Genomic DNA, 52500 nt, shown 5'->3' with positions numbered 1-52500 from the left:
AAGAGAAAGATAGAGGGAAAGAGAAAGGGAGGACTGAAGGAGAGAGGGAAAGTGAAACCGAGGAGTCCGAGGGAAAGAGAGGACAGGGAGAGAGAGGGGGAGGGAAAGCAAGATAGAGATAGAAAGAGGGAAAGAGGTAGAGATGGAGGGAAACGGATAGAAAGAGAGAGGACTGAGGGAGAGACAGGGAAAGAGGTAGATGGAGGGGAAGTGAAACAGTGAGCAGTCAGGAAGAGAGGAAAAGAGATAGAAAGATTGGAGTCCGACGGACAGAGGGGGAGAGGGAGGGAAAGAGAGAGAGGGGGAGAGGGGGAATAGTCTGTATCAGAACAAGCGGGATAAAGAGGGGAAGTGTGTGGAGGAGAGGAAACCCCCCCCCGCCTGTGACCTCGTCTTTAACAGCGTTTTTGTTTGTGTTGCTCGTGTTCCTCTGTTATTCTTTTATTCTATTATTCTGTTCCTCTGTTATTCTTCTGTTCTGGTACTCTGTTACTCTGTTATTCTTTTATTTTGTTATTCTGTTCCTGTTATTGTTACTCTGTTCCTCTGTTATTCTTTCAATCTGTTACTCTGTTATTCTGTTATTCTGTTCCTCTGTTATTCTGTTCCTCTGTTCCTCTGTTATTCTGTTCCTCTGTTCCTCTGTTCCTCTGTTATTCTGTTCCTCTGTTATTCTGTTATTCTGTTATTCTGTTCCTCTGTTATTCTGTTCCTCTGTTACTCTGTTATTCTGTTACTCTGTTATTCTGTTCCTCTGTTTTTCCTCCCGCATCACAGAGCTGCAGCCCCTGCAGGAGGGGCTGGAGGGAGACGTGTCGTCTACAGACAGAGAGACCAGGAGAGGCTGGAGGGAGACGTGTCGTCTACAGACAGAGAGACCAGGAGAGGCTGGAGGGAGACGTGTCGTCTACAGACAGAGAGACCAGGAGAGGCTGGAGGGAGACGTGTCGTCTACAGACAGAGAGACCAGGAGAGGCTGGAGGGAGACGTGTCGTCTACAGACAGAGAGACCAGGAGAGGCTGGAGGGAGACGTGTCGTCTACAGACAGAGAGACCAGGAGAGGCTGGAGGGAGACGTGTCGTCTACAGACAGAGAGACCAGGAGAGGCTGGAGGGAGACGTGTCGTCTACAGACAGAGAGACCAGGAGAGGCTGGAGGGAGACGTGTCGTCTACAGACAGAGAGACCAGGAGAGGCTGGAGGGAGACGTGTCGTCTACAGACAGAGAGACCAGGAGAGGCTGGAGGGAGACGTGTCGTCTACAGACAGAGAGACCAGGAGAGGCTGGAGGGAGACGTGTCGTCTACAGACAGAGAGACCAGGAGAGGCTGGAGGGAGACGTGTCGTCTACAGACAGAGAGACCAGGAGAGGCTGGAGGGAGACGTGTCGTCTACAGACAGAGAGACCAGGAGAGGCTGGAGGGAGACGTGTCGTCTACAGACAGAGAGACCAGGAGAGGCTGGAGGGAGACGTGTCGTCTACAGACAGAGAGACCAGGAGAGGCTGGAGGGAGACGTGTCGTCTACAGACAGAGAGACCAGGAGAGGCTGGAGGGAGACGTGTCGTCTACAGACAGAGAGACCAGGAGAGGCTGGAGGGAGACGTGTCGTCTACAGACAGAGAGACCAGGAGAGGCTGGAGGGAGACGTGTCGTCTACAGACAGACACCGCGAGTGTTTCCCTTCCTCAGAGCAGTTAGTGTGACAGCCCGCTCAATGCGGACTGAAGGGCCTTGCTGCAGTTTTTTGCTGCAGATTTTTCTCACTGTCAATGTGGCCTGGGCACGAGTAACACTGTCTCTGTGACTGCAGTACTGCTGCATGAGGACGCTCTGGAGTTCAAACACGAATGAGATGACGGTGTGTAACCATGCCATTCATTTTCCAAATAAAATGTTAATTTAAGTACTTATTTTGCCTATGGTTCAGTAGAATACATTAACTTCATAGATGTGAACGTGAAGGGGATTTTACTATGGTGTCATATTACAGACTCTTGGAAGATGCTGCGTCACATGCATTCATACAACCTGTAGGCCTTAATTTCATTTTCATTTCAACCCTTTGGCACACCTGATTCTACTAAATAGTAGTAAATAGTAAATCGGGTACAACCGCAGTGTCTGGGACTCGAACCTGCCGCCTTTAGGTTACTCAGTTACCTCACTGCTGCCTACTGGCTCTTAAATTCCACATCTTATCATCTCCAGCCTCGTTCCTCTTCGATGAGTCACTGCAGCCTTGCTGTTTGGATGAGGTCAGGGACCAGGTCTCTGGACAGGGCTACAGCCCGTGGCATAACATTAAGTCATCCTGCAGACGCTGTTATCAGGAGCGATTAGCGGGGAGTGTTTAGTGTTGTAAAGGAACTGCGTTACAGTCGATGGGGTGGCCGTGTGGGAGACTGACGTGCTGGGCCCCTGACTCCGGCCCCTGACTCCGGCCCCTGACTCCGGCCCCTGACTCTGGCCCCTGACTCGGGCCCCTGACTCGGGCCCCTGACTCGGGCCCCTGACTCTGGCCCCTGACTCTGGCCCCTGACTCGGGCCCCTGACTCTGGCCCCTGACTCCGGCCCCTGACTCCGGCCCCTGACTCTGGCCCCTGACTCGGGCCCCTGACTCGGGCCCCTGACTCTGGCCCCTGACTCGGGCCCCTGACTCTGGCCCCTGACTCGGGCCCCTGACTCTGGCCCCTGACTCGGGCCCCTGACTCGGGCCCCTGACTCCGGCCCCTGACTCTGGCCCCTGACTCGGGCCCCTGACTCGGGCCCCTGACTCGGGCCCCTGACTCGGGCCCCTGACTCGGGCCCCTGACTCGGGCCCCTGACTGCTCGCACCAGGGCAGCGCGGTGGTGAGCACTGTCACCCCACAAGATGGAGGTTCTGCGTTCCAGCCCCAGATCCTCTCTGTGTGGGGTTTGCGTGTTCTCCCCATGTTCGTGTACGCCGGCTTCCTCCCACACAGAAAGGCATGTTTGTTAGGGTTAGGTGCGCTCCTGCCAGACCAAGGCCCTGCCCTCGGGGCTGGAGTCGGTCCCCAGGGGCTGCCCACTGCTCCTCAGTCCTGGGTCACATGTCCCCAGGGGGGGCGGCCTGTAGCGTAGTGGTTAAGGTAAATGACCGGGACACGTAAGGTCGGTGGTTCTAATCCCGGTGTAGCCACAATAAGATCCGCACAGCCGTTGGGCCCTTGAGTAAGGCCCTTAACCCTGCATTGCTCCAGGGGAGGATTGTCTCCTGCGTAGTCTAATCAACTGTACGTCGCTCTGGATAAGAGCGACGTACATTATCTGCCAATATAATATATACACTATACTGCCAATATAATACATTATCTGCCAAATGCCAATAATGTAATGTAATGACAGAGAGAGAGGCTCCTCCCTGTGTTCCCACAGGACACGGCATCGTATTCCAGTCCACATGGTGGTCGTGTGTGTGTGCGTGTGTGCGTGTGTGCATGTGTGTGTGTGTGTGCATGTGTACTTGTACGCGTACACACATGGGTGTGTGCGGGTGTGTGTGTGTGTGTGTGTGTGTGTGTTTGCATGTGTGTGTGTGTGCGTGCGTGCGTGCGTGCGCGCGCGTGCGTGTGTGTGTGTGTGTGAGTGCGTGCGTGCGTGCGCGTGCGTGCGTGTGCGTGTGTGTGTGAGTGCGTGCGTGCGTGCGCGTGTGTGTGTGTGTGGGTGCGGGTGGGTGCACACACACGTGCGTGCTGCTTTGATACTCTGGCAGTGCCTTCAGTAATTGTCTCCATAATCAGCTCTTTAAAAACACACTGCACATGGGAGTCAGCATGCCGATCTATCAGTGCCACAGGAACACGTTGTATAACCGTGACAACCCGGTCTGACTGAGCCAATGAGACGCAATAAATGCATTTTGTGAGTGGCTGTAAAGCACGTTGTCCGTCCTCTCTCCCTCGTGCTCGTAGCCGTGCGCGGGGGGCCTGGCGTAGCCGGGCTGCGACATTACTGCGCGGCTATAAATGGACATGGCTTTACGTGCGTGCGAGGTGTCGGCTCTGCGTCTCTGCGCGTCCGCGCGTGCGATCAGACGCCTTTTCCAAGTGTGTGAATTTACAGGAAAACTAGAAGAAGAAAAAGAAGGAAAGATCTTAACGAGCATTTTAGTCTTGCCGAGACAAAAAAAGATTGCAGGTGAGGTGAGACGGTTTGAACCTTATTTCAAGATTTGGAAATAGGCTTAGGATAGTTTCACAAGACAAGCAGAAATGTTCCAGGTCTGCTTAACTTAAAACAAGCTAAAATGTTCTCCTTGATTGAAAGAAATTAGATTTCAGTCTCATTATGAGACTAAAACACTTACGATACTTTGTTTGCAGAGAAAAATCTATATTCAGGAGATGCCCTAATTCAGCAGGTGTCAGGATTCCTTGGCTGTGTCAGAATCAGTGCACTAGGCCTTGCCAACAAGTTTTATGCAAACTGTGTACTCAATAGTAGGCAAGTGTGCAGATTCTAACATGTCCGTGGTGTCTCCCACACTCCCTGGAATGCTTAATAACATTCCCAAGCCCGTCTCAGGCTGACCTGTGCGACCTCTGGAAGATTACTGGTCTCCGCCTCTTTCCGCAGTGCAGCTAATCGCAGATCAATCGACTGATCGGAGACGCCCCTGCAGCAGCGAGACCGGGAGAGAGCCCTGTCAATCACGTGTCCCCCCCCCCCCATGCAAGGCACCGACCAGCTCGTCAGGAGCATTGGGGGGTTAGGTGTCTTGCTCAGGGACACTTCGACACACCCAGTGCGGGATCGAACCGGCAACCCTCCGACTGCCAGACGACTGCTCTTACCGCCTGAGCCAGTGTTGCCTTAATGTTAGCACGATGACACACTCAGCTGTCCACCCAGAGCTGCTTACTGTACAAAGTACACCCATGGGGGGGGGGGGGGGGGTTGTTCCTCGGTGGGCCACCGGGGGAGAAGAGTGTGCTTGTTTCCTTAACTTTCGGTCGTCCGTCAATTTGCGACAGGACAATGCACGTTAATGAACATGGCTGACTTCCAGGAGGTCTCTGCCCGTTCGCCGGTATCAGGGGAGCAGGTGCTGAATCCTGGGACACTCCTGGACCGTCCTGGATGTCTGAAATAAACAGTTGAATATTTCAGAAGCAGGTAAGCGACACGAACGGGAGTACAGTGGCTGCAGTGATCGTCAGTGAGAGGGACGTTCCCTGGAACCGCTTGAACGCCAGTAACCCGATCGTGCCGTTTGTCAAGCAGGAAGTGCTAATTGAATAAGGAGAGCGTGGGTGTTTATTCCAGACCGTAGGTGTGAAATGTTACACAGGGCAAGTCGCTCAGATGTCTTGTGTTCTGAGGGCTTTCTCTAGGGGCTCTTGGCTCAGATTGCAGAAGAGCTCCTGGTTTCTTTCTCACTGCCTCTCAATCTCACTCTCTTCACTACAACATTGATTTATAGGCATGGATATCTATTTGCCTACCACCAAAACCTAGTACCTAAAGGATGTATTTTAAAAGAACAGGAATGCTGAACACACTCAATATACCTGCAGCAATTACACCAGGAAGACGAAAAGACATGGAGGCACACTTTTGTTCTTTAAGGAGCAAATCTCCCAAATGCACCCTGAAAGTACAGTAATGTTCCCTGCATACGAATTAATATGTTTTCCCAGAAAAAAAGGTACAAATTCATGATATATTGTTGGCTATTTCATGTACCCATAGGGTACAGCCCCAGCGACAAGCAATTTGTAGATTTTTAGGCGCCTTTTGTGGCTTTCTGAGAGTGTACAGTACGCACCTCTGAGCACTGCTTTGCTGAACCACACGTACTCGCCCGCGTCTGCACTTCCTCGTTCCTGGAGAACGAGCGGGCAGCTGCAGGGGTGCTGGGTCTGGACAGCGTGCTGCTTTGAAAGCGGAAACCACGGAAAGTTCTGGAGCTTTAATGGGTCATAATGTGGAAAATAGGCTGCTTATGTGTGAGTGTGTGTGTGTGTGTGTTTGCAGGTCATTGTCAGTCAGTGGCAGAGCTGCAGTGTGTGTGTGTGTGTGTTTGTGTGAGTGAGAGTATGTGGGTGTGTGTGAGTGTGTTTGCAGAGCTGCAGTGTGTGTGTGTGAGTGTGTGTGAGTGTGTGTGAGTGAGAGTATGTGTGTGTGTGTGTGTGTGTGTGTGTGTGAGAGAGAGAGAGAGAGTGTGTGTGTGTGTGTGTGTGTGTGAGAGAGAGAGTGTGTGTGAGTGTGTGTGAGTGTGTGTGTGCAGAGCTGCAGTGTGTGTGTGTGTGTGTGAGTGTGTGTGTGTGTGTGTGTGAGTGTGTGTGTGTGTGTGTGTGTGTGTGTGAGTGTGTGTGTGTGTGTGAGAGTGTGTGAGAGTGTGTGAGAGTGTGTGAGAGTGTGTGTGAGTGTGTGTGAGTGAGAGTGAGAGTGTGTGTGTGTGTGTGTGTGTGTGTGTGTGAGAGAGAGAGAGAGTGTGTGTGTGTGTGTGTGTGTGTGAGTGTGTGTGCAGAGCTGCAGTGTGTGAGTGTGTGTGTGTGTGTGTGTGTGTGTGTGTGTGTGATTCCCGCTCACACTCCAGGCTCCGAGGGGAAAATCTGAAAAATGATGCGACAGGATGCACATGGCCGGGAAATGATAGCCGCTCCGCTCAGGAAATAGAGAGAGAGGGAGAGAGAGAGAAAGAGAGAGATGAAAAAGGAAGATTCCCCCTTCCCAGGCTGGCTCTCTGTGCACCGCTGGCCGGTGTAGGAGACCTCGCTTTCGCCCTGTCATCATCATCATCATCATCATCATCATCGCTCCCCCCACCGCCCGTCCTTCTCCGGACGTGCCCAGGCGGAGAACAGTGAGTCATCCCACAGACCTCCAAAACCTGTCCTTCATCACAGCCACAACACACAACACTTTATTTCTGCTAAATGCAGGCCAATCATTTGCTTTTTATCGCATTAAAAAAAATGAATTACACTTTCAGGTTACCTAGACTGGCTTTACCGTGGCGTTCCATGGTAAACTCAAAAAGTGCTTTGTGATTGTTTCATAATGTGTTTAAATGCCACATACCATCCATCGCCTATTATACTGCACGGATGTTAGATAATGCTCATACTGTAAATACTGTACATATGACAAAGTCATTACTCATGAAAGGTGAATTTCTCTATTGTGCTTGTTGCCATGAAACAGTGGCCTGCTTCGTGTTTGTGTTTGTGTTTGTGCTCGTGTTTGTGTCACTGGCATTGCCCCAGGCTGTTTCTGAGGGAGGACTCTGCATCTACTCAAGGAGGTATGCCACTGAGAAGCCAGTAATCGCCGTGTTTAAGTGAAGAGGAATCTAATACGGGGTTTGGTACGTGTTAAAACAATGGGATGGCTTTGGTTGCATCGACATCGGCCCCGATAGCCTGAGAGGTGGGAGGCAAATTAAAGTAGTGATTACTCAACTATTTCAGTGCCCACTTGACAAGCACACAGTGCTCAAATAATGGAAAACTACGATCAGTGAGCCAGTTGCTAAAAGAACCCCCGAGCATCTGAATGAAATAACTTTAGACCAGGGGTGCACAACTCCGGTCCTGGAGGGCCGGTCTGTGAGCTGGTTTTTGCTCCGACCAATTACCTAAATTTATCAGCTCTATAAAGTTGTTGGTTCACCCCTGTACTTGAGCACAGTACAATCTTTAGGATACACGTGCAGTCAAGATGACGCTGAAGGCGAGTTTCTGTTCGGATCAAGCTTCAGCCCTTCAGAGCTGGTGTCAAACCAGCTCACGGGAAATCAATGTTGGTCGGACAAACGAGCTTGTCATTCAAAATAGTAATGATCTGATGTTGCCACTAATGATCAATGGCCAAATGGTTGAGACGATTGATATGTTTAAGTATTTTGGCAGATATCTTGACAATGGTGTCTGTTTTAATTCCTATTATTATTGTTGTTGTTGTTGTTGTTGTTGTTGTTGTTGTTGTTGTTGTTGTTGTTGTTTTCAGATTTCATGCCAATCGAGTCTGCCATCGGGAAGAGGGTGAAAACATGAGGAATTATAATTTTAACCGACGCATTTAAAAAAATGACACGCGATCGACCAGAATGCCTGCACGTGAACTACATGGATTTAACTGCTGCTGTAACAGTGAGATTACACTGCGCGATGGCAATGTAAATGTAAATCTTTCATTTGGCAATTAGGCTGACTTACAATGTTGACATTTAACTATTAAGACGGCCCTAAATAAAGTTTTAAAATGCAATTAAATTTGTCAGTACTCCTTAAATAAAATAAAGAAATAAAAAATACGACCCCTAGCGGTCATAAGCAGTATCGGTTACGCGGTTAACCATTTAAAAAATGGGATGGTAACCGTTTACAAAAACTGATGATTTGTCACATCCATTATTATTATTATTATTATTATTATTATTATTATTATTATTATTATTGTTATTATTGTAGGGCCAAAGCATACTCCTCCTACTGTTGATTCACTTATGGCTTATTGTCACTTATGGCTTAAAAAACTTGCTGCACTGTCACGTTTGTTTCAGTTGATATTATTTGGATTAGCTAAATGCTTAATCCGAATAATCTCAACTGAAACGCGTGTGACAATGCTCCTTTAACTGTGTCCTTTGAAACCTGAAACTGTACGTTGATGGAGGATTACTGCACATGGCTCTGACACATCAATCTGAAATTCTGGTGTTTAAATTACCTGTGAATCTGAAACACTGGTGGCCCTGTTTAACCTAGAAACACAAACCAGCGTCTTTACACTCCTCATAAGTTACTGCATTTGTTTGCCATAAAATAAAAAATAGACGCCTTGGATGTGACTATTTTACATTTCAACATCCAACATTCACAAAAATCACTGTGGGATATTGCCAAATCACCTTTGCCACCGCAATTCAAATAAATACACTCATCGAGCACTTTATTAAGAACATTTTAGGATACTTTATTACACCTACTTATTCGTGCAATTATCTAATCAGCCAATTGTGTGGCAACAGTGCAGTGCATACAACCATGTAGAAATGGGTCAGGAGCTTCAGTTAATGTTCACATCAACCATGAGAATGGGAAGAAATGTGACCTAAGTGACTTTGACCAGGGTTATGATTGTTGGTGGCAGACAGGGTGGTTTGAGTATCTCAGAAATTGCTGATCTCCTGGGATTTTCAAGCACACTAGTAATGGTGCAAAAAACAAAAACAAAAAACCAGTGAGCAGCAGTTCTGCAGACAGAAAGGCCTTGAGAGACGTCAGAGGAGAATGGCCAGACTGGTCAAAGCTGACAGGAAGGTGACAGTAACGCAAATGACCACACATTACAACAATGAATTCAATAAATACCTAATAAAGTGCTCAATACATTGAATACAATGGTCTGCATAAAAAAAAAATAAAAAAAAAACTATTTCATTGAGATTGCTATTTTTGTGCATCTCAGCTCATAGAACCCTCCCTCAGAGGTCACTCGGTTGACCTCAAAGGGGAATAGCAACAGGAAATAACTTAAACCATTGAAAACGTTTTCCTTCGGATGCACAAGGATGACATCAACAATAACCTTGGGACTGATTTCACACATTAGTCTCCCTGTGCATTAGCTGGCTTGAAAACTGGCTCCATAATTTATTATTATCCATCATTATTATTATTATTATTATTATTATTATTATTATTACTAGTAGTAGTAGTAGTAGTAGTAGTTGTCATGGTATTGTTGTTGCTGCTGCTGTTACTCGCAGTATATTAAATTAAAATAAGGAACTTGCAGCATACAGCTAGCAGTCCCGTACACGTTTCAAACTGCCATTTACAGCCTCGAGAGCACAGAGAGCACGTCTGGAGAAGACTGTGGTCATGAGTAGATATTTGCGGTAGGGAGGGAGGCGGGGAGGGCGGGGCCTTGGCGACGCAATTAGTGCGATGTGTATTCGTGTCTACGTAATTCTGCAGGGTGTATGCGTATAAAAGCCTGGGCATGCCCACTTCGCTGATGGAGAGAAGTGCGCTGCTGAGACAAGTGTCGTCCACGCTGGATGCTGTGCATTATTCGTTCGCGTTATATATTTTCCAGCTCCTGTTAGCCTACGACTCTGCGGGATTCCTCCTGTACCCACAATTAATTAACTAAATTGCCTGTAATCGCCAGCGTTCATCTCTTGCCTACATTGTGTTTGAAATCATGTGAGTATTTCCAGTGAAACATTCAACAGTCTATTTGTGATATTATTATTATTATTATTTTTATTTTATTTTTTTAAACTCACGTTAACGTTACTTGTACTATCAATGGCAGTGCTGTTTGTGGAATTGACCGTTTTGGTGTGGACGCACGGTTATGAAAACTTTTAGTTTCTGTTGTATGAAGTTCATTGTAGCCTACATGATGTTGGCTATATGTTTAATTCGACGGCAATTTCTTAAATTGTGTTCAGTGATCAAATCACTAGTTTACTTGTTTATTCAGTTTAATTGAAACCAGATTTCAAACGTGTGAATGGAATTGATAGCATTTAGCCTTTAAATAAAAACGCATTTACATTTAAAAGTGCGTGTGTCGCTTAGGCTACAGGCTAAGTAATCTTATTTTAGTATCACATGTCAATGGTGGGAATTGTTTATTTGAATGTGGACTAAATTAAAATAAATAATCTTTATTTTAATTGCAGATGGTGCACATATAGACTAGCGCCTGAACGCTGGCGCGCATAAGCAATTGGGCTCCCAATGAAGAGAAACCTAATAATAATTCATGAAATATGTTCCACTCTTGCAGTTTATTACGGGTGCGTTTGGCAAAATGTTATTAGGATGGGGCATAGCCTACGTGGTTTGTGTTTGGGGGCTCTTACCCCATATGGAATGTATATGAAATCCCCTGCGATGCGAGCGGCGACTTCATATTTATACTATATTTATTCCAACACGGAAAGTCGGTAACAAAATGAGCCGCTGTATTGCCAACAAGGCAGTGCTTATGGATTCGTCAATGCATTAACAGGTTTCGCCCGAGACTTAACACATGGCTGTCAAGGAACACGTATTATCTTTATGCGTTTCTCGAAAAGTTATTCCGTTGCACAAACAGAGTGTCTCTCGACTCATTTTGTTGCCGACTTTCCGTGTCGGAATAAACCGTTAGATTTCCGCCCTCCCCCGTCTCCGTTAGCGCGTGGCTGACGGGGATTATTTCGCATTCCACACTGTAAGACTCAAATCGTCAATAAAATAAACAACGATATGTTTAGCTCAGTTAACCATAATTGCACCCATTTTGCGTTTTTGCAAACCTCCTTGTTTGGGCAGGGGTGGTGGGCTTGGCGGTAGACTAATTTTGTTCTTTGACCAAGTGATTTCAATTTATAAACTCATGAACTCATGACTATGCTATTCGAGATCGTTTAACTTTACGAATTGTGTTGTATTAAATGAGACTTGGATGACCTGTCGTAAAGGACAACGAATCATGTTCAATGAAATGTGAGCCATGCTCATATTTGCAGTTACTATAGTAAACATATCTGATTGTCAGTTAGCTACTCAACGTCCTCCCAAAGTCCAGTAGCTTTGTTTCGCTCAAAACTGTTGTGTTTAGAAATGACATGCCTTAACTTGTCTATAAAACAACTTTTTTAAATGTCTATTAAACAAATGGTATAGGTATACCTTTTCTGTTTAAAAAATGTGTGGTAGATTTTAGCTAAATTTGCAACTTTATCTGGCTTATTGGGCACTTTGAATATGCTGGCTACCAATATGCTGGCTCCTGCTGAAATTAAGCACATTTAAATTGCAGTGCCAGATTTATTTCACCAGGGTAGGTCCATTGAGAACATGTTTCTCTTTTGCAATGGCACCCTGGGGCCAACACCAGAGAACTTCATTTAACTTAATCTCCTCAGAGGCAGGTCAGCATCCCTATATGCCGACCGGGGGCTCGAACCAGCAACTCTACAATTGCCAACCACCCATCAGGCTAGCCTGCCACCCAAAGGTTGTTTAAATGAACGTGAATATAAGCAGGATATTGATACATGCCACACCGGCGGATTTATTCCGCCCGGGTGGTGAATTCTGTCTCTGAGTGACTGCTCTGTTGCTGTCCCTGGGGTAACACCCGTGGCTCTGTCACGCCCATGTTGGCCTGACTCTGTTGGAAACAGCGGGTAGCAGGCGTCAGCTAGCTGGGCCAACAATCCGGCTCATTTAACTTGAGTTGATTTAGCTTGCGTGCTTATGAATCTGCCCGGCTCACACAATTATGAACAATTATACATTTTTAGACAGATGCTGTTGAACCTGTTGGCTTATATATTTATATATAGCCAGGCTGCCCAATCCTGTTCCTGGAGATCTACCGACCTGTTGGCTTTCATTTCAACACAAATTTAACACATCATATTTTAATAATTAGAAGGTATTTCCACCCCCTAGAGGCAGAAACTGGTAATACAAATTCCCACTGCCAGGCACCTTGGTCTTTAGCTTTCGGATCTTATCTCATGATTTATCGTCAAGCTTCAATATGGAGAATTCTCCCACAATCCACAGACATGCAGGTTGGGGGGTTTTAACAGGGTGTTGCTGTAACAAAGGCTAATAAATAAAATACAAAAACAAAAGCACTGGAGGAGGAAATGATGAGTTTCAAACTGTACTAGTATCTGCTGAACACTCTTTCCTGCTGTCAGACAGAGAAGAAGCATACCCAAGTCATCTGGCCTAAAAATGTTTTACATTTAATTTAATTTAATTTTTACATTTTTAAATTTTTATTCTGATAAAACAATCTGAGTGTTTCCTTGTGTGTCTCTGTATTTGTCTGTAGGATAACTGTCAGGGAAAAGTGGAGGATGTTCAGACGGTTCTGCCTGATGTTCTTCCTGGTGGCGATGACGCTCGCCGTGTTTGAGACGGGAAACTTCGGCAATGGAAAGTTAGGGCTGGAGAGGCAGCCCCTGGACATCGACTCTGCAGAGTCGCGCCAGAAGAGGGACCTCAAATCCTTGGGCATCTTTTGGAAACTGACGAAGCCCAATCAGGAGTTCTCCACGGGAGCCCCCAGGACAACTGAGGTCGAAGAACCCCGTAGCTGGGACGTCACGTCGGTCAACTGCACCATCAATCGCACCATCTCCAGCAACGAGTGGTTCAAGGACCTGGAGCCAAACTTCAAGCAATTCCTGCTCTACAGACACTGCAGGTTCTTCCCCATGATCCTGAACCACCCGGAGAAGTGCCAGGGCGACATCCACCTGCTGATTGTCATCAAGTCCATCATCACCCAGCACAACCGTAGGGAGGTCATCCGGAGGACGTGGGGGAAGGAGAAGGTGATCGACGGGAAGAGGATAAAGACCGTCTTCCTTCTGGCCACCACGTCCAACGAAGAGCAGCAGGCCAACCACCAGAAGCTCCTGGAGTACGAGGACTACATCTACGGCGACATCCTGCAGTGGGATTTCCAGGACAGCTTCTTTAACCTCACGCTCAAGGAGACCGCCTTCCTCAAGTGGTTCTCGGCCTACTGCCACCAGGTGCGTTACATATTCAAGGGGGACGACGACGTCTTCGTCAGCATCCCCAACATCCTGGAGTTCCTGAAGAGCACCGTCACGGAGGACCTCTTCGTGGGAGACATCCCCTTAAAAGCCAAGCCAATTCGCAAGAAGAAGAACAAATACTACATCCCCGAGGCTTTGTTTAACAAGACCTACTACCCTCCCTATGCAGGCGGCGGTGGATTCCTGATGGACGGTCCCCTGGCCAAGAGGCTCTACGGGGCCTCTAACACCTTGGACTTGTTCCCCATTGACGATGTCTTCCTGGGCATGTGTCTGGAGGTGCTCCAGGTGTCTCCCATTAGACACAATGCGTTCAAGACCTTTGGCCTGGTGAAAGACAAGAAGAGCAGGTTGAACAAAGAGCCTTGCTTCTACAAAGACATGCTAGTGGTTCACAAGCTGCTGCCTCCAGATCTCATCGCAATGTGGGAGCTTCTCGCCAGCCGCCCCGTCTGTGTACAGAAAATTGAGGAAAAAGGACCTTTTGAGCGGGTGGTATACTGAAAAGGAGGGGGTTGTGGTTGATTTTGGACTGAAAATGAACTGAGTTAATTCACAGACAAGCAAGTACTCCTTGTTTTGGAGAAGACCTGGATGATTTCCAACTTATGTACTGTGTCCGTTTGTTTAAAAAAATGGTTGAAGGAAGTGTGTCAGTCAAACGTGTTGAATTGTTTATATTTCAATGACTTTTTGGGAATCTCACTGTTGCAGTGCTTTTTTTCATTTGTGAATTTACTGAAGTTGTTCATTACCGACATGAGGGGACTTCTGCTAAAACTGAATGATGCATAGAGAGGTAGCCACTTAATTAGAATGACATGAGAAAATGGCGTAGGATCAAGAACTGAACTGTGCTCACTTTGGCTGGGATTCAATCAACATTTGTGCTCGACTTTTGACTTTCCTTTAAATGCAAACGTAAACAACAATTAACTTGCCAAAATAATTTCAGACTATATCCCAACAAAAACTAAAAAAACTGGAGACCATCTGAATTACCAAATTTAAATTCAATCGAGTCAAAGTTGGGGAAAATGTGATGGAAGCCCAGAAGTCCTGATACCGCCTTGAAACTGTGGCACAACGAGCCGTGCATGTTGGAAGCAGTCTTAAGCAAACTCTCTACCTCATTTCCGTCAACAAAAGTTGTTTGCGTGTGCGCATATGCGTTCTCGGACATTTGATTGATTTAATATTTGCTGTATCGGCATATCGCAGTAATGCAGTAAACCCATCGCGGAAGATTACAACCATAATTCATACCCAAGCCGTCAATGCCATACTTGAACATGCTTGGGCTTTGTGCCAGAACGGCATTCCAAACCATTTATAGAGAAACAAAACCTCTGCCTTCCATTTCCTTGGAATTGTTTAACATAAGGCTGTATCGTAAATGTCAATTGCACAGTGTATAGGGTTTACGAGTAAGAACTGTGACTTAGAGAAACAACTGCTGGTACATGTACAGTAATGTATAACAAAATTTAACCCAAAAGACATGCATGTTGTATGTTTTTATTTATGTTGGCATTATTATGTATGATTATTGGGGAAAGGTTACAACTTGTATTGGGTGATTCTATGTTTTGATGTACTGTACATAAATGTAAAAATATGAATATGTGTATATGGGGATGTAAAATATTTATAAATAGAAATATTTAAAATTCAGCTGTGAGATGTGAGATTTTGCATTCTCAAATGTTCGTATTCTAACTTGCTTCCAAGAATTAGTTTAATTGGTTGTTGGGGGAACATTTGGAAAGTTCATAAAACACAAGGTGACCTGATTTTTATAATAAGTAAGTGAAATGAAGTTGATATTAGCGCATCATATCTCATGGAAAATGGTTTTGTTCCATTTAGCTGTGAACCTTGTCAACTTTATGACCTTTTTAGCTCATCTTTCTCACAAGGAAATTGTAAGCGTTTTGTCTCAATAAAAGAAACTCCAAACAAGATGATATAGATCTGATCATCAAGATTGTTTTTTTTCTGTTCTTGCGATAACGAGACAATTGGGAATACTGATGCCATTGTTGCAGAGTACTTTAAGAACAAAGATGACCAAGACTTGGAAACGGAATATGTGTACAGTTTCAGTTAGGGTTTCACATGTCACATGGAGGTATTGTTTGTGAAGGAACAAAGAATATAAGATCTATATATATAGCTTCATGTTATAGGTCAGGATGGTCTAATCTACTGATTGTCTATTTATTCGTCATAAAATATGCAATCGAAAATGTCAGTCTTCATGTACTTAACCATTCTATGTATCGATTAAATTCTTACTGGAATAAACGTTTGTTAATTTGTTTTTGCGTTTTGAGTTTTATTGAGGTCATCCTCTCTTGTGCTGGGATTCTTGCTCTCTTGTTTCTATTGTGAATTGGAGTCTCTCCTCTTCATGCGGAACTGGGGGAGAAGGGTGGTAGGTTTGGGCAGTGTGACCTCTCTGGGTTTACCTGCCCCCCCCCCAACATTTCAGCATGGTGACAACGTGTGGTACACTCAATCGGTAACCTATACAGCGGCAATAATTCACACAGGCGACGAAGTCATTTTGCCATGTGCGTAATGCAGATTAATTGAGCAGTGGCTACAGAAGAGAGATTCTGTCCCAATGGCAATGGGACAAAATAATAATCGCTCCCACTATTATCTATTAATAATCACTATTCGAATATTAATCACTCCCACGGTTTGCTTCATCCGGTTATTACTTCAGCTGATGCTTCAAATACACTTTCCGAAGTTTTCTGGCCCCTTTTTTGGTTTCTTTGTCCATTTGTGAACCGGTGCAATGCTGACTCTTGTCCACACAAAAATGTGATTATGTGGAGATCCAGACACACCTGATGCACAGCGAGAACATTTAGCCATTTTTTTTTTTGTAATGTTCACGCATTCATAATCGAGCCTTCCGTAAGTGCTTCATAGAGCGAAGGTTTGTCTGCTATCGGGGGCTTCCCTCCGCACGTATTCGGCAGCGTGTGGGCCCGAGCCCGAATGGCGGGGGTGGGTAAGAATAACGGCTGTTTGACGACGACATGGGAGGGATGTGGTGGCGGGTACCTGCAATGTTTGCTGCAGAGGGGTTCTGTAGAGGGGGGCCTCGGTCTTAATGGGGTTTGACGTTTGCTGCCGGTAATGGGGATTGGTTTGGTGTTATTCTGGTGAGTGGCGGGGTAGGGGGGGTGGGGGGGCGTGTGGTTTTAACACTGACCCTTCATCAACTTTAAAGGCAGAGTGGTGGTGGTGCGGGTGGGGGGGATGGGGGGGGGCATCCAACTGCCAACTGTCACCTCTTCCTGAATGTGCAACCCCCACTTCCCTTCTCCACCCCCAAACACTAACACACAGTGAACACACAGAGCACAGAGAAACCACAGAATCTCACACACACACACACACACACACACACGCATCGCCCACGCTATCAGCTGTTTTACATGCCATTCCCGTCAAGCTAACTAACCGCAACACGCTAGTTTCCAATCCTGCGTGTTCTCCTCCACCACAGTTCTTCAAAGCTTATCTCACATTCAAACCATCTCCCTCCCCCCCCATTCAAAAAGCAGCAGACCAGGAAAGAGGGGTCAGAATAACTGCACAATACCCCGGTGAAATGTTTCGACCTACGCCCAACAGGTGAGCTCCCTGAGATTTCCTGCTCACATGTCAAATCTCATGAAATCACTGGACCTAATCCTTCGTGTCAGGAAAAACATTTCTCCATTTTATCTGTCATAACGTTCTTGGCCAACTCTCTATGGTGTCCCTATTTTACACTACATTAATGGAATTTGGCTGACCCTCTTATCCAGAGTGACGTACAGTTGATTAGACTGAGCAGGAGACAATCCTCTGGAGCAATGCAGGGTTAAGGGCCTTGCTCAAGGGCCCAACGGCTGTGCGGATCTTATTGTGGCTACACCGGGGATTGAACCACCATCATGTACCTTAACCACTACGCTACAGGCCACCCTGACCCTAACTTAAATTAAATGGGAAAACTGTTTTCTGCTATTCTGAATATTGTTTTTTCAGTGATTTGTGTGAACAACATCCCACATAATTTGATAAACATTTCAGAGGTTATGTAATGCAATGTAGCTTCATGTTTGCTCAACATGAAACTGTATGCAGTGTGAGTCGGTTTTGGGTGGAAGATTCTTTGGTTTAGAAACTGAATGTAGTCCTGTGAGACAAAACAGGGGTGGGGGTATATTTGGGGGTGAGGGAGGGTAGGGTCAGCAGAGCATATTGAAGGAGAGGTATGTCCGAAATTGTGGTGGGTTTTTTAAATATTTTTTTTATTGGAAACTGATTTGGTTGGTTGGGGTCCTTTTCAATATTTGCTCTGTTTTTTTTTCTATACAGCCCAGTAACAGATCCATCAACAGGAAGAGTTTTAAAAATACTCCGATAATGATGTACTCCAAGTACAGCTCCAAGAAGGCAATGTCTTCCATAGTAACCTCTTTGATAACATCCGTGTTGAAGACGGCAACCACAGCAGCTGTTCATATTTCGGTGGCTTGAGATCAGGCTTAAGCAGACATTTTTCCATGTTTGTGTCATGACTCAACTGGTGAATATGTAATGGACGGTTAATTATTACTGACATTATTTTAGTAGTTTATGGACCACAAAATGTTCTATTTAGTCATCTGACCTTTACTTAACCAGGTAGGTCAACTGAGAATTACTCTCTTGCAGCAATGTTGTTTTGAAATTTATTATTTTATTATTTTTATCGAACAAATCACAGGGGGGCCTGTATTTTTGCAGGGGGGGGGGGGGGCATCCAACTGCCAACTGTCACCTCTTCCTGAATGTGCAACCCCCACTTCCCTTCTCCACACCCAATCACTAACACACAGTGAACACACAGAGCACAGAGAGAAACCACAGAATCTCACACACACACACACACACACGCATCGCCCACGCTATCAGCTGTGTTACATGCCATTCCCGTCCCGTCATTGTTTTGAAATTATTATTATTTTTTACATTTGCACACTTTTAAAAATAACTATAGCTGAAAGGTCATTTGTAGCGTTTCTGTAGGCTCCGGCTTCATTGTGGAAATAATTATCCAAAGCTGGGCGAGTTCCACTGTAGACATAGGCGATAAGGGCAGTCGTCTCGGATGCCATTCGTTCGGGAGTGAAATAGCTAACAAAATAAAAATCCATGTGCTGGATTTTAGAGCGCTTTATCACTGCAGGGGGAAATGGCGGCGGATGCTTCCACCAAGCTGACGCCAGCTCGCGCTCTCTGTAATGGGCTCCTCTCCCGCTCTTTTTTTATGCTGCGCTCTCTCAAACGTTCATCTTAACGACAGACCTGTTGTCTGTAGCTACATCGACAGCGCATGTGAGATAAAAGTTTGAGGTAAGCTTTCCAAATCTATTGTGAAATGACAGTTGTCAAACGGTTTTAGTTGGCTACATGGCTAACCATTTTTAATAATGCTGACAAACAGCTGTTTACTCAGAGAAGGATTAGCGCTTCATTTGTTCAATCTAGCCATCGATCACAATGCCAACGGTCAGCATTAGTTTAGCTAACGTGAGGACATAGCTTATATACGGGACATAGTAATAATGCGTTTTCACCACGTAAGTTCTCTGGTTTTCACCAGGGATTCACATTCTCCCTGAAGCTCGCAAACTCCAGTGGTTAACGGAGGTATTACAATGTAGCTAATTTCCCCATTGAAGTCCATTCATAACTATGCATTTACCCAGACCAAAATTATATTATTTTGGATAGCAACTTTTAAATTGTGACATTTATTCACACCAAACTACTTGGGGGAAAAAAACCCCCACAGAAGATTTCCCATACATTCCCATTCATCTCTTCACATTTAGGTACCCAGTGTAGCTACATGTGTATCTGGCATTGAACTGTATGACAGTTCAATGTATTTTCTGTATGACAGTTCGATGTATTACTGTATCACAGTTCAGTGTATTACTGTATCACAGTTCAATGTATTACGGTATCACAGTTCAATGGTATCTGGTGGCAAATGCCCCATAGTCTAACACAGCAGCCTCATAAGCCAATCTGTGCTGTCTCCAGTTCTTATCGCTGGTCAATGGCTTTCACACTGCATAGGTTATCCTAACATCTTAGAGTAGGCCTACCTCTCTCTGTATAGTGTCTTTCCTCTAGCCGAGGAATGTAGCTACTTACTGTACAACAAAATCCGATCCATTTTCAGGACGTACGTCGCATTGGATAAAAGTGTCTGCTAAATGAAATGTAATGTCATGTAATTTCATTGTTTTATTTCTGACCAAACATTTACTTAATCTGACATTTCCTCCTTTCCTGGAAATCTTTTGGTATTATGCAGGAGTGACTCAGCATCAGTGTAGCTGTACTGCTGCTTAGAAACTTAAGGCAGAACGATTGGTTGGAACAGAAACCAGCACACACCAGCACAAACCAGCCATTCAGGAACTGTGCATGCCACCTCCGACACATGGCCGCCAGATTTAATGTCGCAACCAAATCTCCTCCCATTTTCACCATAAACATTACTTAACATACCTCAGAATAATTATTAGTTTTTATTATAGCTATTGTATCACCATAACATTGCCTGTTGTTACACCTGTGAAAGAGCCATTGAAGAATGGAATAGTTTGTTTTGCCTCACAAAGGAGAAATGAGAAGTATACGATGACTGGCTTGCAGCTACTCTGCGCTATACTGCACGGTCCAACAATGGAGCCGTGTAATTTGACTCGATACAGAAAACATCCCCGTTAAAGGACTCCCATTGATAACAGCCCTGATTTAGGATTCGCTAATCGACTTGGCACCAGACGCGCAGACATTAGAACTGCCACATAAGTTGTAAATGCATACATTTAAGGCTACAAGAATCGCACGCAAAAAAAAAAAAAACCCTTCATAAACTGCGGCCGGAGAAAACGTTATATGGGGCGAACTGAGCGCCCGCTTGTTCCGCGTCTTGGCGTCTGACCGTCGCAAAGAGCTGAAAGCAGCATGATGGCTGTCACTGTCGCAGAAGACAGGGGGGGGGATTCGATCCCTAAAATAGCTGCATTCAGCCCCCGATACCCCACCCCCATATCAGCGCGCGAGCGGCGGTTTCGACAGCACAGGCACCCGTCCCTCAGACGCACCCCGACCCAGTGAACAATGCGCGCCGTTCAGATGTCGCCCCGGCGGTGGCAGGAAAGAGGTGCTGCTTTCGGCCGCTCATAGACCCCCAACCCCCCCCCCCCAATCCCCGTCAGCGGCAACAGCGCGACCAGTGTGCCGCAAATCCCCCTGCTCTGGAGCACAAAACACGGCCGCCTCTCATGTCCTTGTCCTTGCGCCATGAAAGCATTCTGCCATTTACTGAAAAATGTGCTTAAATTTAAACTGCAATATACTGAATAACATATGAATATATGGTGGCAATATATTTAATGTACCAGATTATGCATACTCATCGTATTGCATTATAGGCCTATATGTCATAATATATTTATTTACCATTTCTGCCTCATTTGTTCTGTCAGTATCAGCACTACTTATTTATTATAATAGCCGTATTTTTCTATATATTGTTATATATTCTCAAACGTGCAATATTTTGTACAATAAAGTAATATGCCTCGGTACTATCAGAATAGCCTTAAATTGTCACAAAAATGACAAAGAATTCAAGGTATATATTTTTTGTGTGTATACAGTAGGTGGTTTAAAGTTTGCTCTCGGTCTGCAGTACTCAGGAATGTTTATCTGGGATTTAACAGCCTGTGTTACCCACAGCGCATTGTGTATGATCAGCACTTAGGCGCTTCATTTAATTCACTGATCGAGTCCACAGAGTGTGCTTGGCCTTCTTTCGATCAGTACCCAATTTAGGTCCGAAAACAGCTCACCTGCTATTGAGTATACAAGCTGGATGAAACTTGTATGCTCAGTGGCACGGTCGCCTCACAGCAAGAAGGTCCTGGGTTCGAATCCTGACCTGGGCCCCTTCTGTGTGGAGTCTGCACGTTCTCCCCCGAGTCTGTGTGGGTTTCCTCCGGGCACTCCAGTTTACTCCCACCATATAAAGACATGCAGGTTAGGCTACTTGGAGGGGGGGGGGGGGGCATTAACAGGGCGTTGCTGCAAAAGAGCGTATGCGCTCAGTGAACTCGCCCTGTATGAATAAGGGTTAATAAATACAACACTGCAGCAGTAGGTTAGTGTGCAGGCCCCAAGTTGGACGGACCAAAAGAAGACCACAGAAACATCGCAGAGGCTACGACCCGCCAGCACTAGGGCCTGAAGTCCCTGCATCCTGCTGGATAAGGGAGAGACAGAGGAACTGGGAGAGACAGAGGGACTGGGAGAGACAGGAACTGGGAGAGACAGAGGAACTGGGAGAGACAGAGGAACTGGGAGAGACAGAGGGACTGGGAGAGACAGAGGGACTTAGCAGCTGCTTACGGGAAGCACACGAGGCCTACATGTTGAGAGTGAGGTCAGCAAAAACAGGCAGAGGAGACGCACGTGATGTTCTACTGCCACCTGCAGGACAACAAGGGGTATGCAACCTGAATCCTGGAGGGCCCATTGTTTACATTACATTATTGGCATTTGGCAGACGCTGTTATCCAGAGCCACGTACAGTTGATTAGACTTAGACTAATCCTCCTCTGGAGCAATGCAGGGTTAAGGGCCTTGCTCAAGGGCCCAACGGCTGTGCGGATCTGTGGTTTATATTGCTTCCCGATGTGCAGCGACATGAATAGCATGTTATTGAAGGATGATTTCCCATCTCGCATCCCAGAAATTTTAATAATTCAGATCAATGTTCTGCGATGTGCGAGAAACGCGAGATGTTTTTATTCGATTGACTGATCGTGTGCAATTAATGCCCGATGTAAACAGATAGGCCGTCTACATACTGAAAACACTGCTATGGCAGATTATGAACGGATATACAGATCCCCACTACTTCACTTGGGTTGCGTACATTTATGCAACGTTAGAATGTGGATTCACAACTTTGTACAACTAGCCTTGCCTGCTACTTACGGTGTAAATTCCTTGCCCATATAAGAGCACATTGTCGCCACCTTGTGGTCGATGCGTGTTCTGCAACTAACCTTGCTTGTAGTGACTTACCATTGATAAAGAATATTACTAGTGCAGCTCCATTGTGTGTACCTTCTGACTTTAAAACCTCTTGATGCAGGAAGCCATTTAATGCCCGGATATGGGATCTGCATTAATTGTCTGGGGCAAAATCTTCCCCGAAAAACAAAAATTCTGGACAATTTCTTTAAAAATTTGTGTTAGTTTTATTTGATTTTAGTACATTTATGAACATCATACCCTAACACAGTACGATTAACTCCTAAAAACATCCTTGGCGTTTCACGTTAAAAACCGTATCTTGAACAATCCTTACATCTATGTACAAGATCCTGTTTTTTTTTTTTTTGTTGTCGTAAATAAACTACTTAAATGGGAGTACTAGAATATCCAGAATCGGCAAATCAGGTTTAAATAGCGTTGTCTCCAGTTTCATTTGTGAACCCTACCAAAACCAAACTACCCAACCCAAACATCACAGTACACAAATTCCCAGAGATTCTAAATACCCAAAACAGCTTGGGTGAATTTAATCTTCCATCCATTACAATATGCTTTACACATATATGGTAAAATTAACTTTCGCATTTACAGTGGAAAAAACAAAACAAAACAAAAACAAGAACACACATAAGGAAACGTCACTTTTTTACAAAAGGTAAAATGAAAACTATAAATTGCATGTACAATGTGTACCTAGACCAACGCATTTTCACTGTGGGGCTTGCCAACGCATTCCATTTTACTCCTTTGGAAAAGAAAAACAAAAAAAACAAAGTTCAAATTATGAAAATGCACACGGGCAATGGACATTTCAGAACTGGAGGTTCTATTGAGCTACAGGGCAAGAGGGGCAGAACAAGGGGGGGGGGGGGGGGGGGTAAGAAGGGGACAGCTCAGGTCGCCAGAACATTGAAATCAGATGCTCTTTCTGGAATGTCCAAAAGGCTCTGTCAGCGCATGGAGAAATATATGAAGATGAAAACAGAGTCCGTTTCAAAAAAAGTAAAAATTTACAAGGATTTAATCGTCAAACTTGATCTTCTTTCCTTGGGGCTTGCCTCCAAATCCACCGCCGCCCCCTCCTCGACCTCCTGGAATAAAAAATGACCAACCTTTCATTAAAAAAAAACATTTCACTCGACTCCAAAGTTCAATTAAGTATAAAATTAGGACAGGAAACAATCCAAAAAAGCAGCAATTACTCCTATTTTCAAGCCAGTTGTCCATCACTCATTTAACATTCAGCCATTACATTTACTGTAAAGTAACAGTAATAACGAGAAGGGGGAAGTTCGTATTTAGTCTATTTTTCCACTTTCCAGTACTGATGAAGGTCCTTTGACTGAATTACTTACAGTATACACCTTTTTGCAACGATGTAAAGCTCGAAGTAAAGCTCTGCTTTGAGAAATTCTTTCCAAAGGACTTCCAATTGAATTTTAAGGGGAAAGCCAGTTCTCAACCAAATGCTTTCATTGTCTTTGAATTTTTGAAAAAAGCTTGCTGCCACATTTTCAAAGGTTGACATTCAATCATAAAAAGGCACAGTCCCTGATCACATTCATTCAGTGACAAACTCAATGAACGTCATTGAGTTCACCCCCCCGTTCCTTACCGCCAAATCCTCGGCCTCCTCCGCGGCTTCCTCCTCTTCCTCCCCTGAAGCCTCCTCCTCCTCCTCCTCCTCGGCCGAATCCGCCTCCGCGGCCGCCGAAGCCGCGCCCACCGCCGCGGCCCCCGAAGCCGCCGCCGAAACCTCCGCCGAAACCGCCGCGCCCTCCGCGTTGCCCGCCCTCGCCCTTCGGCCGCGCGTAGTCCAGCGTCACCTTGCTCCCGTCGATCTCACCGTCCTCCATCGCCTCTTTGGCCGCCTTGCAGTCCTCCTCGCTGTCAAAGTCCACGAAACCGAACCTACAGGGGGGCGGGAACACACCAGCGATGAGTTTAAACGAAGTCACTCCCGTTGGGTTTTCACTTCCTCCCTTCAATCCGGCGCACAAAAATAAACAAATGAACGGACGAAGGGCTGAGCCAAGTGCACCTGCCTCCAGTTTAGACGTTTGGGGGTCAGAAAATTCAATGCAATTAAAATCAAGAAGAAATCAATCTCGGGTTTCACAGTGCCAGGCTAAATAAAAGTTAGAATGTTCAGTGACACTCTCACGCCGATGTCACAATCACTACTGGCATTTGAAAGCAGTGGGAGTTCTAGAACAGACTTTAGAAGAGCAGGTATTAATGATCTTTCCATTTTCAGAAGTCTAAGTGTACCACAGCAGACCGAGTCAGCTCCTAGATCACAGAGAGCCTCATGGGGCCATACTGCGTTTTGCTGCTCTACTTCTCGTGCGAATCCGTGCAACGTCACCAAAAAGACGTAGAGGAGCTCATGAGAAGCCTGGAGGTAGACGCCCCCCCCCCCCCCCCACCCAGCCCTGCGGAGACGTGCGTTCTGTAGTTAGGATGGGGAGCGTACCCTTTGGACGATCCGGTGTCTCTGTCTGTGACGATCCTGGCAGCGGTAGAGCCGTCAAACGAGTCCTTCAGGGTCTGGTCAGTGGTGTCCTCCGACAAGCCCCTGACGAAGAGCGTCTTGGTTGGTCCTGTAAACACAGAGCCACACGCGGTCAATACCAAACATTCGGTCTGCTACGCGTGTACAAATCGACACCGCAAGCAATTTAATAAAATCGGAATAACAAAAAAACTTCAGAAAGGCTCATACCAGAGCCTCCTCTTCCGCCTTCGTTCTTCTGCCCGCTGTTCTGGCTGAACTCTAGCCGGATGGTCCTGCCTTCGATCTCTGAGTTGTTCAGAGAATCCAGGGCCTCCTTGGCATCGTCCTCGCTCTCGAACTCCACGAAGGCGAATCTGCACAAGAACAGAGCGTGAGACAGCTGCTGGAGAAGAGCCCAACTCTTGGACTTTTGGAAAGCGGACATTTTAAAATGGCCAACTGATCTTTTTAGGACTTTATTCCTTCATATTTTTACCTCTATTCTTTCAATTTACATGGTCTTTTACTTTTTTATTCTGCAATTGCTTTGCACTGAATGTAAACTACTATACCATACCACTGAAATAAAGCTCATCTTTATTATTAAAGGCCTCGACTGAGCTTCACTACGTACTTAACCACTACACTACAGGAAGTAGAGGACTTAAGGTACACGAGTAAGACCCACAAGGTCGGTGGTTCGAATCCCGGTGTAGCCACAATAAGATCCGCACAGCCGTTGGGCCCTTGAGTGAGGCCCATAACCCTGCATTGCTCCAGGGGAGGATTGTCTCCTGCTTAGTCTAATCAACTGTACGTCGCTCTGGATAAGAGTATCAGCCAAATGCCATTAATGTAATGTAATGGTTGAGAAAAGGGCATTTCCTGAAACCTGCCTAGGACAGCACTTTGCCACCATTTTGTTCCATGAAGGCGGCCTCGGACATTTTAGGGGGAAGCCCCGTCCACTCACCCCTTGGGCCTGCCGTTGTTCTGTGGTATTCTGATGGACACGGCCTTCTCAAAGGTGTCCTGCAGGGTCTCCTCTGTGGCGCTGTACGCCAGGTTGTTCACGACCAGCGTCTTCCCTTTGGCCGCTAGGGGGCGACAGAGAGCAAGAGGAAGGTTATGGCCGCCCGTCTTTCCGGCAATAAAACCCAGTTCACTCCCCCGGTTCAGGACTAGATCAGTACTTGACTATCTTTGTGTTCCTCACATGGGGTCAGAGTGTAAATTTGCATCATCTCTAGTCCAACCAAGACGGGCCAGGGAGTAGAACAGGGATCAGCCAGAGGGCTGTGTGAATGCAGGATCTCATTCCAACCAGGCAACGCTGCCTCAATTGATTCCAACTACACAGTCAAGTCAATTACTCAGTCAACTGCAGTAAAACTGACTATGAGCAAGAGTTCTGTTGCCCAGCGTCTCTCAAACCCCAGTCCTCAGGACCCAGTTGCCAGAAGGTTTTTCTTGTAACCAGGAACTCTTAACTAAATCAAGGGCATTTTTGGTGGTATGACAGTCATTGAAATCAGGTGTGCGAGTTCCTGGTAAGGAAGAAAAATCTTCTGGCAAGTGGGTCCCAAAAACTGGAGTTGAGAAACAATTCTGGGCAAACCTAAATTTAGCAAATGACTGCATTACAGAAGCAAGACCCAAGGCCCGAATAACAGCCCTCCACGGCAGAGAGTCTGAGCCCAGAGCTGTGAGCTGTGGGGAGCGTGGGGTCTGCAGGCACGCGCGGTGGGGAGGGGGGCGGTTTTACCTGGAGCTCTGGCGCCCTTCTGGCTCTTGTCGCCGGTGTAGTCCACGATGATGGAGCGCCCCTGGACATCCGCGCCCTGGGCCTCCTCCAGCATCTTCTCCGCGATCGCCTCAGTCTTGAACTCCACGTACGCGATGCTGCCAAACAGAGACAAAGCGCGTGTTAAGAGACGAGCTGAAACTGAAGTTCCAGCAGCGCTAGCTTCCACACTACGACACACGAGGAAAACTAAATTGGGTAAAAAGCTAGTAGCAAAACGTATATTACCGTCTTAAACCAAATTGAATTTATCTTGTGATTTCAGTACCAAGATGAGTTTGATTTAAACCAGAGGCCAGACAAATTTGACCTACAAGTTTACCGTTGCTGGGTGGACAGACATTGAAGAATAAGTCGAAATATCCCATGTTGACATTTTTATGGTGCATTTTGTAGTTGTAAATATGCACATATTCATGAATGATGCCACTCCTACTCAGTGTAAACTTTCCCTGATTGGTAATGTGACCTTGCATACAGGTTTTCTATTTGGGTTGGCAACATCCAAACTGTATGGATGCTGCTGTAAGTAGTAAGAAATGTAACCTTTGCTACACCCAAAAGCAAGCATGTCCTCTACCCACTATACAATTGCCAACCTCCTTTTGTAAACCAATCAGAGACCCCGGCGGTGCCTGGCCCTCCATTTGCTAACCAATCGGAAAGCCCGGTGCTGGGCCACAGCCCTTACCCTCTGTTGGCGCCGTTCTGACCGGGCGGAACCCGGATCTCCACCGCCTGGTCGAACACCTCCCTCAGGTCGTCCTGCGTGGCGGCGAACGGCAGGTTCTTCACAAACAGGGTGCGCGCGTCTCTCTCTGCGGGAACAACGGCAGCTCTGATTGGTCACATTCTCCAGCAGGGGGGAGCACAGAAAGGAAAGCTCTGTCTGTGTGTGTGCGCGGTGTGTGTGTGTGCGCGCGCGGTGTGTGTGCGCGCGCGGTGTGTGTGCGCGCGCGGTGTGTGTGCGCGCGCGGTGTGCTCAGAGCGTGTGCGCACGTGTGTGTGAGCGTGTGTGTGTGAGCGTGTGCGTGTGAGCGTGTGCGTGTGAGCGTGTGCGTGTGAGCGTGTGCGTGTGAGCGTGTGCGTGTGAGCGTGTGTGCGTGTGAGCGTGCGTGTGTGTGAGCGTGTGTGTGTGTGAGCGTGTGTGTGTGTGTGTGAGCGTGTGTGTGTGTGTGAGAGAGCGTGTGTGTGTGAGCGTGTGTGTGTGTGTGTGTGTGAGCGTGTGTGTGTGTGTGTGTGAGCGTGTGTGTGTGTGTGTGAGCGTGTGAGTGTGCGTGTGCGAGAGAGTGAGGGGTGTTCAGAAAACAGGCAGTCGCTTGCCAACCTTTTTTCCCCTCCATGGAGGTCTCCTTGCTCCGGGCCCGGTCCATCTTCACTTCCTGGCCCATTATCTTTTTCCCGTTCAGCTCCAGGGCTTTGACCAAATCGTCTTCTGACGCAAAGTCCACATACCCGAATTTCCTGCAGTGAACAAAGTCCAGAATCATTACACAGGAGCAACGGTCACAGGTATTAAGCCCGAAACAGACCGACAGACCAGACCAGTGACTCCGACAAGCTTTCACACTCACTTGGACGATCCGACCCTGACGTCCTGAACTTCCAGACTCTTCTTGGAGAAGAAATTTTTCAAGGACTGTTTGATTTCATCAAAGTCCTTGTCCGAGTTCAGGTTGCCGACGAACAGGCAGAACCCTGCGGAAGGAAATTTTGAACGTTAAGACACGGCGTCTCGGGACTCAACAGCCCGATCAAACTACACTAGACCCCCCGCAATGTCAGCCAAATAAAGGTATCATCAAATACTTCAGTATTAAGTCCCTTCATGCTCATCACATATGCAAGTGTTGGGAGACCTGGGTCAAATTGGTAATGGCTTCGGATTCAAAGTGCTCGAATGATCAACGCTGTCATAATTGAGCCAGTCACGAGGACCAGGAGGTGGGGTTTGCAATTTGAGACCATTCCATAGGTCACAAAACATTACATTAGCTATTTCACTGATGCTGTTTATCCAAAGCAACTTAGTTGATTAGACCAGGCAGGTGCCAGTTCACCCCTGGGGCAATGAGCAAGGCCTTTAACGTCCACAAGGGCCCCAACAGCTGTGTGGATCTTATCTCGGCTACAATTATGAATTTGACCCAGGTCTGAAGTGTTGGGGTCCCAGGGCGGGCAGGAAGCAAGGTCCTTACCTTCGCCCTCAGACTTGGCCTTCTTGGCAGGAGGGGTCTCTTTCTTGGGCTCTGCCTTCCTCTTCGCGGGAGTGACTGGGGCATCTGGGAAAATCACAATTTTACAATTGATTAACGGACACAAGCGTTAGAATAATCACAAAACAAACCCAGGGTCAGATTAAGATCGGTGGTCATGAGACCGCTGAACATTCTCAAAACGGGAAGATTCTCAAATGAAATTTTGTTCATTGTGAACTAGTTTTAGAATGTGTGCAAATATCCAGGGGTAAGATTCAATTCAAAGTTGAGGGTTAGATGTTAACACCCACATTGATACGTAAACTTTGTTAGTAGTCTTGATTCAGGCCATTTACAGTTTCAGTAGCATTAAGATCTTTGGTAAAAAAAAAATGTCCCGCAATTGTTTACCCGATGCAGTTTGGATCTAAATTGGAGGACATTTACCATCAACCCAACAAGTTGCATAGAAAGCCACTCGATGTTACCCACCCTCATCGCTCTCTTCCTCCTCATCGTCATCATCGTCCTCGTCGTCATCATCATCGTCATCCTCCTCAGACTCCTCCTTGGCCTTCACCATCCCGGCTTTCTTGGCCTTGGCTGCCGCAGGGGCAGGTGTCGTGTCCATCTCCTCCTCCTCAGATTCTACGGTGTTCGAGGGAACGCGGTTAACACGCGGGTCACACGTGTGGGACCACACAAGCAGTCAAACCCAGGAGCGCAGCACATCAGAGTAATGAAAGCTGACATCAAAAAATATTCAGTATTAAGTCCCTTGTTGTTCATCATGTGTACTGCGCTTCACAGACCAGCGTCTCTGCTGGCCCTTCTGTGTACTTTAAACTCACACACCACCTGAGGTCAAAGAATCGATGTGTGAGGCAATAAGTGCTCGTTTAACCGATCAATTAGGTGCCTAACAGCGTGAAGCAGCCGACTCGACTGTCCAAAACCAGGGGCCTGCATCACAAAGCAGGACTACAGCATTAGCTGGCAACTTTGATACTGCTCACTGACCTTCTTCATCGTCATCGTCATCATCGTCGTCTTCATCCTCAGACTCCTCTTTGGCAGGAGCTGCCTTCACGGGCTTAGCCTTTGCTGCAGGCTTTGCAGGGGTGGCCTTCTTTGGGGGAGGGGCCTCCTCTTCAGATTCTTTGGTACAAAGAGGGGGGTGGACAGGAGATTAGTTGGCTCACTAGAGATTTTGCTGAAGAGCATTTTCTTAAAAGCTGAGCCAGAAAAGCTCTGCTCAACTCTTTGAAGAATAGGCTTTCTGGAATGTTTCTATCAAGATTCCAAGCCCGTGTTCTAAAACCGCTCACAGCAGTTAAGAGGAGTGATTGTGACATCAGCGTTAGAATGTTCAGCTAAGGACATTCTAATCACGCGTGATCTTACACCTTATAGCAGGACTGCCCAACTCGGTTCCTGGAGATTCACTCCAGGTTCACCCCAACCCTAGCAAAGCACACAATCAAATCAACAGCTAGAGTTGTTGAGCTGCCAATTACTAGAATCCAGTGTGCCAAATTAGGGGTGCAATGAAAACCCACAGGACAGTAGATCTACCGGAACAGGGTTGGGGACCACTACCTGAAAGGGTTAAGAACCATTTCTGAAGACAACCGCCACATTAAGTAACGGTTACTCCACCACCGTGAAGTCAACATACCATCCTCTTCATCATCATCGTCTTCATCATCATCGGACTCTGCCGGTGCTGGGGCAGCGGCTTTCTTGGCCGGAGTAGCCTTGGCGGGTGTGGCCTTGGCGGGCGTGGCCTTGGCCTTGGGTGGGGGAGGAGCCTCTTCCTCTGACTCTCCCTCTGAAAGAGGTGACATTTAACATTACATGTCATTTGGCTGATGCTTTTATCCAAAGCAACTGAGTTGATTAGACTTAGCAGGAAACAATCCTCCCCTGGAGCAATGCAGGGTTAAGGGCCTTGCTCAAGGGCCCAACGGCTGTGCAGATCTTACTGTGGCTAGACCAAGGATCGAACCACCGACCTTGCGGGTCCCAGTCAGGCACCTTAACCACTACCTAACCTGGATTCCAGGTCAGCGTCCACCGATAAGTGTAGCAAAGCTCAGATGTGAGTTGCCATGTGAACATACAGTACAGATTCAGGATGTGGTCATCTGTGAACCTTCAGTAACAATTAGTAAGTCTCTTTGGGCAGATGCCTCAGGCTTGAGATACAAATATTCAATCATAAGATTATTCAATGTTCTTTTGGGAAACATTAATCCAAATATAGAAATGTCTGGGGCCTTATGCCCACTGATTAGAAGATGCACAACTAGACAGCATACAATGAAAGGAGCTCAATTTTCAAAAATTTCCACAGGTTCATAAAGGGAATTTAATTAAATTCTGCTGAAAGTTTACAATTCAAACATTATGTTGTTGGTTCCATTTAATGCAGTAATGTTGCCATTATAGATGTAAAAAAACATTCTGATTAGATTAATTGAACTGGTGTTTCTCAAACTCAAGATTACAGTACTTTGGATTTATCTATTAGTCAAAGCAGGATGCAAGTATTTATATTTCACTTTCATAGAACAGTGTGTCCATGAAGACTCTTCAATACAAGTCCCAAAACTCAGTGAATATTATAATTATGTCAAAGGGACAATCAAATCTAGACGAATGTGTCCCTCCTCCACATCCAGCCGACTTACCGGAATCATCCTCTTCATCGTCATCCTCCTCTTCCTCGCTCTCCTCTTTTTTCGCTACTTTTCCATTTTTTGCAGCTTTGGCTGGGGCAGCAGCTTTCTTTGCCACGGCCTTGGGTGGAGGTGCCTGCAAGATGAGGTTAGTTTTCCAAAATGTTAAACTTCAAACCAAATGTTCCAAAATTACTAATAAAGAATAATGTATCTTAACTAGCAATATCAAGCAATAACCCTTACGGAATACATACCGAAAACTACAATTAACACTCCAATAACCAGCGTTACTACAACCTATACACATACTAATGCACAGCTGCTTTCATGTGAAATAACTCGCTGGCGAGTTAACGTTGCTTACCTGCTCCTCCTCATCCTCCTCGCTGTCTTCTTCACTGGACTCTTCCTCCACTTCTTTTGGTGGAGGCGGAGCCTTTTTCTTCGGATTTGCTTGCTTTTTCGCGGCCTAAACAAAAAAAATGGATAACGGACCATTAGCAACCGGTCAGGAAGCCATAAGCAGCGACTATTCTCCGCTGAAAGCCAAATTGCGTTACCGTTCAAATTCAAACACGTGGACCTCCCAAAAACTCAACGGAGCCGTTTAAAATCTCCCATTATGAACGGCGACTGGGCCATAGCGTGGTAACTCCGAGCTAGCTTGCTAGCATGTAGCTAGCACACGCTCGCGAAGCCGAGACCGCATGTGCGATACACCCACGTGGTGTTCAAATCCAGTTCCCTTGCTGGTCTGCTAGTCAGGCCTAAACATTTGGTTCATATTATGCACCACGATGTTACGACTAAAATATATACAACCCCCTACTACTGACAGGTACGCGAGGTGTTGCATGTTATAGCCCCATGTGTCAGACACCATTTTAAAATGTGCTTACCTAAGGGTAGCCGAATACGCCGTACGTCCAATGAACGTTACGGAAGTCAAACTTTCTCTCAACTAGCTAGTTAGCGTGCAAGCTCGCTTACGAGTTACGTTAGCAGCGGCAAACCAATTCGATACAATTAGCCATTCATTATTATCCAAATTAGCAGACCCATATGGACAATAGCCACGCGTTAACAAGCTACCAATTCCCTGTAAACAGTGGAAACAAGATTTAAGAGCAAATGCGTTTCCCCGAGTGCGCGCATGGCCATTTTGAGAAGCGTAGCTTGTTCACTAGCAAGCTACACCGACTGTAATGGATAAAGAAATTGTACAAAAAAAAAAACATGGCCGATCATTACAAATCTGGCGTGATAAAAAATAATTTCCATGAATTGTTACGTTTATCCGTGTAGTTAGCTAGCGGCAAGAAAATTGCAGTCGCTTTGTCAATGCATCAGAACGGGCTGAATGCTAGGTAGCTAACGCGTTTTCATCTCAGCCATTTTCTCCCAAGTACAACAAACGCGAACCCAGCGCGGAAACTTACCCATTCGCCCAACAACGTAGCACGCATGCTAAATCTAACCTATTAACAGATTTACAAAAACAACTCGCGAATAAAATGGTCTTACCTTTGCCAATTTCACCATGGTCTCGGTGTGTGTGACGTCTTGCGATAAAACACGAGTAATGGGATGGAAGAAAGGGAGTTAAATAAAAAAGGCTTTAGACCTGCACGTGGCCCTGACTGATCTAAGGGGCGCTAGGCGAAGAAAGACGGCGCGCAGGACGGTGCGGAGCCTACTTTCTTACTCTGCGCGCGCCCCACTCCCCGCCCACATATGCGCCTCGGCCAGTCAGAGACGAGAGATTTACATAGTGCCTGCGCACTGACTCCGACGTGAACGCGGCTCAGCCTTCGATAAACAGACGACACCGAGTGAACGAATCAGCTTATTCGAATCACACGTTGTTGCTGATGGATACGTAAGCCGTTTTTCCCCCCTAAGAGACAATACATATTCCAAACAAATAGTGGTGTATCTCCCATAATACTGTCAATCTCGCAGTGATTTATTGAATCAGTGACTGATTAAATGTATTTCATTACAATGTAATACTACTGTTTCTTACTATTAAGCTAAATAAACTCGTCATTTTGCCAGGATAGTTGTGTTTTTGGCGCCGGGCATGTTTTCTTAGACTACATCTGTCGATCACATAATATTGATGTATTGCTCAATGCATGACCCGACCTCTTCGATTAGGAGTAATGTTTTAATCAGAAGGTCTTCCCCACACGATAGTAATGCGTTATGTGTAGGAGCGCGACTGCTCCATGCCACGTGCTCTGCGCAGCTGTGCAGTTACCACGTGTTCGCCTGTTCTTAGATGGAGCGCGGCGTTATCATAACATATCACACAAAGCAACGGGGATACTCATTCTTTCGCTGACTTGTAGAAATATGTGTGTATACAAATCCCATCGGTTAATTACACCATTCGTAGCTGTTCTCTGATAAAAGTTTGTTTAGTTTCAGTTCAGTCCACAATGTATTTGTCCCACATGTGGGCAGCTACTCTGCTTTTGAATGCAGCATGTGATAGAAATGCACATACAGAAAGGTTTCACATGTGGTGTTGAACATTTCTTTCAGTAAAACTCAAGACGGCCATCCCATTTAAGTTTAGAATTAGCAGGACATTATGATGCCAATGAATGGGGAAGTCAAAATCATGTTTAAAAAAAAAAAAAGCATTATACTCTTAGAATCAAAGAAACAATTATGATGTCAAGCCTGTTTTATTCAGTGGAGATTTTAAATGGGTGTTGTTGTTTCTTTTGGACCAGAAAAGCAACAGTTATGTGTGCTTGTACTACTACCCAGCAAGAAGGAGGATGTGGTCTCGATCTTTTAGAGGACACGTTGCTTATATAAGCAGCGGTCTAGCAGAGCGACTGTTCAGTGGTTCTGCCAATCGGAAGCGAGTTGGATAGAGTCAGAATGGGCATGTGCTATCAGACCCCCCCGGCACTTTGAGCTCATCAGACACAATTTTATGATTCACGTCTTTGAATTTCTAAAAATTTTATTTGAATGTATCTTATTTTACAACACAAATGGGCACACCGCAGCTTTACAGAAACCCCAGCCCGAGACCCTGTCAGAGCAAGCCTAGGGTGACAGTGTCTGGAAAATCCCCCAACTAACAGGGAGAGACCTTGACCAGAACCGAGCTCAGAGGGGGAACCCATCTGCTTCTGGCCGGCGCTGGGCAAACGGAGTTAAACACGAGGGTGAATACAGCCATATACAGTATATGAGGAATAATAAATAATAATTACACAAGTTACCATTTTCATAAAGATCTTCATCTTCCTCTCCAACCTGAGGAGGAAGCTGTTGTGGACATGGAGCTGACTGACAGGGCCCTTCAAAAAGTATTAAAATAAAGGATTAAAAATGTTTTATAAATCTGTCAGCTATCAAAATATGATATTAATAGAATACTCATATTTTAATGGGGCCCCTCTGCCTGAATGTATTTGTGGTTTCCTTTCAATCAGCAGCTAATGAAGGTCTTGAGAAGATGGTAAGAATGTACAGAATAAACGTGAGCCATGATTGATTGAAGGATGATTTGGGCAGCCCTGGATCTGCTAAACGTAAAATGGAAAAACAATGCCGGGGCATATCCGGGAAGGCTGCTGCACGATGCTGCATTACGCTGCAACAATACAGAACAGAGGCGTCAAACTCACCTGGACTTCCCCGAGCAGTCATGCCTTACGGTGGCTCACGGACCTCCTTCAGTCCCCCTCTGCTGGACTGTCCTCTCCCAAAACCTAAGCCAGGGGTGAACATAAAAAGGGGCCGATCCGTTGCAGGATTTTGTGCCAACTTCTGCTCTTAAATATTTAATTAGCTCAATCACGTCTTTATCTGATATTTGTATAAGTACCAGCTACAGCCGCAGTCTGCAAGCGTATCCTAAACATGTAATTGCATTAGTTATTTAGTAATAATAATAATAATAATAACTTGTTATTTAGCAGACGCTTTTATCCAAAACAACTTTTGATTAGACCAAGCCAGGGACATCCCCCCTGGAGCAATGCAGGGTTAAGGGCCTTGCTCAAGGCTCCCGACAGCTGTGTGGATCTCACTGTGACAACACTGGGGCTTGAACCACCAACCATCCGGGTCCCTGTCATGTGCCTTAGCCTCTAGGCTACAACCAGCACACAGGCTGACGCTCCAGGACTGAGTTGCGCACCCCTGGGCCTAAACCCTTGTCAGTGGCAGCTGTCAGCACACAGTTAGTGGCCACCTGTTTTCTCTTCCCTTAAGCCTGTCCGCCTCACTTCCACATCCTGCAGGGCTCTGCTGGTGACAGCCGTGGCATCAGCAGGCTGCTGGTGTGCAAATGGTGGGCAGAGGTGGAAAGTCCAGGTCCAGAAAGTAAAAGTGCTCCCCAGTGTTTTGTTCCAGGATTTGCTAATCAGCACAAACTATTCAGCCAGGAGGCAGAACTCATGAGTGACATCAGCGGACGGAGGTCACGGGTGGAAGAAACACACGGCAGGACTTTTACTTTCCTTCTCTGACTGTGTGTTAGTTTACTGTTGGGTGGCCATGTATTGGATTAAAAAAGAGGACAGGGGCAGGCAGAGGGGTGGCACAGCGGTGCAGTGGGTTGCAGGTTCAAATCCTGGGTTCAGATTCCTGCTGGGCCCTTCCTGTGTAGAGTTTGGATGTTCTCCCTGTGTTCATGTGGGTCTCATCCAGGTGCTCAGGTTTCACTCCACAATGCAGTAGGCTACTTGGAGACTCTAAATTACCGGATAGGTATGAGTGTGTGAGTGAATGGTGTGTGTGTGTGTGTGTGTGTGTGTGTGTGTGTGTAGGTATTAGTGTGTGAGTGAATGGTGTGTGTGTGTGTAGGTATGAGTGTGTGAGTGAATGGTGTGTAAGTGAATAGTGTGTGTGTGTGTGTAGGTATTAGTGTGTGAGTGAATGGTGTGTGTGAGTGTAGGTATGAGTGTGTGAGTGAATGGGGTGTGAGTGAATAGTGTGTGTGTGTGTAGGTATTAGTGTGTGAGTGAACGGTGTGTGTGTGTGTAGGTATGAGTGTGTGAGTGAATGGTGTGTGTGAGTGTAGGTATGAGTGTGTGAGTGAATGGTGTGTAAGTGAATAGTGTGTGTGTGTGTGTAGGTATTAGTGTGTGAGTGAACGGTGTGTGTGTGTGTGTGTGTGTAGGTATGAGTGTGCGAGTGAATGGTGTGTGTGAGTGTAGGTATGAGTGTGTGAGTGAATGGTGTGTAAGTGAATAGTGTGTGTGTGTGTGTGTGTGTGTGTGTGCAGGTATGAGTGTGTGAGTGAACGATGTATGTGTAGGTATGAGTGTGTGAGTGAACGGTGTGTGTGTGTGTGTCGGTATCAGTGTGTGAGTGAATGGCTTTATCAACTTAATACTATTTGTTTGCTTATATACAGTCTATGGAAGAGGCAAAACCTAACCAGACATTCTTAGGAATTTAGAAATCCCACCTGCATGGATATTTTCGTTCCCACAGAAGATTTTTGCTTGGTAAAAGAGGACGTCTCATCAGCCTAGTTTACTGTCTTGACTGTGCATGTCAGTATCTGACCCTGGAAGGCCGGATTTTGTGCTGATTTTCAGTGCGTCTCAGCCCTCCATGACTGGATTCTGAGTGCTAAAGTTTACTGCAAGGGTGTCAAATTCTCGCCCTGGAGGGAGGGAAGTTTCAGGTTTCCTGGCTTAGAAAACAGGTGTGTGGACTATTTAGCCCACAGGTGTCAGAATCCAGTTCTGGAGGATGGCAGTGGGCTCTGTCCAAATTTATTATTTTTCAATTTTTTTAATCTCCTCATTTCCTTTCCTTGCCTCCTTTCCTTGTAGTTCCACCCTTCAGGGGAGGCAAGGGGAGGAAGAGAAAAGAAAAGACAAAACGTGAATTCGGCAAATGGAATATCTTTGCTCCTTCAGTTTGAAGCCATGTCAATTACACGTCTGACACGGCTGGATCAGGAAAGGTTGGAAACCCTGCTCTAAATAATCCACACATCTTGTTCTCAGGACCTTGAATTGAATTGAATTGAAAGGAAAATACAAATACCTGCAGACACTGTTGCCCCCCAGGATTCGATTCAGACGCTTTTGAAGTATCAGTAAGTAAACTGGATTTACCTGCGTGTGTACGTATGGCGCCCTCTAGTGGCGTAATGCACAATCGCCGAAAGTTCTGTTGAACGGGCGCGCGTGCTCAGTCACAGGGCCTTTTGTCCGGAAAGGTGGGCGGTGTGTGTGTGTGTGTGTGTGTGTGTGAGAGAGAGAGACCCTAAACGGTGATTACATATTACTGCGACACAGCTCGTCACACGTTGCAGTGCCTTTCCTGTAAAGGACGACTACTGTACATTATTGTCATATTATGGCAAATCATTCTGTTACAATAAATACTGTTCCTCTTTTTCGTATGATTACATTATCCAAAATGTGCAGTTTTTACAAGCAAATCATCCATACTGAGACACATTTTAACTGTTTTCAGACACAAAGAGACTAGATCAGGATTTGGGTTGAATTTTTTTTTCTTCTTTTAACCACATGGGGTCAGTATTGCTTCGTGAATAAACCAACAGCAACCATTCCGTCAGACACATTACTGCCCTTAATGTTAGTTTGAGAAAATACTTTCAAATCATACAGATGATGTATTGCATGGAGGTTCTGTGATCAAAATGTACACAACCAAATACAGTATAAAGGAATGGAAGTTTTTTTACTTCGTACGCAGGGTGAACCCACGTGACCGTAGTATAATTTCTGAAACAAGTGGAATGGCCTTCATGTCTAAATGATCAAAAAATAAGTTAAATAATTTTATTTTAATTATGACAGGTATTGGTTTTCTTTAACAGCCATTAACTGCGTTATTTATAAGCAAATAAAACGGAAATTGTGGTCAATGGGTAAAGCTACATAACCCAGCAAGCACCGAAGGAATCGTACCGCTGTCAGGAACAGCTGTCGTCACGCCAGATTTCTGAAAATCGAACCGCTAACAGCAAGATCATATTTTGTCCTGGCAGCGGATGGCCTCGTCCCCTCAACAGCCTCGGATTTCTGTCAGCTGAACACTGTAGTGCAGCTATGGAGATAGCGTCCTGCTACTGTGTGGTAGCTCTTTAAAAAAATGTTTATTCTTCTTCAAAATTCCAAGTCAGCGTTCGAGAACTCCATTGCTTTCAGTCACCAGCGGCGAATCAGCGTTAGAATGTTCCGCTAAGAACGTTCTGATATGTGTGATCGCACACCTTAACGGGTTAAAGTGCTGGCTAACGTTAATTTCCATGGCCAACGAGAATGCATCAGGTTAATAAATAGACAGATTTAAACCTGATGTGGTTACAGTTGCAGTCTCATTCTTAGTTAATTAGGAAAGGATATGTTCCAGAGACAGGTGAACCCGGCACACACAGAGCGAATACAAAATGGAGGTGTGTTTTTAGAGTACTTTACCTTACTTTACCGGGTCTGAAGAAGCACCACCGTCAGGCGGTCAGAGACTTACTGAGGGCAGGTGCTCAAAGGGGCACACCAGCCTGGAAAAGCAGTTTTATGACACAGCAGTTATTGTACAGAATATATTTCACCAACACAAATGAATGAAAATGATTGAGAGCAACAATAGTCATCCATCCGTCTGTCCACTTTCTAGTCCCGGGTCACAATAAGCAGGCTGGACAGGTTGCCAATCATTCACAAATACCACTCACTCACACACACACACACACACACACACACACACACACACACACACACACACACACTCACACACACACACACACACACACACACACACACACACACACACACACACACACACACACACACACACTCACTCACACACACCACACACACACACACACACACACACACACACACCACTCACTCACACACACACACACACACCACTCACTCACACACTCATACCTACACACACACACACCACTCACTCACACACTCATACCTACACACACACACACCACTCACTCACACACTCATACCTACACACACACACACCACTCACTCACACACTCATACCTACACACACACACCACTCACTCACACACTCATACCTACACACACACACAGTCACACACTCATACCTACACACACACATCATGCACTCACACACTCATACCTACACACACACACACACACACCACTCACTCACACACTCATACCCACACACACACACACACCACTCACTCACACACTCATACCCACACACACACTCACACACTCATACCTACACACACACTCACACACTCATACCTACACACACACACCACTCACTCACACACTCATACCTACACACACACACAGTCACACACTCATACCTACACACACACATGCACTCACACACTCATACCTACACACACACACACACACTCACTCACTCACTCACTCACACACTCATACCTACACACACACACCACTCACTCACACACTCATACCTACACACACACACCACTCACTCACACACTCATACCTACACACACACACCACTCACTCACACACTCATACCTACACACACACACCACTCACTCACACACTCATACCTACACACACACACACACCATTCATTCACATGCTCATACCAACACACATACACACACACCATTCACTCACACACTCATACCTACACACACACACAAACACACACTCACTCACACTCATACCTACACACACACACACCACTCACTCACACACTCATACCTACACACACACTCACACACTCATACCTACACACACACACCACTCACTCACACACTCATACCTACACACACACACAGTCACACACTCATACCTACACACACACACACACCACTCACTCACACACTCATACCCACACACACACACACACCACTCACTCACACACTCATACCCACACACACACTCACACACTCATACCTACACACACACCACTCACTCACACACTCATACCTACACACACACACCACTCACTCACACACTCATACCTACACACACACACACACACACACACCATTCATTCACATGCTCATACCAACACACATACACACACCATTCACTCACACACTCATACCTACACACACACACACACACACACACACACACAAACACACACTCACTCACACTCATACCTACACACATACACACCACTCACTCACACACTCATACCTACACACACACACACCACTCACTCACACACTCATACCTACACACACACACACACTCACACACTCATACCTACACACACACACACACACACACACACACACACACCACTCACTCACACACTCATACCTACACACACACACACACCATTCACTCACACACTCATACCTATACACACACACAAACACACACTCACTCACACACTCATACCTACACACACACACGCACACACACACCACTCACTCACACACTCATACCTACACACCACACTCACTCACACATTCATACCTACACACACACACACCATTCACTCACACACTCATACCTACACACACACATACAAACACACACTCACTCACACTCATACCTACACACACACACACACACACACACACCACTCACTCACACACTTATACCTACACACACACACCATTCACTCACACACTCATACCTACACACACACACAAACACACTCACTCACACACTCATACTTACACACACACACACACACACACCACTCACTCACACACTCATACCTAAACACACACACCATTCATTTACACACTCATACCTATACACACACACACAAACACACACTCACTCACACTCATACCTACACACACACACACACACACCATTCACTCACACACTCATACCTACACACACACACACACACACACCATTCACTCACATTCATACCTACACACACACACACACCATTCACCCACGCACTCATACCTACAAGCAATCCTCCAATTAGCCTAGCAAGCATGTCTTTGGATTATGATATTATTTTTGGATTATGAGATTATTTTTGTACTGTGCGAGAAAGGCTTTGGAAGTGGAAGGAAAGCCCTCACAGACTCCCTCCACACAGAAAGGATTCAGACTGAAGAGATTCCCACTTTGAGGCAACAGTGGTAACCCCTCAACCAGCTAACGCAGGAATAATTATTTGTGAAACCGGGCTTTGATTGGGCATTGAGTGCCTTTACATATAAACTAGTACTCAGGTCTTACCCTGATTATAGCAGTACACTGATTACTGAAATGGTCATGTGAACCCCTTTATCTAATTACCTTTATTGGCGTAAGGTCAAAATCTGTGTATTCAAAATGGATTTAGTCCCCCGGAGTCTTGCCCAATCTTATAGCTCTGTTGGGGCTTATACTCTGATGTCAGGTGGAAGCCAAAAGACCCTGGACGAAAACAAATTTCTGTGCGATCATGGAAAGAATCATGTAAATGTATGTGTACAAATAATCTAAATATTGGCGTAAACTGATTACTAACAATAAGGTGGGTATTAATGCAAGTGTAGCCATGGCTTGCAAGTGGCTAGTCGGCTGGTTTTAGCTGCGTTTCAGGACTTGCTTCATTTAATTGCTCAAAGTCACTGATTGGAGTCCACACAGCTTGTGTCCAAGGCCTGAACTGGCTGCAGATTCATTGCATTTAACATTTAGACCACTAGAGGGCAGCATTGTTAAATCAATGAGGTGGCATTCGATCAACGCTCTTTGATATATCCCCGATGCAAACAAACAGGGTGAATTCAGATTTGACTCCAAACATTCATTTCAGGTTATATTTCTGCCAGTTTGCTACAAAATGTCCGGTAAATTCCATGAATATAAAATTAAAATACTTAATCTGTTAAGATTGGCTTGTTGTTGTTGTTATGTATTCAGGAACATTATCAGTTGGTGTCTCTATCTAACTGTGCCAAAAACCCTCTCCGTATGTACAGTATATTTTTAAAAACATAGCTATAGCTATTTTGTGACTGACAGTGAAGAATGACACTGATTTTCAATCCACCTAACCTTACCCACACACCTGAACTAGTCAGGTATTTGATTGTATCTAACCGTCAATCATAAATGTTTAATCACTCTTCCCATTGAAACGACCGTTGTTCGTACGCTATAAATCACAGTTTGTTTCGTTTGTTTCCGGTAAAGCGTCCTGCTACTTCCGGAATGACCGAGTAAATGAATGGTAAATGAAGGAGAGAAAGCCCTTTTCCTTATTAAACTGAAGCTCTAAGGATCGAGGTGTAGAGAAACCTGGCGGTTGTACCGTTTCATTGGCAGAGTTTTGACCTCTGCCGCTCTCCTCAAACCGCCTCAACGCTTTCCGTGGTTCTCCCGGCGTCCATCGCGAGGGGAAGGGTGCCGGTGACCGCGTGCGACGATGAGGGGGAGTGACCGGGGGGCGTTGTGCCTTCCTCAGCGGTTCTCTGCAGCTCTGGGAGCGGCGAAGGGCCCCTGCTCACCTGTTTACCGACATTTCTGTCAACCAGCAAATTGCTTCTTCACCTGCATTTCCCCCGCGAGGCAAATTAGTTTTTTTAAATTTTTACCCGCCTGTGCGTATTTCTGGCTAGACCCTGATTTCGGCAGTCACACGGGACAGCCCCGGCTCGCCGATTCTGCACACTCAAGCGCCCTCCTGATTGCGTTTGGGAATAGCGATCCCCGCACACACGTATAGGAAAACCACTGGCCGTAGCGCACCGCTAACCCTACACCCCATACTACTGCCTGCCTGCATTGTTTCAGAGCATGCCAGCATCGACACCTCCACTAAAACACGATGTCCTAACAATATTTCTGTGTACCAGCATTAGCCTATAAGGACAGTATGTACCGCCAACGTACCGGTTAGAGGACAACATTAGTAACGGTAGACACTAGCCACCTCTCTCTCGCTGTTCCCCATACAGTGCATGGCATCTGCTAGGTTTTCCTCTTGTTCCAAGAGCCTTCATGAAAAAGTACACGGTGCCTCTCCGCGTTATGTCAAAGCCCGTATTTCTACTGTTGGGAAGTGAAGTCTGGCCGCTCTGTTTAACCTTCTCAGATAAGTGTTTTTGTTTTTGCACTGTGCATTGACAAGCGTTCCGGTGGAAAGCTGAAATTACTGGGCATTAATGGTGGAGATTTCCACGTGTTAATCGATCTGATCTTCTACAGACACAGGTGACTTTATTTATAAGCTGTACTGCGGTTAGGACACAGCCAACGCGAGATCCACTCGATAAGTCGCCAAATGCATTTTAATTTGCTGTAAAACATAGTTTTGCATTGCGTATGAAGTATCAAAGGCGTGCAATCCATTTTACTTTCTGACACCGTTTTACCGCGCATTCTGAACCCGGTGCTGTTCCCTGGTGTGGCTAGTGCTGCCCCCTAGTGTTCAACTGGGTAACTGCCGCAAACCCAATTTCACACGCAGGGACAGACTGTATTACATGTCATTTGGCTAACGCTTTTATCCAAAGCGACTTACAGTTGATTAGATTAAGCAGAAGACAATCCTCCCCTGGAGCAATGCAGGGTTGAGGGCCTTGCTCAAGGGCCCAACGGCTGTGCGGATCTTATTGTGGCTACACCGGGGCTCGAACCACCTTGTGGGTCCCAGTCATGTACCTTAAGCACTACGCTACAGGCCGCCCGCTGTGGACTGAAACACCATTTCAGATCAGCATGTTCACATTACAGTGTTCCTTCCCAGAGAGGGCAAACACGGCACCTGCACGACCGCATCACGCTCATGAGATCCAGACCGCCCTGGTGTCACGACCTCTCGCCCCCAAGAGGAAGCAGATGGCCACCGTTTGAAGTCGTGTTGACAGAAAGAGCTTTCGAACGAAAGAAACGTTTTAAATTAAGATATGCTTCTGTTCTGCACTTCACTAGGTGTCCGAAGGAGCTCCGTGCAGTTTGTTTTCATGTCGTCCCCTCCCCAGACATGAAGTCGTTCATGTACTTTTTTCCCCCCCAGATGTGTCCACTTCCTTTACACCAGTGGTAACCAGCCCTGTTCCTGGAGATCTACCGTCCTGTAGGTTTTCACTCCAACTCCAACTCTAACACAGTACACCTCATTCAACAGCTAGATATCTGCATTCAGCTGCTAATTAGTAGCATCAGTTTCCAAATTATGGCTGAAATGAAAAGCTGCAGGATGGTAGATCTCCAGGACCAGGGCTGGTGACCATCGAAGCGGCAGGTGTGTGAAGGTTTGGAGCAGGTGTGTGAAGGTTTGGAGCAGGTGTGAAGGTTTGGAGCAGGTGTGTGAAAGTTTGGAGCAGGTGTGAAGGTTTGGAGCAGGTGTGTGAAGGTTTGGAGCAGCTGTGTGAAGGTTTGGAGCAGGTGTGTGAAGGTTTGGAGCAGGTGTGTGAAGGTTTGGAGCAGGTGTGTGAAGGTTTGGAGCAGGTGTGTGAAGGTTTGATGCAGGTGTGTGAAGGTTTGGAGCAGGTGTGTGAAGGTTTGGAGCAGGTGTGTGAAGGTTTGATGCAGGTGTTAAGGTTTGGAGCAGGTGTGTGAAGTTTTGGAGCAGTTGTGTGAAGGTTTGGAGCAGGTGTGTGAAGGTTTGGAGCAGGTGTGTGAATGTTTGGAGCAGGTGTGTGAAGGTTTGGAGCAGGTGTGTGAAGGTTTGGAGCAGGTGTGTGAAGGTTTGATGCAGGTGTGTGAAGGTTTGGAGCAGGTGTGTGAAGGTTTGGTTTTTAACTGCAGGTGGATCCTCTCCACACATTCCAGCTTTCCCGTCAACAAACTCGGAAAAGACTCCAAAGTGCGTGTGGAATGTTTTTTTTTTTTTTTTCATTTTTAAAACATTTACAGCTATTTAAGACAAAAAAAAAAGTTACAAACGTAATTGACCTGCAGTTTGCATCCATTTCAAAAAAATGTTACATAAATAAAACTCATATTTATAAATATCTCTTTTTATAAACATATAAATAGTTTTTTTTAAACATAAATACATTTATGCAGGAATGAAGTACATGACATTTACAGCTTTGCAGTTTTCAGTTTGTACACCACTGTCCACCATCCGGTGTGTATGTGTGCGTGTGCCTGTGTGTGTGCGCGCGTGCATGTGTGTGTGTTTCTATGGCATATATCAGAATTTGTTTCATCGTTTTGTCATCAGTCTTCAGTAACGCTGGTCGTGGTGGTTTTTCGTACCGAAAATCCATTTCTTGAGTAAAGATGGTAACTCTTGTTTTTTTTTTTTTTCTCAGGCGGAGACCAACTAAAGAGCTGTTGTCCGAACCCATCGTCCGTTGAGCGTTCTGGGAAGAGGAAGAGGGAAAAAAAACAGTGTCACAACTTTGCGCAAAACTCTCACCAGAAAACTGTCTTTGTTCGACAAATGACAAACTCCCATATTCCACCGGTAAGTCATGAACACAGAGCTGAGAAACAGAGGTGTTGGTCACTGACATGTGCTCATAGTTTAAGAACATTAGTACATGGGTAGCATCAGTAACTAACACACGCTTTAGTGATGTGGCATCTGCACTGGCTGGTCTGGGGATGTTGTAGCTGGGACTAGCACATTAATCAGATGATATTAATCAGGGGAATATGGTTATGCTTCTCCTGCATATGTAGTATGCCAATCTGGATCCAAGCTTCTGTGAAATGGATGCGCAGTACTGTCCAAGAATTACTGTAATGTAGGGTGGGGTCATGTAATATGGTGTAATAACGGCTGGTCTTCCACCCTCCCTTTACCTGGGAGTCAGGTGTGGAGACAGTCTGGCCAATCAGCAGCACTAATTACCCAGGTGAACAGAAAACTAGTTCTGGATTTGGATTCGAGGGCCAGGTTTGATGATGTACTGTAATGTACCATAATGTCATGTAATGTAGTACGATATAAGTATTCATATCTCCACTGTCAGTAAGTTAGTGTTCCCCTCTCTGCAGACACACACAGACTCAGAAGCCATTACTCTTCTATCACACAGCAGAGGTGATATACTCTCTAATCTCTAATCTCTTTGTCCCCGCAGTGACAGAGACCTGCTGACAGGCTGTGTAATGAGCACGTGCAGGGTTATTCACACACGCACACACACACACACACACACACACACGGTCAATGACTAACACGTCCCACAAGTCCGTGGCCCACCTCCCCGGTCACCTGCCTGCCTTAGTGCCTCGGTGACCTCCAGCCTATAACTGCTGTTTATTCGTGTCAAGGGCAGAGGTTTCCGGAAAACGCGGCAGAAAGATAGCGCAGAGTAGTGTGTGGGGGAGGGGGGGTAGGATTCGGGGGGGGTGATATTCGGTGAGTCAGCCTGTATTCAGCGCGATGCGGCGAGGGAGAGGTCGTGCGATTCAGAGAGCGGGGAGTGTACGGGACCCCCCCGCCCCCCCCCGTGCTGTAATCCGCGTGTCGGGGGGTTTTATAAAGGGGCTTTGTCTCCGCGGTGACAGACAGTGTGGCCGGCGGCCTCTCTCTAATGGAATCAGAGCCTTCCGCACACGACTCCACTCGCTCTAACGCAGGGCGACATCGTCAGGGCGACCGGCTCACATCAGAGCTGCTTTTCACCGGCCTCGTCCAGCCAAAAGGCCCCCGACGTTCGTTTTAATCCCTCTTATCTCAGCACCCGATACACACCTCTGCTGTCAGACGGAGAAATGCTATATTTCAGTATCTGCATGTAAACACAGGAGGTCAGACTATTGGCTGGTCAGGCAAGGAGTGGAACACGCACAACAAGCTCTTCTACTCATCAATTCTTTTCCCTGTGTTTAGTGTCTGAAGTACAAATACGCGACCTTGACTGTCCTTCAAATGAGAACGCGAAATTGTGGGTAAATGCGCAGGCTGTGACCTGGTGACCCGGTGAACTCTGAGTGACTCCTCCCCCTGTCTGACCCTGAGGGGGGGCTCAGCTGGGGGCCGGGGGGGGGGGGGGGGCACATCGGGAGCCTGTCTGAGCGAGCAGCAGAGATCAGAGCCGTGAGCCGCTGTGGGAATATTCTCCACCGAGCGTGACGTCCGCCCTGGAGAACGCCGCACAGAACGGCATCAGCCATTAGTGCTGCTAGCGAGGAGCCTCGTCTGTAGGGCGTCTGTAGGGCGTCTGTAGGGCGGCGGGTCAGTCTGAACCTGGCTCTCATCGTTGTGCTAATGCGCTACGCTAATCGCCCGCGGGAGCAGTCGCGATGCTGAGACCTGCGGCAGCTCTGTCCCTGTGTGTCTGCACTCTCGGAGGAGGGAGGAGAGGGGTGTTTTGGGGGGGGAGGGGGGGAGTGGTGTTTCTGGGGGGGGAGGGGGGAGGGGGGGTTGTTTTGGGGTGGTGGGGGGTTGTTTTGGGGGAGAGGGGTGGGGTGGTGTTTTGGGGTGGTGGGGGGTTGTTTTGGGGCAGAGGGGCAGGGTGGTGTTTTGGGGTGGTGAGGGGTTGTTTTGGGGTGGTGGGGGGTGTTTTGGGGCAGAGGGGTGGGGGGTGTTTTGGGGCGGAGGGGCAGGGTGGTGTTTTAGGGGAGAGGTGTGGGGTGGTGTTTGGGGTGGGGTGGTGTTTGGGGTGGGGTGGTGTTTTGGGGTGGGGGGGTGTTTGGGGTGGGGTGGTGTTTTGGGGTGGTGGGGGGTTGTTTTGGGGGAGAGGGGTGGGGTGGTGTTTGGGGCAGAGGTGTGGGGTGGTGTTTGGGGCGGGGTGGTGTTTTGGGGCAGAGGGGCGGGGTGGTGTTTTGGGGCGGGGTGGTGTTTGGGGGCAGAGGTGTGGGGTGGTGTTTGGGGCGGGGTGGTGTTTTGGGGCAGAGGTGTGGGGTGGTGTTTGGGGCGGGGTGGTGTTTTAGGGGAGAGGGGCGGGGTGGTGTTTGGGGTGGGGGGGTGTTTGGGGTGGGGTGGTGTTTTGGGGCGGGGTGGTGTTTGGGGCAGAGGGGTGGTGTTTTAGGGGAGAGGGGTGGTGTTTTAGGGGAGAGGGGCAGGGTGGTGTTTTAGGGGAGAGGGGTGGTGTTTTAGGGGAGAGGGGCAGGGTGGTGTTTTAGGGGAGAGGGGTGGTGTTTTGGGGTGTTTTGGGGCGGGGTGGTGTTTTGGGGCGGGGTGGTGTTTTGGGGCGGGGTGGTGTTTTGGGGCGGGGTGGTGTTTTAGGGGAGAGGGGTGGTGTTTGGGAGAGGGGTGGTGTTGGGGAGCTCACCGTGGCGTGTGGCGCCGGCCCTAGCAGCCCATGCCGCTGATGGTGCTGATCCGGTCCATCTTGTGTCCGAAGCAGCCGCTGCGGCCCGCGCCCTTCTTCACGCCGGCCTTGTGCCGGCGCTGGCTGGGCGGGTCGTTGAGGATCCGGGCCCACATGCCCTTGGCCCGCGTGTCCAGCCTCAGGTCCCGCAGGAGACGAACCCGAGACCGCAGCCCCTCCAGCCTCCGCTCCCCCGACGACAGGTAGTCCGACAGCTCCTCCCCCAGGAGGCTCCTGAGAGACTGGCACACACACACACCACACCAGGGTTAGTCTGGGAGTCCCCACTGCACCGCTGTTACACACACACACACTCACACACTCACTCACTCACACACCAACACACTCACACACTCACTCACACCCAACACACACACACACACCAACACCCACAACCAACACACACACACTCACTCACACCCAACACACACACACACACCAACACCCACAACCAACACACACACCCAACACACACACACACACACACCAACACCCACACACACTCACACCCAACACACACCCACACACCAACACTCACACACACACACACACACACACACACTCACTCACACACCAACACACTCACACACCAACACCCACAACCAACACACACACACTCACTCACACCCAACACACACACACACACCAACACCCACAACCAACACACACACCCAACACACACACACACACACACCAACACCCACACACACTCACACCCAACACACACCCACACACCAACACTCACACACACACACACCAACACACACACACACACACACACACTCACACCCAACACACACACACTCACTCACACCCACACACACCAACACCCACACCCAACACACACCCACACCTACCCATACACACACAGGATTCGGAGTGTGGCTGTAACCACTGGCCAATCAAGTGCTACTTGTTTGCAGTACCCAAAAATGACATTGGCATTTAAACGTATAAAACATTCAATCCTAAATCCTCTATTATATACTGGATACATTTCAGTAAGTAAAGACTATTTGGAAAATTCTGGTTTGTCTGCTGCTTCCATAAAAAACATTATATTTTTTTCTCTCGTCACCGTATAGATACGCAGAACTTAAGACTGTGAACAAGAAGAAACACGAACAACAGCCGGAGCGAAAGTCGGGCATATTATTGTCAATTTGTCGCGGTGCTATTCACAGGCAAACGCCCGCATTTATCTACGTTTGCGCTTTCTAAGATCGTCAGAAAAGACTAATAATCAGCGATTATACTGTGAAACATAAATTAAACTCGGCTGCCGCGGAACCTCGTTTATGGGCGAGAAAAAAACAACTTGGATCAAACTGCAAGTACAAATGTAATACTAAAACTACCAACAGTTAATCCAGATTCGAGTCCATCTTGGCCCGTGGAATTCGAGGGAAATCGCGCAGAATGTGGCGTGATGCCGCGCCGCCTCCTTTAATTGAAAAACAGGTGGCTGACTTTTCAATCCGCGAATTGGTAAGCGTCCAGCGTCCAGCCTCCGCCGCGTGCGTCGCATTTTCGCCATTCCAGTCTGTAGTTATATTGGGAGGTCCGCGTATAACCCGCTTATTGTCACGGCCATTGACATTTGAGTGCGGAGAAATTATTGCGTATAAGAAATTATAACGCGCTTTTGATTTTTATTTATGTGAGGATTTCCCCGGGAACTTCGTCGGAGGTTGCCGCAGCAGTGGACCGCGCCTGCTGGTGGCACTGCGCCGCCTCCGATCCAAGTTCGCGCAAAACACCAGGAGAGTTTTTTTTTTTCTTCATCTGTTTAATTCCTGAGCTATACAATGGAATGGCAAGTGATTGCCCCGTCTTAAAATAGCGCGTTTTAAATCATTTGAAAACTCGGAATATAAATTTAGGAATGGCGACAAAGCTGCAGTGATCTCCGTCTCTGTCTCGAGACCTCGGCGCTGCGCGCCTTTTCCCCCTCGCGCGCATCTGCGCTCGGGATCGTGACTGGGTACCTGCTGTAAGATTAGACTATGCTGCACCGAAGTGTGCAGCATAGCCTAAATTACGTGGGGACGACGTATGAACGAATAATATTTATACAAGTGTGGAAATTAAACAGGCTTATTTAAAGCGAAACGTGTGCGTTAAAAATAGTTCGCTTTGAAGTATGACATAATTTAATTTAGCCCAGTGCCAGCTAAATGAAAAACAGAGAAAATGCTCAGTTCCCATTGTTAGGCATGGCTCATGCAGCCATATCGTAAATATAAACACTAATCATTAAAATCTCGAATTTAAAATAGTTTTGGGCAAATTCATGAAATAACAGCTCAATGATTTGTCGTCTCGCATGTTCTATAAAGGGTCTAAAGTATACATTAAAAATGTATAAAACATAACTTGCGTGATGTCGATGGTGTTTTATTATATATATATATATATATATATATATATAGCTCTCCTCGGAACATGCCACTTTCTTAGATGCTCTGACACCACGAGGTTATCTAAAGGCTATAGCACCCACTATGTGTCCCCAGTTAACATAATTTAAAATGTTAAATTAAAATTATTATTTTTAATTTGCTGCTGTGGCATAAGCCTAAACATACTGCCGTCTACTTCTGGTAAACATTACCAACAACTTTACTTTCGCTTACTTAAAATGATACGTTTCAAGTATTTAATAAGATATGATACGTCGCTTTTAAGTGATAATTGGACGTCAGGCACTGAACCTGCCGTTGACCTATCCCAGAGAAATCGGACTTCATTCATTGAGCGCCCAGAAACCTGACTCTATCTACCAATTACAGCAGCTCCTGTATAATAAACACGCAAAAAGTCCACTCACCTTCTGCTGCGCCTGAGTTAAAGGTTTCCCCTCTATGCTGACGGAAAGGAGCGTCATTAATAGTCCACAAGCCACCAAATGCGAGATATTCATTCTGATCTGCGTTTCAAAGTCGTTTCTCCCTGCGTGAGAACTTGAGCCTTTCGTTTGATCGCCGGCTGTTCTGAGTAAATCGGTTTCTCTCTCTCTTCCTTCCTTTACTCCAGATCTGTCGCGCTACTCTGACTCCGTGGTACACCATTCAGTCTTTTTATAGCGAACTACCGGTGATGTCATGGCAACCTGCGCAATGGGGTCCCCCCTCTCCCTACTGTATACGTGAGCCAATTTTGTTCTCTTTTCACCTGCACTTGAAAGAGGAGTAATTATATCATGATATCGAATCCCTTCGGTCTTTATTCGGAAAGAAAGTTGAGTCGAATGTTTTTGAAACGTACATCTCGCATATTGTTTTGAAAGTGATTTCACTTATGAAATATGTTCTATTTGTTTGTTTTGTATTCACGGTGTCTTCGCTATGAAGCTGTACAGGGATATTTGGCAGAAAGTTTACAGAAACACAACTCCCACACGGCCAAGCTGACATTTCTGTAGCCACATGCCGTAGCACAAGTGAATGTAGTCTGCTTAATTATAAAAGCTGCCA

At 46.6% G+C, this 52500-nt stretch overlaps 3 protein-coding genes and 1 non-coding gene across 4 annotated transcripts; 1 reads left to right on the top strand and 3 right to left on the bottom strand.

The window, feature by feature from the left end:
• Positions 1–10003: 10003 nt before the first annotated feature.
• LOC133126860 (UDP-GlcNAc:betaGal beta-1,3-N-acetylglucosaminyltransferase 7-like) lies at positions 10004–15884 on the top strand. The gene is made up of 2 exons (XM_061239297.1): positions 10004–10183; positions 12828–15884. Coding segments are annotated over exons 1-2 (1242 nt in total). The 5' UTR covers positions 10004–10181; the 3' UTR covers positions 14068–15884.
• Positions 15885–23190: 7306 nt separating this feature from the next.
• ncl (nucleolin) lies at positions 23191–33571 on the bottom strand. Its single transcript, XM_061239275.1, has 16 exons — positions 33412–33571; positions 32252–32356; positions 31897–32020; positions 30882–31034; positions 30224–30361; positions 29696–29851; positions 29204–29287; positions 28580–28703; positions 28333–28469; positions 27697–27823; positions 26967–27103; positions 26175–26298; positions 25430–25575; positions 25181–25307; positions 24320–24615; positions 23191–23795 (listed from the first exon to the last, which is right to left on the bottom strand). The coding sequence occupies exons 1-16, from the start codon at positions 33427–33429 to the stop codon at positions 23725–23727; spliced, it is 2067 nt and encodes a 688-aa protein (XP_061095259.1). The 5' UTR covers positions 33430–33571; the 3' UTR covers positions 23191–23724.
• LOC133127800 (small nucleolar RNA SNORD82) lies at positions 29930–30002 on the bottom strand. The gene has a single exon (XR_009708662.1). It is a non-coding gene; the product is annotated as a small nucleolar RNA SNORD82 (small nucleolar RNA).
• A 12045-nt stretch (positions 33572–45616) lies between the features above and the next one.
• Positions 45617–52065, bottom strand: LOC133126879 (C-type natriuretic peptide 4-like). Its single transcript, XM_061239343.1, has 3 exons — positions 51855–52065; positions 48986–49266; positions 45617–46120 (listed from the first exon to the last, which is right to left on the bottom strand). Exons 1-2 carry the CDS (start codon positions 51945–51947, stop codon positions 49006–49008), a joined length of 354 nt encoding a protein of 117 aa, XP_061095327.1. The 5' UTR covers positions 51948–52065; the 3' UTR covers positions 45617–46120; positions 48986–49005.
• Between the last annotated feature and the right edge of the window lie 435 nt (positions 52066–52500).

The sequence above is a fragment of the Conger conger genome, chromosome 4, assembly GCF_963514075.1.
Source record: "Conger conger chromosome 4, fConCon1.1, whole genome shotgun sequence".
NCBI lineage: Eukaryota > Metazoa > Chordata > Actinopteri > Anguilliformes > Congridae > Conger > Conger conger.
The sequence above is the reverse complement of the archived record's forward strand: the minus strand, read 5'-3'. Positions and strand labels throughout refer to the sequence as shown.

Bases quoted from the DNA above. Each gene is read 5' to 3' on its own strand.
- LOC133126879 (XM_061239343.1), bottom strand. From the start codon at position 51,947: ATGAATATCTCGCATTTGGTGGCTTGTGGACTATTAATGACGCTCCTT. The intron at 49,267-51,854 runs GTGAGTGGACTT...TGTGTGTGCCAG, and splicing joins TAACTCAGGCGCAGCAGAAG to TCTCTCAGGAGCCTCCTGGG.
- ncl (XM_061239275.1), bottom strand. The intron at 31,035-31,896 runs GTAAGTCGGCTG...CACCTCTTTCAG, and splicing joins CGATGAAGAGGATGATTCCG to AGGGAGAGTCAGAGGAAGAG. The intron at 25,576-26,174 runs GTGAGTGGACGG...GTTCTTGTGCAG, and splicing joins AACAACGGCAGGCCCAAGGG to ATTCGCCTTCGTGGAGTTCG.